We start from the raw sequence: 72,089 nt of genomic DNA, 5'->3' as shown, positions 1-72,089 counted from the left end.
TTTTCTGTGCTCGTAAAATACAATCAAAGTAATCTACAAGAAAAAATATTAATTGATTTTAAACAGTCTGCATTTATAATTCCTGTAAAAATAGAATTATGTGTATCTCGATTTAAACAGTTAATGGAACTGCATGAGTACTGTTATAGGTTAACTATTATAAAAAATAAATAAAAGTATTGGCAATAGAAAATAGAAATCATTATTGGTAACAAAGGTCAGATTTGATTATTTTGACTGAATAGTGGACCTCATTAATATTAAATTCTGGTTAGAAAATTCATTGCAAATTATTGTGTCAGGAAAGATTAAACTCATGTAGAATCAATCTCAGAAAGTGTAGATTAAAATTTGGTCAAATCATGACCCCCGGGGGGTAGGGTGGGGCCAAAATGGCCGATCAAAGTTTTACATAGGAATAAATAGGGAAACCCTTTAAAATTTGCTTTTCCAGTACTTCAAAGCCATGATTTGTAATAATTATTAGGGCCCCGCTTGGCAGGCACCCTATAGTGATCAGTCTATCTGTACGTCCGTCCTTCTAGCTGTCCGTCCATCCATCAGTCTAGCTGTACATCCATCCGTCTGAGATATCTTGTCTGGAGCATATCTTCTCTCTCCTTGGCCCAATCTGGCTCATACTTTACCCACAGAGTGCCTTGAGGTAACCAGTGTTTAGTGACCTTGAATCATGTTTCTAAGTCAAAGGTCAAGTTCATAGCAGAATTCTATTAAAATCCTTGTCCGCAGCATATTTTCTCTCCCCTTGGCCCAATCTGGCTCAAACTTCACCCATAGAGTGCCTTTTGGTAACCTATGTGCAGTGACCTTGAACCATGTTTCTAGGTCAAGGTCAAGGTCATAGCAGAATTTTATGAAAAATCCTTGTCCGCAGCATATATTCTCTCTCCTTGGCCCAATCTGGCTATTACTTCACTCACAGAGTTCCACTGTTCAATGTGCAGTTAACTTGGTCGAAGTTTCTAGGTCATGGTCAGAATTAGCCTCTCTATTTAAAATCTTTATTTGGTGCATAATTTTTTTCCTTTAATTCCTGTACATTTATATAACTGGGGATACAGGATAACTTCTATATATATATCTGTAAATTCGCAATATCATTGAAGTCTTACTAAATGACTTTTACTGTATTACACAAATGTTGCTCTTCAAAATAAACCCTTTAAAACTACCTTACATTTTCATGTTCATTGTAGAAAGCTGGGCCCTCTAAGATCATGGCCACCATCTCAATGATATCTAGTATGGAATTATCTTCAGTTAGTGTAGATTCTAGTTTGTCTAAATCATGATCCACTGGAGGTTAAAATTCAAGCCCCCCCCCCACCACCTCGGTAAACTTTGTCCTGATCTGATCTGAACTACAACATTACCCTATTTAGATTATGTAACTATGCTGCTTGAGGTGGGGAAATGGCAATGTTCAAGGAACATTTTCAAGAGTATAACGTTTATTTCTTAACATTTTGCCCGCTGATGCTACGTGTCTGTTCCTTCACAAGCCAAGATGTGCTGATGTAGGGGGCAGATACATACCGGTATTTTTTTTTCTTTATTTTTTCGTTTATTATTATAAGTTGTATGATTATATATGAGAGAAGCTCCACTGCCCCCCCCCCCCCCCCCCCCCCCCCCCCCCCCCCCCCCCCCCCCCGTAAGATTCATAAAAATTTCATATGTCATTGTTAAAATTCATTCCTAACACATCGAAATTTCAGAAATACTGTGGTTCATATATAATGAGTATATGTTATCAATTAGTAGCAGAGACATAGCATCGTTAAGAAGAGGAAGGCCAACCAAACGGAAAATTGTCCAAATTCAAAATTAATTTTTTTTTGTTTTGGGAGGAGGGATGGGAGGTGGGGATGGAGTTGGGGGTAGAGCCAATTTTTTTTCAAAGCCAACTTCTTACAGTGGCAATTCTTTTTTGGCATATAATACTAGATTTCCTTGATAAACTTTAACTGTAGTTAAAAGGGGTAACCAGCATTTCAATGAACATTTTCAATAGTAAGAGTAATGTTGAGAAAAAAGTTCCCCCTTGCTTTTTGCCTGAGTAGCATTAAAGTTTCGCATTTGGTATTTTTGCGCAGGTGTAACATGATGTTGTATGGAATTCTTTTTATTGTTTTGAACTTTTTTTGTTTAAAAATGCAGAATCGAATGTATGTCTAATAATCATTTTGATTGATACTGTTCGTTATTTCCATATCTTTCTTAGATTACATGTATATCACATGTTTGTATTAGTGATTTCATTTTGGCACAACATGATTTCTACACTTCTTTATCCGTAGTCAATAACAGCTGTAGAAGTTCACCCAACCGAAAATGTCTACTAGCAGAGGAGCATTATACCTTAAATTATAAAGTTAGATTGTTATTTTTGAATTCAGATACAGAACTCAGGGGTTTTTTTATTTTGGTCTTAAATTCAAGGGTCTGTGGTCCGTTTCATCAAAGACGGTACGCCTAGTCGTTCACGTAGCGCAAAGCGATTGTATATATACAGCATGCTTAAGTTTGGCCAAAATACGTCTACTCATTGGTATGCATGAGTTCTTAACTATGAAGATTTTGGGGAGTGGAAATTGGGGAGGGGGTATACACCCAACCGGGGAGATAGTTGTAATACTCTAAATTTCTTCATAAATGATTGCCTTATTTGGGATTCAATTTAATACTGTATCTTTAATTTTGACAATCCTGCATTTATACGCATTTAATTGTATAAAGTGGACCTTCAGATATCCGGACGCCAGATATCCGGATACTAGAGTATCTGGACGATTTACCATCGGAACGAAATTTTTAAATGTTATTCTGTCTTGTTTAACTGGTGATTCAGATATCCGGATGCTTCACATATCCGGACAAATTGAATGGGAACCAAAGCGTCCGGATAAACGGGGGTCCACTGTATTTTATTCATGATGAGGCATTGTATATCCACAACACCATTTACTTTTATCATTCACTAGAAAGAAACCTATTAAAAAAGTACTTTTTTGGAGGGGTAAATTTTTCAACCAATCGTAAAACGAAGTGGGCCTCTTAAAAATATATACTTGTACATGCATATATCGTGCTCGAAAACTCCAAATCTCATTTACCTGTTTGCTTCACGTTTAGACGCATGAATCTATAGAGTGTGATCAGGGAGGTTTAATTATTTAAGTACAAATCAAGAGTAAAGTAGGCGAGGAATGAAAATTACCTTGGACCCTGTTAAAGAGTTTAGTACGTTGGTAGGAAGAACCATAGTTATAAAGTTTAGGATTTGAACTGTTGAAGGGAAGGACACCCCAATAAGATTTTTAGATTTGGGAAAGAAAATTACAATTTTTAATTTTCCAAAAAGTTTCTCAGATGGAAGTTTTGTTTACTGATGACTATGTCTCCCTCACCTTTGAAAAGAAAACTCAAGGAACTACTCTTACGTGCAGAAAAGGTTGTAAGCGTTCAAAAGAGGAGAAAAGAAGAGAAGGGGGGGGGGGGTAATGGCCAACTTTTTTAAAGGCAAGGTACTTTCAATTCCAAATTTTTTTTCACAATTCCTGGATAAAACTATACTAGGGTCAACAAATAGGGAGGGGGCAACTATCTCTTAAATGAACATTTCCTTTAATAGAGGTAGTATTAGGGGAAAAATAGCTGTGATTTTGCTCTTCATTAAAAAGTGACATACCTCTTGCCCCCCCCCCTCCCTCACATCTGAAAGTGTCTGTGTGTGTGTGTGTGTGGGGGGGGGGCTAGTGCCCCCGTGCCCCCTGTGACTACGCCTATGGAGCAAATAGTATGGCATACAAGGTACATTGTACATGTAATGAAAAAATCTGTAATTTTTCATGATGATGCATATTTTGTATTATTTTAATGATTCCTAATAATTTAGTTGACTAGTCCATTATGTATGCCGAGTTACATATACAATATTGTAACGAGTTCTCTCTCTATTCCAGTATCAAATCCAAGGGGTGACACTGGGGGTGGGGAAGGAAGAGAGTGTGTATGTGTGAAAAATACATTTACAAAAACATTTCTTTTCTTAGACCTTTACTTTTAGAGTTTAATCAGATGGCATATTACAAGTCGTTAATACCGTATTTTATGATAAGTAGATTTAAGATGCATGTTTTCTACAATTTATTCCCCAAAAATTCATATGATTTTTCATTTAAATTCAATTATATGTGGCCGTATGTTTATGTTTTTTGCTCATGTGCAATGCAGCGGTGTCAAGTACAGTTGTTTGGCCAGTTCCGAATAAGAAACCGATTCGGCGGAACTATAAATATACTAGACATTATTTCAAAATTTAATATAAGTGTTTTGTCAAGGTAGTTTGATGACTTGTGGAATCAACTATTGTTTCATAAAAATTTATCCTGCCTTTAAAAAAAATTATTACGCATGTTACCATAGGTGTCATTTTTACCAGTTACGAATAAGCTGACGAGTTCCGGATAGCCCAGAAATTCTTATTCAATTCAACTTAAAAAAATATACGTCCCAGATGTTATCCATTAGCATGCCTAAGAAAGGTTAAATTGATTTCTTACCAATATATCATTTGTATTTCCAAAGGTTGAAGAGAAACTAGAGGTACTGTGGGTACTGAGCTCATTTTAATGATACACCACACCTTCTTTATGATTAATTAAGACAAATTACAAGTTTTGCTCTGGTAGACCCGAAATTAGTGTCAGATCAAAATGTAAAATAAAAGTTCATTATGTCACAATGTAATCAAGAATCTGTGAAAGCATCATTAAATCTTATTCAGTGGTATAGGAGGAATTGCGGATTTGAGATGGATAAGCCTTTCAATTACAAATAGTAGTGGTATCTATGTTTTTCTCAGGGAGCCCAAAGTTTGTGCCTGATCCAAAAATAAAATAGTTTTACTTTGGCACTGTTAAACAAAGATTCTGTGAAAGACTCATTAAATTCTGTGAAGCTTCAATAAACTTCATTCAGTGGTAGAAGAGGGGTTGCGGATAAAAACTGGATAACCTAGAGCATGTCAGACGGACGTACAACTAGACACACGGACGGACATAAAGACGGGTGGATGGACAAACATTCCTTTACTATATACCCCTTTTTTCCCGTTTTACAAGCGGGGATATAATACATCAGGCTTACAATGAAGAAAACAACGGAGAGTGAATTTATAAAAGTGTTTAAAATGGGTATTCGGAACTGGTAAAATAAGAAGACGCAAATATTTCGATATCTTCCAGTGTTCTAAACATTTATTTTTGATAAGTTTTTAGTGTATGTTAGAGTACATATCAAACTTACTTTTGATACCTGGAACGTGGTTTTATTTGAAAAAATTATAAATCTACAGAGATTTTTCTTCAGACTTGCGCGTCGCGGTGATTCACGTTTGATGCGTTGTAAAAGTATGTCGACTGTTTCGAGGACGATAATGAGACTTAACCGAGGGTAAATAATCAAAACTTTGCATAATTCAAACGCTAATAAATAAGCCTTCTTACCATTAAAAAAAAATATTTTTACATCGTTGAATTTATTAAAAATCAGTCCTTACATTAGTAATTATTCGGAACTGGCCAAAATCCGGAACTGGTCAAACGACTGTACTTAGTCCTGAGACTGAAGATATTGTTTGTACGAAAACGCAATTTAAGCCCGACTAAATATTGGCGTAATCCGTGGACACACTGTTATAACGCACTATGAAAAAAATTGGGACCAAGCTAACTCACTTTGAAAAATAAATTTTCTTTTCAAAGTTCGTTTATATCGACCATGTTTACGCAATTGAAGTTATCTAACATTAGACAAATGAAATGAAGAATTGCCTACTTGGCACAGAAATGGAAAGTGGTCTAAAATTTAATGCTAATAGTCAGTGCATGGAATAAAAAACAGGTGATAATTGACTTATATTTCCATTTCTAATTTTTTTCTCTGTGATATCTCTTTGAAAGTTTTGGGAGTATATTCTTGATAATTCTGCCGACATGTAAATTAGGTAGGTCGATAGGTCAGCAGGTAAGTAGGCGTTATACGCATGCAAATCTCGTGAACATTTGTCTCTCTGTCTGACGCTAAAGGAAGCCAAATATGCATGTAAATCTCGTGCGGCTGCCTTTGTGTTTGACATCAGTGTGCGAGGACTAATGAAATTGGCATGGAAGTCGTCGTGTAATTTAAATCGAATAGTCTATATTCTTAATTTTTAAGTCTACAATTTTACTTCACAATTAAATGGAAATATATGGAATCACAGTAAGTTTAGTTTTTAGAGTATGCCAGGGACATCAACAATAGTGGGAAACATGGGATAGTTTTCAACAGATCAAAGCCAAAAAATATTACATGTTATGCTGTTAAAAGAATGTTACCAGAAAGAGAGAAAGGGGGAGGATGGAGAGGTGTGTTGTTAAATATAAAATATTATAGTATAAGAATTATTTGTTTCTATACATAACGTCTACAAATCTTGATATTTAAAAATGCAAGATATTTTTGGCCGAAATCAGTATATTTTGATAAGAAAATAACTTGGGTTCCCTAAGGTTGAATGTATCCATACTTGTAAATATATATACGGTCTACTTAAGATGTATAAACATTGCATTCGTCTCCTTAAGGTATATATTGCATATGTCTACCCAAGGTATATATATATTTCAAATGTCTCCCAAATGCATATATAATGCATATGTGTCCTTAAGGTATATATATTGCAAATGTCTCCCTAATGTATATATATTGCATATGTCTCCCTAAGGTATATATATTGCAAATGTCTCCCTAATGTATATATATTGCATATGTCTCCCTAAGGTATATATATTGCAAATGTCTCCCTAATGTATATATATTGCATATGTCTCCCTAAGGTATATATATTGCATATGTCCCCTTAAGGCATACAATATGGTTTTTAAATATTAGGGGGACACCAAATTATATATATTTTTAAAAACTAATGTTTTCTTAATTTTCATTGTGAAAAACTCAAAATTGTTCTTTGTTTTATATAAATTTGCGCTTAAAACATCACAAAGTAAAAGATTAAAAAATATACAAAATGTCCCCTTAAGGCAGAATATTATGTCTGGTACCCCTTATGTAGAAAGCAGATATATATATATATATATATATATATATATATATATATATATATATATATATATATATATATATATATATATATATATATATATATATATATATCCTGGTAGTTGCATCCGATGTAACTTTTATATTAAAAATACCGACTTAGTCACGCAGGAGAAAATCAAGTTTCTCGGGTGATCTCCCTTTGATTACATAGTGACCATGGAGACGAGGAAACGGGATCGGGAGATAAAACATATGTTAACATTGTAGTAAAATAATTTTTTAAAAATAATATTGGAGGGATAGAGTATCCAATTTTTAAAAACATTTAGGCAAAATCATGCAATGATTAGTTAAACGTAGACCAGCTGCTTTACTAAAAAGTCTTGGGTTAGGAATGAGGTACGATAAGTCGACATTATATTGAATCTTGATTATGGGCGTCGGTGCTAATCGGAAGGGGGGGGGGGGTAAACCAACAAAAAAGGTAAATCCCAATTTTTAATGCCTATATAATGTCTAATTTTGCAAAAAAGTGCCCCCCCCCCCGGTTCCGATGCAGGCCTATTTTTATGCAGTCGTGCTTTTAGAGACTTCGGACGTCTTTTGCACTATAACACGAAATGTCCTATTATAAATTGAACATTTACATTTAAAAACTAATTAATATTCACAAAAGCAATAAAGAATCTTGTTTCTTTTCAATTAATGTGGGTAAACCCCCATTATTTGAACTGTGGATATCGGTGCTTAGAGATTTTAATCGAAAGAAAAGTTAAAATTTCGATGTGGCCACATCCCTCGAACAAAATAAAAATACGTGGATTTAGCTCTTTGGCCCTTGGAAAGTATATATCTAAAACCCATTTCCAAGTTGTCAAGATAGTTGTTTCAATGGAAACATAATAGTTCAATTAACCGTACTTTAAAACAAACAAGAGGCCCGTGGGCCACATCGCTCACCTGAGAAGTTTTGACCATGTGATTCTAAACCAGATTTCCCCCTTGTAATACCTATTATGACCCCATCGAACCCCAAGGGTCTTAATTTGGACAATTCAAATTCCCTTTTGTGGCCCCGGCCTACCCCTGGGGGTCATGATTTGAAAAATTTAGAATCTACACTACCCAAGGATGCTTCCATATAAGTTTCAGCTAATCTGGAGCAGTAATTCTTTAGAAGAAGATTTTTAAAAGATTTTTCCTATATCTTTCTATTTTAAACTATGATTCCCGATTGTGGCCCCGCCCAACTCCCGGGGGTCATGATTTGAACAATTTAGAATTTATACTACCCCCGGATGCTTCCACATAAGTTTCAGCTTTCCCGGCCCAGTAGTTCTTTAGAAGAAGATTTTTTAAAAGATTTTTCTTATGTATTTCTATGTAAAACTTTGATTCCCGATTGTGGCCCCGCCCAACCCCCGGGGGTCATGATTTAAACAATTTAGAATTTATACTACCAAAGGATGCTTCCACATAAGTTTCAGCTTTTCTGGCCCAACCGGTCAAACCGGAAGTAGCCAAAAATAGCTTATTTTGAAGGTTTCGATTCAAAATTGAAATTATAAAGTCACTGGAGAAGACTTAGCTCATTGCTTTCTTTTTCTGATGTCACTTCCGGCACTTCCAGTCAAAACCAGACGGAAGACCTATTCGTTGCTTTGCAAAGAGCTTTGCTCTAGTTTTTTTATATTTATTTGTAAAACACCTGGTACCTGTCCGGTACGTTGCCATTCATGCAGTATCTAAGCTATCTTTTGAGCGTCTACCTTTTTATATTTATATCGTACCTGGTACCTGTCTGGTACGTTACTGTCCAGTATATAAGCTATCTCCTGAGCGTCTATTGGTATCTTTTTATATTTGTATCATACCTGGTACCTGTCCGGTACGTTTCCGTCCAGTATGTAAGCCATCTCCTGGGCGTCTATTGTAAAGTCCTCCTCCAGACCCCGGGTATCACACAGGCGGATCTTCAGGTTATGTCCAGAGTTCTGGTCCTTGATGGTGTACTTCCGAAACTTCAATAATAAAATATTTTAATTTTGACCTGTAGTCTTTTGTATACAAGCTCAAGTAATGGTTAGAATAAATATGCATCAACTAATTTTTTTAATAGCAAACTTTTTTTAGTATTTAACTTAGAATATTATTTCTGATTTTGTTTGAAATGTTTCAGTTTTAGGACATGTTTGTGTCTATACTGTTTGTTTTGTTTTTTTTTTATCCTGAGTATTGAGTATAGGGATTATAATGAATCTTACCACTGTAGTAAGACTGTGCTCAAAGCTTCCACTCCGAGCCTTACTGGTTATTTTATCGCGGAAAATGGAGTTGACCGAGTTAAAAAAGCTTGATTTTCCCGCTCCGATCTGACCAATCAGAAGAATGTTTACTGCAGTCACATTGGCCTCACTTTCAGGTTCATATTCCACAACTGCCTCCTTTAGCTGCTGCACTGTCTGTTCAAATAAGTATAAATAAATGACAAGAAAACGTTGATGTTAACATCAATTGTCGCCCGGGAAATAAAAAAAAGTTAACAATGAAAATGAGTCTTGATCATCAAAACGCTTCGATATGTGTGAAAAGGATGGAGACAATAATATAGTCTAGAATATTTTGAAAACTTATTGTCGGATGATAATAGATGAAAAGCAATACCCTTTTACACTTTATCAATTCCTCAAGTAAATGTTGGCTGCATAAAATATAAATTGAAACCAGACACATGCATCACCTATTTTCAAAAATGCATTTTACTTTAAGAATAAAAACACGAACTGTGTAAACATTTAAACAAAGTTAAGTACGTTTTTATGCGATGTTAAATTCAATGTTCTAAAAAAGGGGACCTGTCGTTTTTTTTCGATAGTAAATGATAAGCAACTTTATATATTAAATATGAAAAACATATATTTTACAGATTCACTTTATATGGAAGTAAATATATTGAATATCTCGTTATTTATAAAGAGAAAGAACATTCTGATTTACAATCTTTTTAATGTTTAGAAAACCTTTAATTTTTGGGAGTTGAACTATGTTCAATCTCCCATGGGCATCACGTATTTAACATGCGCAGTAATTTGTGTTGATTATATAGAGCTGAAAGCGAGGCTACTGTGTCGGCTGATTTACTCCTACGATATTCAACAGAAAACATGCATTAAACATCCGCCACAAATAGTTCATGTCATTTTCTCCTGAATTGATCTAATTTTCATAATATAAGTAAATGTAATGATAAAGTAATCTTATTTTGAATATTAGATTTCGTTCAAAGTAAAACTAAATTACAAAGAACCTCGAAAGTTTTTGTAATGGAACTCATTTTTAGTGTAGCGTCCTACAATGAAAGAGATACGAACGACAACTCTACATACTGATAGCAAGCGATAAATCTAGTCTTCTCGACGCCCGACGGTCCCGGATTTTTAGCAATTTCTTTTTTACCGGTGCACAGAATTTATTCAACCTTTTCATGAACATTTTCTTGGTTTAAATGAATTCATTAATGCATAAAAACTTTAGGAAACATGCGTATTCATTACTAAATCAGCAGTATCACCTGCCAAAAGTGGTAAAACTAGTACTTTGTTGCAAATGTTAAAACCAAAAATGGACACCGATGTTTTCGTAAAATCGCGATTAAAAACAAAAAAATGAAGTATATATTTTTTTAATGAAAGGAAAACCTCATTTGCATACCAGATAATTTGTACGCACACAAACTCTCACATATACCACTGTTTTTTTTATGTTTTGTCAATATATATTTGTTTTAACTTGGTATTGCATTTTTTTCACAATATTAAAAAAAGATAAGTTCTGACGTACTCCATATATAATGTTTGTGTAATTGAAATACATTTATATTCACAGAGAAGATTTATATAACCAACCTGTTAGCTCTTAAAAGGATGCTGTGTTAAAATCCACATTTTATCAACATTGGTATTATTCCTGCGAAATTGAAATTTTCATAACAAATGGTAAAGGTGCATAAGAAAAATATATTACAAATTTGTAGCCGTGAGCAGTGAATTATATAAATGATCAACTGCCTCTTATATGAATATAATGGCAGTGTCCATGTTTTGCAATGGGAAACCCAAAATATGTGTAGGATGAAAAAGTAATAGAAGAAGCACGACGGCAATATGTAATAAAGATTCTATGAAAATTTCGTTCAGTGGTTTAAGAGGAGTTGCGGTAAGAGAAGGGTATACCTAAAGCGTAACAAACAGATGGACGGAAATCCCGATTTCACACCATGTTCAACTCCCACGAGTGCTTTCAGTACTTTGATTAATAACTTCTCCCACCTCAATCCCTATACACCATCAATTAAACTTATATGTATAGAGCAGCCCGGTCCTCCGGGCTGCAATAACAAAGAGATTATTACAAATCAAGAAATGTAGCCTAAAACATGAAAGGTGTATTGTTTATATATTTATCGTTTACATAAGTGGTCGACTAAGTGACGACTTTGAGCAGCATGGCTGATATAAAACAGTGAATGTAATACCTTTACATCAAAGTCTGGAAATTTTCTCCAAGGGTTCTCCAGAAGTTCTGAATCCATTATTGACTTGTTTGGGTCAGGGCCGTCTTCAAAAGAAAATTTGATTAATTTCTTTTTTTATTGATTTTTTTTTTTAAATTATTATTTTAAGAGACATGTCTCTGACTCTTAGGGCTGGGACGATACAACTTTTTCTATATCGATACGAATCACGATATTTGAGCCACGATCGATACAATATGTATCACGATATGTTTACTTGCTTATAAAATCTTTTTTTTTGCATTGAAATAAACAAATTATTTCTTTGCAAATAAGAATAATTTATTTTAAAAAGTTCTTTATATATTGTGAAAAAAAATATTTGACTCAAATGGTGTTAATTAGTATTTATAAATATCTTTTTTTTATATTTAGCTTATTTATTTTATGCACTAAACCCCAAATGTAAAATAAACAAAGAAAAACAGAAGTCAGATTTTTTGGGCGATATTTCGATATTTCTTCATATGAATCAATATGCGTATCGTCCTCACAGATATCACGATATATCGATATCTCGATACATCGTCCCAGCCGACTGACTCTAAGTATATATATATATATCGTACATGTTCGAGAGCAAATTATTGCTAGTGTTTAAAAATTAAAGACATGCAAAATAAATTACATTTTTAAAATTCTGGTTTACTGTTTACTTATGCGTCACTAAAAAATTATCCGAGTGTTTAAATGTTTTTAATACATAGAGTTAACTTTATTGTAATTTTACTTTAAAGAATCACCTTTTACAAGATACACTTCTAGATCCGTCACTTGAAGGCTATTGTTAGTAATAGAATCAATGTTTTGACCATTTAAATTGTAGGAATTCCCCAAGCCGTGGAGATATCCGTTTAATGAAAAATAATTTCCAGACGAGTTGATGGTTCCACTAAACGTGTGGATATCATGCCCACCACCAAACGTCGGTCCATAGTTGTTATGTCCATATCCAGCGTAACCTGTCTTGGTGACAGCACACTTTAATGGGTTTGAAGACCCGTTGTACTGCAGACGGAAAAGAAATGCATTTGGATCATTCAAATATGAGCAAGTAGAATTCCAGCTCTGTGAGAGGTACCCCCCGTATATCGTGTTGTTAGTGTTGTATAGAACCGTCACTGTGGGTCCCTGACCATCACACTTCTGATGGAATGTTGTGGCTGAACATCCATCTCTACTGATCTTGTACAATAACCGGAAGTGACAGGTCTTTCCTATCCAAGTCCCTAACTGATCTCTGTATTTCCGGTCCAGAAGTTCCGTCATACTTCCGAGTTTACAACTAATAAAAGTGATATTTTTTTTACTTCTTTATTTTATAATTTTTTTTCTAGTTCATATTATACTGAAGAATCGAATGAATACTTATTTACTCTCACGATGTTTTAATATACAGATTAAATGAAATTTATTGAATCAAATAAACACATGAAATTCGAAATGTGCACTATCTTCAATATGTAAATGTATCATATCTAGTCCTCTTCTATCGCAAAATTTCGCCTATATGCATTTCCCTTTACATTAACATTTTTTTTTTGTATTCCCATTTAAATGAAATTCATTTTGGTTGATGAATTATTATTTACATATGTAGGTATAAACCGTATTCTAAAATGAAGTCCGGCAACATATTGCAGCAGCTATTGTTTCACCATTTCACGGGTAAAACTAAAAAGTACACGTTTATATCAACAACAAAGTGTCTTCTTCGTTATAGAGGTATATCATGTTTACTAGTACAATCTATTTTGTTTTTCACTTTTAGTACCAGATATCCTAAATAAGTACCATATGTACAAACAGAAGCTACTCAAATTACATGTAAATGCCTGATATTTGAGTCCGAGTTCCGTAAATTTTGGACATGACAGTGTAATTATTTATTATCAAATCCAAACATTTTATTAATAATATAGCTAATACGAGAGAAAGAAGAGAAAATTATCTTCCCTTTTGGCACGCCACTGTACCATATCGAATAAGAAAATCTATAATTATATACATGTACGAGGGTAATGGGCGCACTTAGATGAAATTTTCAGTAAATGTTTATTTATCATAGTTAAGTACATCATATTTTTTAAAATAATATACAGACAAAAAACTTTATTATGCATAAATGTGTACAGGGTACGGTCCTACGGCGCACGGTAAAAACCCAACGTTATATTAGAAAATACACAAGTATTAATTCGATATAAAAGTTCTAAATACATAAGATTGGGATGAAAATTATCCTAATTCGATTTCACAATCAATTTTGTCGTCTTTTTAAAAGTTTCAATGCATTTGGTTAATTTTTGGCAGTTACCCGAGCATTCGAAATGGAAAGTGGTAAATACACGAAAAATGGCGACGTTTTATGACGCTACGGCGCACCGGAGAGCAGTTCTGGTTCATTTAGATGTTGTAATGACCCTTTAAATAATTTCTCTAAATGAATACAGAAGAAAAAATATTTAAAATATCATCAGACATGTATTAAAAGATGAAATGGGAGTTTTCTCTAGTTAGCGAAGTCTTTTTGATCGAGCCCCCTGGTAGTACCAAACAAACTGCTATTGTAATAGCAAAAGACGTTGTTAATGTCGATCGTCGATATAATACCGGTATTTTCTATTAGTTGAATGACGGTGAGAAACTGAGAATACTGTCCGTAACTTACTATTTAATCTTGAGAAGATCGCATGTGTGTGCCAGATTGGTTCATCAACTGTTTATGGAGATCAAGTATGTGAAGCAATGAAATTTCTAAATTTAAGTGGGACTTATCTAACTTTTATGCATAATTATATCTATTTGAAATATGCTATATATATATTCCTAGTATAATGACTAAAGAATAGTGAAAATTTCAGAACGCAGTGATGATTATTTTCCAAACTAGACAACTTCTCCACGATTTTATCGGACCACCCTATATCATATTTAACCACAGGGTACCTCAGAGCGACCCCCAGACCCCCTGCCTACTTTGGGCGCCCCCTCTAGTTTCATTTCCTGATCCGCGACTGCCCATGTACAGATTGTCAGAATGGGGTGAATTTCATATTTAGAGGTTCCTTGATCACGACAATACTATACATAGTCCCATATCATATTAATTAGAAACAAGATGTGTTTGTGAAACACTATGCGCCCGGCAGCAACAAAGTTCGGGAAAAGCTAATTTTAGCATTAAGGTCAGAGTCAAGGTCACAAGGTCATTGACCTTGGTGTCATTTGAAAGAACTTGATTAATGGAGTTTGCATACCAAATATGAAGACTCTATCTTTCATGGTTCAAAAGTTATGGCATGGCGAAGGTTAAAGTTTGCAGGAAAAAAGCTATTTTTAGCATATAGGCCACAGTCAAGGTCAAAACGTCATTGACCTTTGTGTTATTTGAAAAAGCTTAATTAGTGGAGTATGCATACCAAATATGAAGTCTCTATCTTTCATGGTTCAAAAGTTATGGTGAATGTTAAAGTTCGGGACAAACAAACAAACAGACAGACAGGACAAAAACAATATACGCCCTGGATCTATCGATCCGGGCGCATAAAAATCTTGCAGGGTTAGTCAAAAATTTTCTTTTTTTTAACATCGCAAAGTCATATAAATCATATAATAAAGCATAGGATATAGGCCTATGTAACAGATTAACCTCACAATAGAAAACTAACCGGCCAATGGGTTACGCACAATAAAACATGTATCTCATCTTACAAAAATTCCATCTCGACCAACTTTTTCACTTAGAATTTGCAATTAGAAGTATTCGTTGCAAAATGTACGAACAATATGCTTTTGAAAAGTGTTGACTGAAATTTCAATATTTACATGATTTACACAAAAGGGCTTCAGTCCAAATTACATGTACCCTTTTTTACCTGTTTACTAGTACTTTCCGAGAGCAGGTCACTTTTCAAACAATCAGTAGCCTATATAAAGAGGGTGGGATGAGCTTTTACTTTTCCTTCTCACACAAGGTTTTTTTTTAATTTATCGCATTTCCAAGAACCTCAACACTTACCGCGCTCTGGGAAGGTTTTACTTTCGTTTTGTCTTGATGTTCGTACACTGTATGGAGAGCACTTCGTGTCTTTAAAATATCAAGCCGAAGTAGGCGCCTAATGGTCGGTCATGTGTGCCAAACGGTGAAACATTAACGGCAAAAACATACCTATGTCTTATCTCCTTTTGCTTTGATTAACAAATAGAAAAAAAAACTGTCTAATTGTTTTCAATTCCTTTTGTATATTTTTCTAATTTAGAAATATACTTCAGAATCTGTAATTTTAGGGAATCCTCTTTCTAATTAAAATTAGACGTTAAATCGATCAGCTCGCATACTCTTATTGTGTATTAAAATTAGGTGTTAGATCCGCTCGCACACTCAATATGTATAATACATGTAATAGTAAAGTCCAAGGTCATTGGGAAGGTCCAGGTAAAGAAAAGGTTATTTATGAGAATGTTTCACCAAATAACATGCATCCAAGCCTGTTTTGTCAAATAGAAATCATTTTTAGGACAAAAATAAAACATTTAAAGGTATGATTTGGTCATTAGAAGAGAGGGCAAACAAACATTTTAGTAGAAGATGGCCTTTTGAAAAATAAGATCACCTGAGTAACTTTAGCACTGCTGTTCACCAGTCCCCCTCCTCTTTACCTGGACCTTCCCTGTGACCTTATAATTTACTATTGTTTTTTGAGTATCAAAATTTGTTTTAATATTATATATTATTGACTGACTTCGAGCGCAACATGCGTTTTGTCGGACCCAAGAACCAAACTGTCTGCCTGAGGCCGTTAGGGCGAAGGCAGACAGTTTAGTTCGAAGGTCGACAAAACGCATTTGCCCGAGAACTCAGTCAATAAATGTTTTGTTATACCTTTCATTTCATTTATTTTTTCCCATACATGTATCTTATACTGTCTTTCGTAATGTAAGTCAGTCACTGTCGAACACCTTCGATGAAAGTGAGATTAAGCTCCACCCATTCTGTGACTAAAGCGGTCCAACATATCATCGACCGGTCCAACATCTCGCTCAGCGGTCCATATCGATTTTTTTATGCCCGATCAGGAAAAAATAGAAATGTTAGCCTTTTTTTCTTATATAGATTTGTATAAGAACAAATTTTTAAAGGTATAACAAAAAGTATTAGTTTATAGCATTGAACTGTGTTATATATATAAAAAAATAAATGTACTTTTGTATATAATTAAATAAAGATTTATGTTTTCACAGGCATTTTATATATGTAATGGCTACACCTTCAAAATATGTTACTATACAAATCTATACCAAAAAAGTCTAACATTTCTGTTTTTACTGAGCGGGCATAAAAAATCGATGTTGGACCGCTGAGTGAGATGTTGGACTGGTCGATGACATGTTTGACAGCTTACTGTACGTCACAGAATGGACGGAGCTTAACTCATTTTCATTCTATGGTGTTCAAAAGTGCATGACGGTCCTGAGGTTACATCATTGAAGGCGGTACAAAATACATGTTTGTCAAAAAAAAAATAAATAAAACGAAAGGTTCAACAAAACATTTATTGACTATGTTCTTGGGCAAAATGCGTTTTGTTGACATGCATTGAAACCAAACTGTCTGCCTTCAGCCTAACGGCTTCAGGCAGACAGTTTGGTTCTTGGGTCCGACAAAGCGCACGTTGCCCTCAATCTCATTCAATAAATATACGGTAGAATATCACACTGCTGTTTTGATCTCGGCCCTGGTATCAGCCCGAGCGGTTGGTATCGGCCCAAGCCCGGAGGGCGCGGGCCGAGACCATCCGAGGGCTGATACCAGGGACGAGATCAAAACAGTGGTGTGATGTTGTTTATATCATATATCTAAAACCAAAGAAACACAAACAAATATTTTGATATTTTTCAATCAAAAAAGTCGTAACAAAATTAGAGTTATCTTTCTTTATTTCGTTGTTCCAGGAGATGTTGCTTGACGGCGAATTATCATAAAGAGAAAGATTTACTTGGTCTAGTCATTAAAAAATAATAGTCCTGGTGTTTTAAAACATTTCACTTCGAAGCACATTAGATAACAAAGGTTTAAAAATATCAAAAATTTTAAAAAAAAAACATATTCTACTTTCACTTTGGATCGAACCGGGGTTACAACTTCTTCAACGAACGTTACAATTTGTAAATCTGAAATTTATAGTATAAACTGTTTGTAATGTTTACGGTATATATTAAATTAAAATGGCACATTACATGAAAATTTTGTATTGTCTTACTGTCAAAGCAAATAAACGTCCATTTTTTTTTTCAAAACCATAGGCACTCCCCATCTAAATTGTTATAAAATATATCTCTACTATACTATAAACAAAACAAGGCAAGCCTCCATGTTAGAATCCGCTTAGGGGCATTTTCTGGCTAATAGCGAGAATTTCTCGCCAAAGTCGGGTCTTTCTCAGACATCGGGAGCTCTCATTTATTGAAATAAAATCTAATCGGGCTGAATCTTGCAGTATGTTCGCCGCATTCACGCGTTTTCCAACATTTCTCTGCAAATCACTTTTCCTCGGCCGGAAGTTGAGAGTTTCGCCGATTTTAGACAATTCGATCGTCGTTGACTTTCATAGACGTTTCGTGGGAAATTTGACGTTTTTGGTAGATAAAAACTCAGATTGAACGAGGAGCAAAGTATGACCATTAAAATAGTAAAAGCAGGGCATAACCTTATTTTAACTGGGCAAGCTGGGTCTGGTAAGGCATATACAATAATCAGTGTTCCATCCTTAATTAAGCATTGCTAACTTCTGCTAATTCAATACAGATGTACTGTGAATTATGCTTACAAAGTACATTCTGACTATAAGATATTTTGAGACATTTTGTCTTTTTTTTTTTGCTGGTGTTTGCTTGTTTTTTTTTTTTTTGTTTTTTTTTTTTTTTTTTTTTTTTTTTTTAAATGTCGTAATAGATCTACCACCTTTACATTAGTCAAAAAATAAATATGGTCAAGCAATTTTGATTGTACATAGTTCTTTTATCTTAGGCGTCGGAACCCGCGGGGGGGGGGGGGGGATAAGTCACTTTATTTGCAAAGATAGAAATTTTCTATGTATTGAAAATTGGGGTTTACCAGGTACCTTTTTTGTTGGTTTAGCCCCCCCCACACTTTCTACTATTTGCTTCCGACGCCTATGTTTATAGTCTTAAAAACTTACTATAAGAGAATAGTTGTTTGAGTAATGTACATATAAAATTTAGGAAAACAGTCTTAAGAAGAGTCATTTTCAGCTTAACGTATGTACACACAAAAATGGGGGGTGGGGTGGTACCCGACTCAATCTGCTTCCCTTCTATTTAATCTTTGTTTCATTAAAGAAACAAACTTGATATAATTTTGTTCAACAAACAAATAAACATTTATATTAAGAATGTCATTGCATTATTATGTCTAGTATGTTTTTTTTTAATTCAGCCCCTTTCTTGGTCTTATCATTTTAGTAAAATCCGTAGCACTAAGTATCCTAATCCCCCCAACAAGGCATGTGCTCTTTTTAATACTTAATTTACTCACACATACACGTTTAAGTTTGGAAAGTATCATTGAATACCCATAAATTATCCCTATTCAGAAATTTCTTATGGATCCTAATTCACTGTAAAATTTTATATTACAGTATGTCCTCTTATACTACATTTTATTTAACGACAAAAATGCTTACCACTGTGTGTATTTCTTTTTTTCAGAAGACATTTCAAAAACTTCGCGAAATACTAACCGTATTATAATTCGCAATTCAAATCATCCGCCAAGACATTCTTGGGTTTTCGAAACGTCTATGAAAGTAAACGACGATCGAATTGTCTAAAATCGGCGAAACTCTCAACTTCGAGGAAAAGTGACTTGCAGAGAAATGTTGGAAAACGCGTGAATGCGGCGAACATACTGCAAGATTCAGCCCGATTAGATTTTATTTCAATAAATGAGAGCTCCCGATGTCTGAGAAAGACCCGACTTTGGCGAGAAATTCTCGCTTTTAGCCAGAAAATGCCCCTAAGCTGATTCTAAAATGGAGGCTAGTTTCTTGCCTTGTTTTGTTTATAGTATAGTAGATATATATTTTTTAACAATTAAGATGGGGAGTGCCTATGTTCAAAACATGATTTGTTGCTGTCCGAGAAGTAAACAAGAGTTACCTCTCTTACGTCAAAAGTGCTATCATTTGGCGCACTTTTTAAAAGCAATTTTCTCAAAATTCTAATATAAATATTTTTTTTTTTTAATTCTGGTTTAATTTTTCGATATATAATGTTTCTCTTTAATACGTAAATATGAAATTTACTCTTAATTCACACAAATTAAACAGAAATAATGATTTGAAATTTGAGGGCGAGACAGCCCCTTGACGACGGGCCGAGACAGAGATATCTCAGCCCTGAGGGCGAGACAGCCCTACTTCCGAGGGCTGTCTCACCAAGTCCAAAATGCCTGCATCAGGGCTGATACACTACTAGGTATATGATATATAAGAATGTACGATTCAAATTTCCACCAGCAAGGACATTTTTTTCTACATATTTCGCATTTTTTCTCGAGTGTGTGTCTCATCAATAAGAATTCAAGTAAAGAAAATTCAACACAGAAAGTAAAAGTAATTTATGTTTAAAATCTTCCTTTATAAAAAAAATGATAACGACCCAAAGAATAATTTAACAGTTTAACCAATGGCATATATTATCTGCACCACATTCCTTTAGATTGCTTTAAATAACCTACATTTCCACCCTCTTTTGTTTGGCGGATCTAAATTATTTTACTTACAGCGAATAGAGAAAATATTTGAGCGGGTGAACACATGTTTTACCAGATTCGGTTAAAATTTGCTGATACCTTTTTTTGAAAATGAAGAATATAAAGAATTAAGGCAACATGACTGATATTGGACGATTTATCACAGACTGTTGTGGTTTATTGCGGTTAAATGTCGAGGGGATTTTGTTACTATATGTATAATGTAAATCGTTTAAATATCTCTTTCATTGCGGAATCAAAAAGAAATATCACAAAGCATTGATTGCATGAAATATTTAAAATTACACTGTAGAAATATTTGATAATCTGGCATAATCCCAGTAATCCCTCATTAGTGATTTGATAATCCGCATTAATTTTTATTTTATACTTATCAGACTGGATTAGCGGAAGCAGATCTAAACACGTCTCTAGAAATATTACCTCCTGCTGGGAAAGACAATGCCACATCAGTGATCGACTTAACTAATATAGGCCCAGGTCTATTAATTCATGTAATTAGCTATTACAAAAGTTCACAGCTATATTTACTAAAAGTTCTGTATTTATAAAGTAATTAAAAATATACTTTTCTAAAGAAAATTTGTAATTGCAACCTAGCCTATGCAAGGAAATAACACTAGCCTGTATGTAAAGATATACCAAGAACACACGCAAAACACGATATAATTATTCCCTGTTTATCCTGCATTCCAATATTAAAAAGTGGACAGTTACGTGCTTTTCATTTATTCATTCTACATTTTAAAATATCAGATGTCAAAATTTACTTTATCAAATAAATATAAACATTTCCATTCGTGAAATCAAGATGACTAAATTGGCAAAACATGAAATTGGGCTTAGGTCGCTAGCAAAAATGAAAAACAAAACTCATTATAAACATGATAAATGAGAAAAGTCTCAATTAAAAATCGCAAAGTTAAAACAGATTAGCTTCAAAAGATCTAAATCAATTGAGACAAAATTCGTTACACTATCTTAGGAATTAACTTCACAGATGCAGTTCCTTTGTCGATGATGAGTAGACAAAATACACAGTGATGTCAGTTCCGACTGTGCACAACGCCTACGCAACACTTATAGGAAAACTCTCCGCACATAAAAATAAGGACTGAAGACTCAGAAGACAACCAGATAAAACACACATCCTTACTTGGATAGTGGCAAACAGTACTTCCTTTCTCAAAAGCATGTGTTCCTTATATGAACGGGAGCTGAGAGCAAAATGCAGAGGTGGCAGAAAAAAAGCGGATTTAAATACAGCACTGACCAACGGAAATCTTCGAGTTAGATCATGTTTGGACCATTGTTAGAGTATTAGTTGTAGAAGGTAGCATACTCAATTAGAGAAAACCACGTGTCTAAAAAAAGTGAAGGCGCACTAATGACTCATTTATTAAATAGTCTTTCGCACACCATTTGGTACAGTACCCCCGATGCAGCTTTGGGCCCTTTTAAATCGCTGGCTCGCTCAATCACATTCTAAGCCGATTGCCTTAATTTGCACCATTTACCTCCCTTGTTTTCAAAAACAGAAATTAATCCAGATTTGCGACAATCTTGGGCAACTCTGGAACTAATCTCAATTCTGACTTTCGGTGTGCTCTTCAGGGGGTAAATTTAGAGTTTAGAAGAATGAAGACCTCCAATTTAATGTTACCTTAGACATTCATTCCGAGATTTAGCGTGTAAAACGATTTAGCCAAATTCTTATTTTAAAGTTAGAGAAGTAAACTCTTTAGTGGTGAAGGATCGGATTTACTGAGTTGATAAAACACCAAAAACAGAATTTTCTCTCTCTGCGGGGGTAACGCCTGATCATAGTCGAAAAGAATAATACACACCGAAAGATACGTTTGTACGAAGATTAAAGATGAACCGCGAAACTTGACCAAATACTGTATATATACCCACTGGCTGTGTCATTGAAGATATTCAATTTGCTTTGTATCTTCAGATTTTGGGAGTGTGAAATTATAAAGGGTCATATTGTCCCTTAATGTGTACCCATTGCCTCTATTTTATCTTCTAATTTTTACTATTTATTAAATTCAATTAACTTTATGTAACTTTAAAAGAAGTATGCGCATGTACTGTTTCATGTGTTTCGCATGGAAACTTAAACGCATAGTTCTTTGCACATATGTCAAATTTAAAGAATACTAGCACTTGTATATTTTTAGTCATGTGCAAAAATACCATGCCTTTCTTTTTATTTTCTATTGATGTATTTATTCTAAAATTTACTATGTACTATTTACAGGCTGTCTGAAATTAAAATTTCATCGTGTTCAAAGATATAACGAAATAAGGTATCTGAATAAATGTCTAAATGTCTATTTTTTGTCTCAAATTTTTATTCTGATCCAAAAATATATACCATAATAAAGTATTTGCAACTTCGAAGTCAAAACTAAAATACATGTATGTTCAATAAGTCGAGTGATCACTGTGAAATTAACTAAGAACATAATTTTTGTATAAGGAGAGCAAGCTGGAATTGGCATTATAATTGGTATCGAAAATATATCATTTTAAATTTTATATACCATGTATATACATTTATGGCATGTCGAGACGTTGAAATATTCGACCTTTTTCATTTATATATTGTATATTTTTCAAACGATACATGTACATTGTATACACAATTCTTATTTGTATTATATAATTTTCCATCTACAGTGTATAATTCTCCATATGTATTTGTATATTTGTCTCTGGTGTTGTATAATATTTTTATTTGTATTCTTTGATTAATATCTGTAATCTATATTTTTTTTTTAATTTGAATTGTGTATATTTATTTGTATTCTATATTTTCCATTCGATAATTTTTTCTTTGTATTCGATACTTATTTTTATTAGATAATTTTTCATTTTTTTTTTTGGTATCAAATGCTTGTGTTTGCTAATTCAGTTCCATACGAAAGATTACATTGTTCAAGTCTCAGTCTAGTTACATTTCAATCGGCAATACTCGGCTGACTCCGCTACGCTAGTGTGCGAGGTACGAGTCACCCGAGGATCTCTGAGTGACTGCATCTTGCGGAAAACCAGTGTGACCCCATGTTACACCCAATGCCCCATGATTTGCACCGTTTAGAATCTACCCCCGAATGCTTTCACATAAAATTTGACAAAAGCCTTTTTTTAGCTCAGGGGTTTTTAATTACCCAAATTGAATCTTATATTTTGTCTTTTCTTGATTATTCCCTCGATCTTGAAAGCGTGCTTGGTCCTTCAGTTCAATAATTTATATTTCCCTTCATCCAGGTATGTTTTGTGCCAACTTAGGGTAAAATTGGCCCTTGCCCAGTTGTTCTAGTGAGAAAGTAAAAAATGACAAAGGATTACAGACGGAATAGCTACACTTCCCCAGGATTCTTCCATATATAAGTTTGAGCTTTTCTTGTTCAGTGGCTTTTGAGAAGATTTTAAAAGATTTTCTCTATATACATATATTTCAATTTAAAAGTCGGATTTCTTATTGTGACCCCCGCCTATCCCCGGGAGTCATAGGATTTTTACAATACACTATCCCAGGATGCTTCAACATAATTGTCAGCTTTCTTGGCCCGTTGATTCGATCTTAAGATTTTAAAATGCTCTTTTCCTTTACTAGTATTTTTTTTAATGTAAAACTTGGAATCCCTATTGTGGCCTCGCCCTAACCCTCCCCCCCCCCCCCTTGGTTTGAACAATTTAGGATCAATTCTACCCTAGAATGTTTCCACATGTTTCAGCTTTTTTGACCCAGCGGTTCTTGGGGACAAGATTTTATAACATTTTTATGCACCCATTATCGAAGATTCGGGGTGCCATATCCATCTCTCTGTTTTTCGGCAAAAACTTTAACCTTGATGAAAACTTTTGAGTGGGTGGGGTTATGGCTTCGATCATATTACATAAGTAAAGAACGAGGGCGCTTTTGATTGATATTCGGCAGGAATCTGGGAGTACAATTTAACAATTACTTCATTTGTCGGGTTCCTGTGAAATGGGAAAGGAAAATATTTTCCCGACAGTGCTTTTTGATTTGCTAAAAAAATAACTTGAAAATTGGCTAGATCAGACATTAGGCACAAAATGGTACATTTTTGAACACGTTTTTCTATAATTTTTGTATCTCTGAGTCTTCTCTCCATGATTTTGAAACGTTATTGCCCCCTGCTTTCGCAAAAGCGAGGGGACATTAAATCTCACTCGTCTGTCCGTCAGTCTGTCTACATGGTGTAGCTGTCCGTCTGTCACAAAAATTTCAACTATGGTTGAGTTCGACTTTCCATGCACTCGGCGGGCAGAGTTTTGACGCTGTTTACGGAGCTAAATGAAACCAAGACATGCATGCCATATATGGTTGTGTAGATAAATTATCGTAGGAAACAATGGTAACAAGAGGCCCGTAGGCCACATCGTTCACCTGAGCACACTGGCTAGGAAATAAAAGCAGAAATTACCTCAGTATTGATCGAGACGTTTTCGGGGGGTAGGGGGTGTTCTGGAATTTTAAATTACCTGATTGATGATGCTTTCATACAATAAATGTCTTTGAACATGCAGATGATTTTTTTCCCTAGTTTTTGTTGAGATTTTCCCTAAAAATTCCTATGTAAATCTTTGAATGGCAGTTGTGGCCCCCGGGGGTCATGATATGATCAAACTTGAATCTACACTACCTGAGGATGCTTCCACATGAGTTTCATCTTTCCTGGTCCAGTGGTTCTGGAGAAGAAGATTTTTAAAGATTTTTCCTATATATTCCTATGTAAAACTTTGATCAGCCATTGTGGCCCCGCCCTACCCCCGGGGTCATGATTTGAACAAACTTGAATCTACATTATCTGAGGATGCTTCCACATGAGTTTCATCTTTCCTGGCCAAGTGGTTCTGGAGAAGATTTTTAAAGATTTTTCCTATATACGAGGGCTGTTCGGAAATTATATATTGAGACAATCACATTTACTCCTTAAAGGACGGAGATAAATTCATGAATATTCATCAACATCTTATAAAGAACGACTAAAACACTAACGCAAAATTTCTAATTAGATAAGTTTTGGTGAAGTAATAGATATGCATATGTCTATCGACCCGGAGCAGCACTGCTACGTCATTTAACGTTACGTTAGCCGTAGATGGTTTCGCATGTGAAACGATCGAGTTTAATACCGTAACGATATTAATACTGTACGTAATAACTCATGGTCGTCCAGAGCTTTTAATTTTACTCTGGTTAAATTATTTGTTAAAAAATGTATACCAATGAAATAACACACCCTATCACATTATTTTTTCTCGTTGTTATTGTTTTAGCAGGTTGTTCAGTCTTGAAAAAAAGTTCTACATTGCGCTACACAAAGTTTAGGTATGCTGGCTGCTCCGCCCTTGACGTCAAAATCCATTTCGTCGTTGTTAGCAGATTACTCTACCGCGCTTAATTTTTTTATGATCTCCATATTTCTGATCAAAATTCTATCAAAGTTGCACAACATGAAATTGAAATAAAGCTGAAAAATTATACACTTAAACTGAATTATTTTCGCTCTCATTATGGATCCACGAAGAGTTAGAATTTTGGTGTTATATATTTCCAACATCTGATTCCGCGACTGCTCCGGGTACCCCTACTATTGACACATTTATATATCATTGTAGAGAAAACATTTAATATTTGTAAAATATTTCTTGCTCTTTTTAATTTTTAGTGTATGTCAAATTTTCACCGAAAGACGTTCATTAGAAAGCAAAATATACAAAATGTCTAAATAATTTTCGAACAGCCCTCATTTTCCTATGTAAAACTTTGATCAGCCATTGTGGCCCCGCCTTACCCCCGGGGGTCTTGATTTGGACAAAGTTAAATCTACACTACCTGAGGATGCTTCCACATAAGTTTCATCTTTCCTAGCCCAGTAATGGTTCTGGAGAAGAAGATTTTTAAAAGATGCCATTAATTTTTCATTAATTCATAATTATCTCCCCTTGGAAGAGGGCTTGGCCCTTCATTTGAACAAACTTGAATCCCCTTTACCCAGGGATACTTTATGGCAACTTTGGTTGAAATTGGCCCAGTGGTTTTTGAGAAGGAGATGAAAATGTGAAAAGTTTAAGCCAACGACGACGACAACGACTACAACGACAGACGACAGACAAATTGTGATCAGAAAAGCTCACTTGAGACTTCGGCTCAGGTGAGCTAATAAAACTTGACCAGTGCATTTAATCTGAAAGTGTAAATGAGTGCTTTTCTGAGGAGGGGGTACTGAGTGTAATTCGGAGTTAGATACCTTGTGTTATTATTATACTATAGGTTAAATTTTATTTTCGAAACAAGTGCCTGTGATACCTCTCTATAAAAAAAGACAATTTTGTTTCAATTTTATTTTTTTTAAAAAGCAACAGCCATTAGAAAATTAATTTCAAATTGCTTGTTTTGAATAAATTTAAATCACATGACACATACAAGTATATTTTAATGATTGTGAAAAAAAATATTCTTTTAGACTAACAAAAATAATTTTGAATAAAATAATTGCATTGCTAAACATATTGTGAGACATCAGTGGACCAAAGGTACTTTAGCTCACCCAAGTGAATTACTTCAATTTTACAACAATTTTACAAAGTGATGCTGTATACTAGTATCTGATGTAAAGTATTGCTCTAAGAGTATTGATAAAAGTAAAATATTTTCTCCACATAATGACAATATGTTTGATTTTGAACCCCCAATTATTTCAAAAGTCTACTAGATGACATGTTGTGACAAATCCATCATAGGTGTCGGAACTGGGGGTTTCAAAGATAGACATATGATAATATGGGCATTGAAAATTGGGGTTTACATATTTTTGTTGGTTAAGCCCCCTCTTTCAATTTGTTTTCTATGCCTATGTCCAAAATATTGTCTGAGGAATACACCTGTCAAGTATCTATGGTTTATTATTGATAGCAGATGACAAATTATCAGTTTTCTCCTGGTGAGCTAAAGATGCCACAGGTCTGATGACAAATTATTAAGCAGACTACTCTACTGGACTGCAGGCCTACTACAGATTAACTGCAAACTGTTCAACAACAAAAACAATTAAATGTAAACCTTACAACACATAAAAATATATCTCAATACCTATAACAAATAAATAAGATAAAATCATGCTAACATGTAGCATTGTAAACATGTAAAGTTTTGATTTTCATACACCATGACACACAAGGCCAACTTTAGAAAAATGTTTGTTTGCCCTCTCTCAACTCGGTCTGAAAATATTGGGTCGGTAGGTAGTGAAAAAAAAATTTCCTTGAAAATTTCAACACCTTTTTTAAAATCATATTTTCCAGAGTACACAATCCTCATAAAATAATTATTGATTCCTGTGGGCATCGTTGCAAACCACGGCAAAACTGTATGATCCTCTCCCATTCTGGCCGTGGTTGCATGAGATGAGAATATGCCATAGCTCATTAAAATACATGTATTGACATATGCGAGTAAAGCATAGTCGGATAATGAACTTTGGTGCGACCTTTGAATACCCAATCACAGTGTACAAAATACTACTTACTAGTATGTAAATTGTTGATTTCAATTGCAATGGAAACAAAACTTGTCATCGGCTGAATATGACGTCACAATAGAGAGGCATAAATAGTCAAGATTACAACACTTTTAATACTCGTAGTGATCAAGCAGCCAAGGGTACGAGAGGGCTATACACAGATTCCGGACTGTGGCTTGAGACGATGCCTGGGAAGTAAAAAAAAGTTTTTGAGTGGGACCATTCTTAGCCAGTCAGTCAGGAGTGGGCATCCAAACAATTTTCTAAGGATGGCCTAATGAACAATTGTATTAATATGAGTACTAAGAATTTGTTTATAAGAACAGTATTGTGTCTATTGTTATATAAGGCAGATTCTGCTCAGGATAATGGTTGAAATACATATAAAAACCATTTAAACGTCTACACTTCAGCAGTAATAAAAGAATGGGTAAGTATCAAGATCTCACACTGACACAACACTAAACATCAATATCTGCAAAATCCTGTCTAAATTGATTTGTAAAACTTAAAATTTTGAAACCACAACAGCAAATTGGCAACAAAAAACAGTAAGTCGGTATAAGTACTGTATACAGGGCTGTTTTTGCCCCATGTAATTTTCCCCCTTTTTCTCTTGCAAACAATTTTGCCCCGTTTTAAATTACAATTCTATTTAACAAAACATTCTCTTTTCCTTGAATTCACCCCGTTGTAAATTCGCCCACTTGTGATTAGGGTGAAAGGGGGGGGGGGGAATAAAACGGGGACGAAAATTTCCCTGTATACAGTATCGGAAAGATTGATTTGATACAAAGAAACCATCTGCTTTCAACGTGTTAAAGAAATGCATCCACTCTTTTCCACTGCAAAGACAGATTTTAAGCACTAAAGTAAGGCTCTTCACACAATGTACATTTCCTGCTTTAAAAGTCAGAGAAAAAAACAAGATGTCTTTGTGATGCACTGAAGCCCCGTATAAGGTAGATTTTTCAATAATATATCCAACTTCTACGTCAAGTGGTAAAACTATTTTGAAACAAAAGGAAAGGTCTTACTGCATAAATTATGATAAAAATTTAAAAAATTTTTCAAAAGTAACTGAAACTGCAGGTCAAGGTCATGTGCTCTTAAATGATGATACTCAAAGAAAGGTCTTTTGATAATGAAACACAGGAGCAACAACACTTAAAAGTTTTTGACAAGGTTTTTTTTTTGTAGCTCAAACCCTAGGGTCATAAGGGCAAAATATCGGTGCTCAAAGGCTAAGTCACAACACAAAAAAAAATGTGAGAGCCGCAGCATTCATCACTCAAGTTATTACCAAGCCAAATGAAATCTAAACTCCAAGGTCAAGGTCACAAAAATGTTTGTACCAAACGTCTTGGCACAATGAAAACAACTGTGAATATGACAGCCCAGAAATCATCAGTTCAAAAATTAAAGTTTTGGGGGACAGACAGAGAGATCAAAAACTATCTACCCTGAATCTTTAATCACAATGGCAACAAAAATATTTTGAATGAAAAAAAAAAAAAATTCTATAAATTGTAGAGTGTTATATGGTGTTTCTGCATGCCATTGAAATTAAATACAGTAATCTTAAATATTACCAAAAACTCACAATTTACATAGAGTTAAAAAAATATTAATGAATAAATAATTTGCATAATTTATAAAACAAGAGGTAGAAGCTTGTTGATAAATGGAATACTTGAGAATTGCATACACGTCATGTCATGAAATAAAAAGCACAGGTAAATACTACAGTATAGGTAATTATTAAACTTATTGATCTGAACCAGTCACTATCAAATGTACTGAACTGACTGCCCTTCTAAAAATTTTTTTTTTCAAATCCTTATTAATTTTAAAAATTTCACATAAATATTAATAAAGTGTAAAGTAGAACCATCTTAGAGTCAATATATTGAGCATATCAGGTTTAGTGAAAAAATCAATCTGACACCTGTACAATTCACTAATCTCCCTGGCGATTAATTATACTAAACGCATGTCTTACTGGAAGTTCTAAAAGTGTATGTGTACATCTTCCATTGATTCAATTTTGCAATCAAATTCTGTTCAAAGAAGGTTTCCAGATGATGAAAAACAACCAGAAAGATACATGCTCTTTTCAACTATGTAAAACATGCTTTACAGGCAAGTAATAAAATAATTTTGTAAACTGCCTCCTATTTAAAAATAATTGACTCGTAACCTGACTTTTTAGTGTCAGATAATACCGCACTGTCATTATGCTACCTACAGTTCATCTGATATTTCATTGATACTACTCTTAGATAATGAAAACTAATGATTAAAAAAATACATTAATAGTGCCCACCCATGAATGGCAAGAATGTTTTACAAAATGCAAGTAATAAAACCAATCTCATAATTTTTTCAACCTGCAGTATTTTCTATACATCTATAACACAGTGACACACAAATATACTGTACAGTCCCCTGTCAGTATAATATTAAGGCAATGCAAAGATTAAAAGACTATAATTTTTGATAAGGAAGGTAAGGTTTTTGTTCTCTCCTATTCCCTCCCCCTACTGTTATGTGCTGGTTTTCTTCTTTTCTTTCTCAGTTTTGATCACTTCTAGCTGCTGCTGAGTTGGAAGATCAACTGAAATAAAAAATTTCATCACCAAAAATAAAATTTCTTTCTTGATTTTACTCAAATACATGAATTTAAGGCAAAGATTTTCATGGTGAAAGTAGAGCTTAATTTTTTATCTGTGTTAATGCTTTGAAGACTGACATATACACAGGAATTGACTTTATACACGGCAAACACTCATGCAATAGTTTAAAAACTTCATCTGTGTTGAATTAATTTGCAATGTCATCCTGTGGATTTAAATAATAAAATATTGAAAATGAATGGATCCTATTGGTTTGAATTGAGTTCAGAATGACTTGCAGTGATTTGCGTTTGTATTTTTCACATGTGAAGATGAAAGATCATTACATGTATTAGAGTGATGGTGTGATTTTTAAAGATACTGCAGGTCATTATGTTTGACCATTATTAACATAGTACAGGTTAACCTTTACATTAGATTTAATGATCTCAATATACTTTGCTTTTATTTGGAAAATTAATTGGTTGTTTGTTAAAATTGAAAGAAGAGGTGGGTTGAGAGCTGGGATGATATTTTCTTTTGTTTTATACTTCAGAATAGCAGGTTTTACTCGGAGAGGCAATTTGTAATTCATCCTAGACTATTCATACCTCTGTATAAAATTGTCTTCCAGAATTCTTCTTGAACTTCCATTGTTTTACGAATAGCTTCTACACCACTGTAAAAGAAAAAGTAAAGATCTAAATGTTTAGAAATTTTAAAAATGTACTACAAAAATGCATTTTGATATAAGAATAATTCTTTTCTTTTTACACATCATTTTAATTCATTCACTGAAAATAGCTGTTATCGGAATTAATTTGTTGAAGGAAATCACTTTCTGGTTTTTCTATCTTTAACCCATGTTTTCATAGCCTTACCTTTTACTGGGCACTGCATTGTGAATGTTTGGTAAGGAGTCTCCTAGTAATGAGGCTATACACAGACTCATAGCCTGAGAAGTTCCCTCCAAACTGTAACCTCCCTGTCAATATAGAGTTTTTGAAATACTTACAGGAATATACAACAAAAGTAAAAGACTTTAAATTTATGGGGGAAAAAACTTTTCAATTACTTGTTACGGAAGGTTTTTTTCACTGATTTTGATTTGCAAATAAAATATTTGCATAGCAGTTGGATTTGCAGCATGGGAATTCATTAGCTTGTTAACTCTTCATACGTGCCTGTTATTGGTAGTAAATGTAAATTTTTGTCCAATATATGTACAAATTAAAGCAAGAAAAGTAGACACATTTGATACCCACCTCTAAAATAAGAGCAATCTTCCCATCAGCCAATCCCATCAACATCCTGGTCATGTGACCAAACACGGCTGGAGACAGTCGGTAACCACCCTAAAAATAGAAAATATAATTAATAATTCAAATTCTACGTACAACGTAGATTGATATTTTTAAACGTTGCATCAGAGCATAAGTTTTATATACAGTGTATTTTGTTTTACACCTTAAAAATGCATAGGAATCAATAAACATTCTAAGTATTCTACTTCTGATTGTCTTTGGAACAAATTCAGCCTCCATTTGTCACTTACCAGAGGATCTGACTTCTCAGCATCAAAACCTGCTGCCACCAACACCAAGTCTGGGGCAAACTGAAACAAGAAAAGGACACACTGCTCAGATTCAGAAGGACACACACTGATCATCCTAAGGATTAATTCTCTTTCAGAGCTACTCTAAATGCCCTATCTGCCCAGTAATCATGGGAAAATGTGTGTAACCATAAAAGTGACATTAAACCAGGGGATGACTAACCTCATAAGCTAGGGGCAGCACCAGATGGTGGAAGGCTGCGATGTAATCTGCATCTCCTTTTGATCCCTGACAAAGAGTAAGTACTCATCAAAAAACATCAGGTACATCTACATAAACTTATTGACATATCCTCTACTTAACTCCTAATGAAAATTATTTTTTGTTGACCAACTGCATAATAATAAACATGTATTTTAAAATGAATGATTTTCTTTCTGAACTTGAATTCAGAGTGTTACAACAAGCATCATTCATTATATGTGGTCAGTATAGAAGTTGGACACTTACATCATTCCAGGCAATGTTGACTGTGTGTCCCTGGGCCTGTGGACCCCCCGTCTGTTTGTGGTAACCCTTCCCTCCGTAAGGGTAATATGATCCATTGTCAAAACGATGTAGTGAAATAAATAGTACACTGCAATAAAACATTACAAGCATTACTAAATATTTTAATATTATGAGCTATAAAATGCCTGACCTTAGAAAAGCAGTAATTACTTATGTAGCAATTTGTTTCTAAACAACAGAATTTTGTTCCATAAATTTAAGACTGACTGACCTTGGATCATTTTCAAAGAGGCTCTGAATTGCGTTTCCATGATGGATATCCCAGTCTACAATCAGGATCCTGAAATGCAGATATATTGTCAAGTCAAATATAACACAAAACAAACCATACAGAAAAGACTTTTTTAAGATTTACTTTTCTACGTTGTATTTGTGTCGGGCATATTTAGCAGCTATCCCTTGTTTTGCTGTTTTTACCTTTGTATGTTGTATTTTTTTTTGGGGGGGGGGGGACATATTTTGCAGCTATCCCTATATTGTTGTTTTTAATTTTGTATGTTGTACTTTTGTTGGGCATATTTAGCAGCTGATCCTACATTGTTTCGTTGTTTTTACATTTGTATGTTGTATTTTTGTTGGGAATATTTAGCAGCTATCCCTGTATTTTTACCTTTGTACATTGTAATTTTGTTGGGCATATTTAGCAGCTATTCCTACATTGTTGAACAGACAGAAGCCCATCATTGTGTTTCTCTCAGCATGGTGACCAGGAGGCCTAGGGGAAGTAAAGAAATACATACAAGTAACAAAGAGACTATAGAACCTTTCATATGAAAGTTTACATCCCAGTTTAATTTTAGCATATTCTATCAAAACTTTTTATATATACTCTGACATGCATGTTTTTTTTCAGAAATTAATTAAAATTATGCCATAGTGACATCTTCATTTAAAAAAATCATACTAATAATGAGAACTATGTGCAGCTTTATTGTTTGTTTCTTTGTTTTAAAACAATAATATTATTGCTGTGTCTCACCTTACTATAGCAACACCACTCTGACACTGTAAATACATAAAATACATGTTAAGAAATAATAAATACATTGTAAACATGAAGGTACAATTTTAAAACTTTGTTAAATTGTTGATATGTGTATTACAGACACATACAGGTATGATCAGAAGAGTCAGTTGAATCCAAAAATATTGGTTACTTTGGTTACTCAGCTTTAATGGGCAATGGGCAATAAATTAACAATTCAAATTCTATAAGCATGAAAGAAAGGCTTTCTGTGTTAGTGAAATATTTCGTCAAAGTTGTTCAAATATGAAGTCCATTGGAACGACACCTAAGATATGCATCTTAGACGTTACCTAATTGAACAATATGGAGTGTGTTACAAATAAGGAATACAATGTATCTAAGGTCTTAGCTGATTGGATAATAATAAGTCGATCAAAGATAAGAAAGTATCTAAGAACCAATCTGATTGGATAATATGGAGTCTATCAGAGATAAAGTAGTATCTAGTAAGGTCTTACCTGATTGGACAATATGGAGTCTATCACAGATAAAGAACAGCCCACTGCCCAGGCTGCTGAGGTAAAACTTTCCTGAAAACAAAGACAGATTGTTTAACTGTAAACCAGGGTTCGACACTAACGGTAGCCCGCTGGCCCGGGACAACTGAATATTGAGGTCGGGCTACTCAACATGCCTTTAAACTTGCCCTGCAGGGCTACTAAAAAATTTACCAAATACTCACTCAGAGCAACAAAAATAATTATCAATGTGACATATACCGGTAATTTTCACTCAAAATACAACCAGATTGCAGGATTTGGCATCTCTATTTTCAAAATTTTCCGGGGGAGGCCCCCTGTACCCCCACCAGCAGGAGGGGGAAACCCCCTCCCGCACCTACCCCCCTCGTCGCTACTCGGCCTTCAGCTGCTGGACAACCAATACATGAACAGGGCTAGTAGAAATTAGAAATGGCTAGCTAAAACTATGGTTTAAATGTTATGGTATGACAACAAAGTTAGTGTCGATCCCTGTAAACAAGGTTGAGTAAACAATATTGCATGTACATGTGTATGGTAAAGATTTGGATAAAACTCTCACCTGACATAGGAAGATGGACTTGAAGGTTTCCTGGTAGACCTTTAATGCCTCTTCTCCCATTGTCATGGTTTTCTTGAATCGACGGATATGATCCTCCCTACAAAATATACACATCACAATGTAAAATATACTGATTATAGATGGATATATTCTGCAATTTTTCTAAATTTGCTTCTCACTGACATGTCTAACTGACATCAGTCAAAGTCTTAATGTCTTCTTCACAATCATATAAATCTGTACACTGTTTTAACATCAATATACAAGTTTTAAGCTTTATTATTGTGACATACATACCCATGACCAAGACAAATTTCTTCATCTGAAGCTTTTCGACCCTGGAATGAAGAACAAAGTTAACCCCATAACCTGTTTTGGAATTTTTATTGTAATAGAAAAAGTACTTTCTCAAATATTATTACAGTAAAATGTATACAAATTTTTTAACAACAAAGTGGTTCACTTCCTTTGCATCTTTCAGACTAACCTCCATGCTTTGCAAGAATTATCAGTGGTATCATGAAAATAACCACAAAACGTGGCCTAATTCATGAATTTTATATGATTGTTATTACTGACATTGTAATGTTCAGTCTGAAGATCAACATTCCCTACCTGTATGTGGTAGCACCTCTTCCTACCTTCTCCGTACCTTATGTGGTAATACCTGTTCCTACCTTATGTGGTAACACCTGTCCCTACCTGTATGTGGTAACACCTGTCCCTACCTTATGTGGTAACACCTGTCCCTACCTGTATGTGGTAGCGCCTGTCCCTACCTGTATGTGGTAGCACCTGTCCCTACCTGTATGTGGTAGCACCTGTCCCTACCTGTATGTGGTAACACCTGTCCCTACCTGTATGTGGTAGCACCTGTCCCTACCTGTATGTGGTAACACCTGTCCCTACCTGTATGTGGTAGCACCTGTCCCTACCTGTATGTGGTAGCACCTGTCCCTACCTGTATGTGGTAGCGCCTGTCCCTACCTGTATGTGGTAACACCTGTCCCTACCTGTATGTGGTAACACCTGTCCCTACCTGTATGTGGTAGCACCTGTCCCTACCTGTATGTGGTAGCACCTGTCCCTACCTGTATGTGGTAACACCTGTCCCTACCTGTATGTGGTAACACCTGTCCCTACCTGTATGTGGTAACACCTGTCCCTACCTGTATGTGGTAACACCTGTCCCTACCTGTATGTGGTAGCGCCTGTCCCTACCTGTATGTGGTAACACCTGTCCCTACCTGTATGTGGTAACACCTGTCCCTACCTATTAAGGTAACACCTGTCCCTACCTGTATGTGGTAGCACCTGTCCCTACCTGTATGTGGTAGCACCTGTCCCTACCTGTATGTGGTAGCACCTGTCCCTACCTGTATGTGGTAACACCTGTCCCTACCTGTATGTGGTAACACCTGTCCCTACCTGTATGTGGTAGCACCTGTCCCTACCTGTATGTGGTAACACCTGTCCCTACCTGTATGTGGTAACACCTGTCCCTACCTGTATGTGGTAACACCTGTCCCTACCTGTATGTGGTAGCACCTGTCCCTACCTGTATGTGGTAACACCTGTCCCTACCTGTATGTGGTAACACCTGTCCCTACCTGTATGTGGTAACACCTGTCCCTACCTGTATGTGGTAACACCTGTCCCTACCTGTATGTGGTAACACCTGTCCCTACCTGTATGTGGTAACACCTGTCCCTACCTGTATGTGGTAACACCTGTCCCTACCTGTATGTGGTAACACCTGTCCCTACCTGTATGTGGTAACACCTGTCCCTACCTGTATGTGGTAACACCTGTCCCTACCTGTATGTGGTAACACCTGTCCCTACCTGTATGTGGTAACACCTGTCCCTACCTGTATGTGGTAACACTTGTCCCTACCTGTATGTGGTAACACCTGTCCCTACCTGTATGTGGTAACACCTGTCCCTACCTGTATGTGGTAACACCTGTCCCTACCTGTATGTGGTAACACCTGTCCCTACCTGTATGTGGTAACACCTGTCCCTTCCTGTATGTGGTAACACCTGTCCCTTCCTGTATGTGGTAACACCTGTCCCTACCTGTATGTGGTAGCACCTGTCCCTACCTGTATGTGGTAGCACCTGTCCCTACCTGTATGTGGTAACACCTGTCCCTACCTGTATGTGGTAACACCTGTCCCTACCTGTATGTGGTAACACCTGTCCCTACCTGTATGTGGTAACACCTGTCCCTACCTGTATGTGGTAACACCTGTCCCTTCCTGTATGTGGTAACACCTGTCCCTTCCTGTATGTGGTAACACCTGTCCCTTCCTGTATGTGGTAGCACCTGTCCCTACCTGTATGTGGTAGCACCTGTCCCTACCTGTATGTGGTAGCACCTGTCCCTACCTGTATGTGGTAACACCTGTCCCTACCTGTATGTGGTAACACCTGTCCCTACCTGTATGTGGTAACACCTGTCCCTTCCTGTATGTGGTAACACCTGTCCCTTCCTGTATGTGGTAACACCTGTCCCTACCTGTATGTGGTAGCACCTGTCCCTACCTGTATGTGGTAACACCTGTCCCTACCTGTATGTGGTAACACCTGTCCCTACCTGTATGTGGTAACACCTGTCCCTACCTGTATGTGGTAACACCTGTCCCTTCCTGTATGTGGTAACACCTGTCCCTACCTGTATGTGGTAGCACCTGTCCCTACCTGTATGTGGTAACACCTGTCCCTACCTGTATGTGGTAGCACCTGTCCCTACCTGTATGTGGTAACACCTGTCCCTACCTGTATGTGGTAACACCTGTCCCTACCTGTATGTGGTAGCACCTGTCCCTACCTGTATGTGGTAGCACCTGTCCCAGACCCCATTCTTTTTCAGTGTCTGAACAATTCTCTCCACTCTTTCAGGGCCCTCCTCAAAACCTCTGTAATGGAAACAGGTTTGTTTATTAACATGTACGTAAGTGACGAATTTGATAGTTAATCATTTTACAGTGAGAATCTCTGTGTATAGATTTAAGTCATCCCTGCAGAAAAGTGATGATTTTTCCCTCTTATATCTGTACTTGAATGTCTGACTAGGTTTTTTAGTCCTTTCAATTTCAAAGAGGAATAACTTTAAGTACAGTTTTTATCATACTTAAGCTACTGGTCTCCTTGATTCCTGAGTATTCACTGAATTTCATTTTTGCAAATATTTTTTTTTTAATGTATATAGTACTATATAGCAACTAATACATGTCCATCAAATTTTTACTTTCATTTCTTAGAATTATTAATACATCTATATATAAAATGCAACCAATTTACTTGTTTTTATAGATCATTTTTCTTTATTTTCTTAAAATTCATAAACCTTTGTTGAAAATAGAAAAATGAAGTACTCTACGAGTTACTGCCCTTACCCATAGCCCAGATCTCTGTGATTTAACATTGCCTCGTCATATACAATGCCGACTCTGCAATAAAATTCATTCCTCAATTTCAAATATATTATACAGTATAGAAATAGAGAAAGGTATAGAGCTAGTCTGAACAAAACACATCTCTGAAGGCAAACATTATGTCTACAAAATTAGAGCGATCAAAATATCACTGTGACCAATGCTACTGTGAAATCACTAATTTTGGTGGGAGTTTAATTTTCATTAATATTTTCCAGGTATGGAGAATTGAGAGACCAACATATTCATTACTACTATAAAATATAAAATTTAATATGCATAATTACTCAACACTTCTCCAATCATGAAGTCAAATCCCCAAATATCAATAATTTTATTCCCAAACCTCAGAAATTTGCCCCCACAAAAATATGTGATTTTACAGTATTCAATCCAAAAACTATATGTCATAATGAAAACAGCTGCAGTCATTTACTTTACAGGACCCAGTAGTTGCTGATATAAAGATACACAATGCTTTTAATTAAGTTCAGACAAGGGAGGGCTAAATCCAAGGTGATATGTGAAACACAGCTGCTGTCCGGTCTGGCAGCTTATGACCAAGGTTGAATTCTTTCAAATGTTGCCCTAGCATTTATTGTCCACTGTCTAAGTTATGGCCAAATCAAAAGACTTCCAAAAGTTAGTCATATTTTAAGGTTGTGAAGTCAGAGATGTTTATAATCAAAGAAAGGGCATGTGTCAAGTTATACAGATAAAAGCCCTAGACCCAAAAAAATTTGAAGTTATGGCAAAGTTTTTAATTCTAAAGTAGGCCTGTTTCAGTTGTCAAGGTCAAGAGGTCAAAAATATTTATACACTAAGAAAGCTCATGTCCAAGGAATATATCGATGAAATATAAAAGTCCTAGAAGCAACTATTTAGAGGCATAGAAGTTAAAAAGTTCTTCAAAAGTACAGTAAATTCCAAAAACAATGTCAAGTTGTAAAAAATGTTGGAAATCAAACACCTTGTCATATTATAACTTTTGCAATGCAAAACCCTAGCACCAACGATCAACAAGAGGCCCAAGGGCCACATCGCTCACCTGAGCAATTGGCTAGGAAAAAGCACATATCAGATAAAAACTGAAAGTTTACTGAGGAGGGGTGGGGGAGGGGGCTTGAATATTAACCCCCAGGGGGTCATGATATGAACAAACTTGAATCTACACTACTTAAGGATGATTTCCTAAAAATATCACTAAGCATGGCTTTGAAGTACTTGAAAAGAAGATTTTAAAAGCTTTCCCTATACATTCCTATGTAAAACTTTTATTGGCCATTTGCCCCACTCTACCCCCGGGGGTCATGATTTGAACAAACTTGAATCTTCACTACCAGAGGATGATTCCACATGAGTTTCATCTCTCCTGGCCCAGTGGTTCTTTAGAAGAAGATTTTTAAAGATTTTTCCTACATATTCCTATGTAAAACTTTGATCGGCCATTTTGGCCCCACCCTATCCCCAGTGGTCATGCTTTGAACAAACTTGAATCTACACTACCTAAAGATGATTCCACATGAGTTTCATCTTTCCTGGCCCAGTGGTTCTTGAGAAGAAGATTTTTAAAGATTTTTCCTATATATTCCTATGTAAAACTTTGATCGGCCATTTTGGCCCCACCCTACCCCCAGTGGCAATGCTTTGAACAAACTTGAATCTACACTACCTAAAGATGATTCCACATGAGTTTCATCTTTCCTGGCCCAGTGGTTCTTGAGAAGAAGATTTTTAAAGATTTTTCCTATATATTCCTATGTAAAACTTTGATAGGCCATTTTGGCCCCACCCTACCCCCGGGGGTCATGATTTGAACAAACTTGAATCTACACTACCTGAGGATGATTCCACATGAGTTTCATCAATCCTGGCCCAGTGGTTCTTGAGAAGAAGATTTTTAAAGATTTTTCCTATATATTACAGTGGCTGGAAGGTTATTGTTGACAACTTACATGAACGATCACGTTACACGAACGATTCCGCACGATTAAACCTGTTACTCGAACGATCTTTCACGTTCACGATTCTACACGTTACACGATCTTACACGATTGTTAACGCAAACGCAGGATTCTTCACTCAAAATAGTTCAAAATAGGAATCAATATTTTCAAAACGAAATACAGCTTAATACTTATTTAAGATTTCAAAGAATTATCAATATGATTTCATAGACTTTGAAGAAAAAAACGGAAAATGATATTTCTGTAACTAAATATATGCAAGACTTAATATTTTAGATTAAAAATAATTATTTCTAAGGTAATTCTCCGATCAAAAAAAAAAAAAACGGATTTTGTTCGTTCTATTAGGCGATGTACATGTATGTGGGTCGTATAATTTGATTGAACTGGATATCATGATATGCAGAAAGGGGGATACGATTGAACAAAAATGGCAGCATGGAATGACTTAAATTATAATTACAAATTTTATCCTTATGTTTCCAATGATTCAATGTCTGATAAACTTGCCAATTATTCAACTTTTTTATTTGCAGAAATTTAAAATTAATTAATTACAAATAGGCTCAAGAGATAAACACAGATAATCAAAACTCCCGAAAATCATGCCGTGTCCGTGTATATTTGTCGACTAACTAGTTTTTTAAGCATTGAGAAATGTTTATTTCTTTGTAAAAAAAAATATATATATTATTTTCAATGAATTGATTTCAAGATTATCTTGACCACAATAAGAAGTAAATAATAATTAAAATCAGATTTTTCAAAAAGGCGTTAAAGATCTAAGTACGGTTTATCACAATATTGATCGCGCTATTTGACAAGAACTTAATATTGTACGACTTACTATATTGCTTGTTTACGGGCGATAATTAGTTCGTTCAGCATTCTATTATGTAAATTGTGCTTTTTCATTTTATTTGGATTTTGATAAATAAATTAAGAAAAACAAACAAGGGAAATGCTTATTTTACAAATAACATTCCGATAAAAACTTACAAAACGAAATTTACACGATTCTAAACGCACGATCGCGCACGATTAAAAACGCACACGATTGAGTCTGATACACGAACGATCTTGCACGTTACACGAACGATCACTCACGATACACGAACGATTCTACACGATTGGTTTGTCAACAATAACGTTCCAGCCACTGTACTATGTAAAACTTTGATCGGCCATTTTGGCCCCACCCTACCCCTGGGGGTCATGACTTGAACAAACTTGAATCTTCACTACCTGAGGTTGATTCCACATGAGTTTCATCTTTTCTAGCCCAGTGGTTCTTGAGAAGAAATTTTTTAAAAAATGCCATTAATTTTTCTCTAATTCATAATTATCTCCCCTTGGAAAAGGGCGTGGCCCTTCATTTGAACAAACTTGAATCCCCTTTACCCAAGGATACTTTGTAGCAAGTTTCGTTGAAATTGGCCCAGTGGTTCTTGAGAAGAAGAAGAAAATGTGAAAAGTTTACAACAACGACGACGACGACAACAATGATGACGACGACTACGACAACGACAGACACGGACAAATTTTGATCAGAAAAGCTCACTTGAGCCTTTGGCTCAGGTGAGCTAAAAATGATTGGCAAGTTTCTTTTCTCTGCAGACAGAGAAAGCCCCCGACTCTTCCAATAAGGGGGTGTACAAAATTGGTTCTAAATATTTCTAATTATATAACTACAGTTGTACACTAAAGTCAACACCAGTCTACCACAGCACAAATTCCTACTTTACTTGTGTCTAGTCGTCCTGTGTACAGTGCGAGCCAAAAGTTCATCCACCTGGGCATCTATGATGTGGGCACTTTCCATAACCCCTGGATTCCAGCATTCCTGGTGAAGTGAAAATGACTCAGGCATGTTGTGTGTATAGAAGTTTACTCCATCCCTATGTTAAATAATACAAAATTGAAACAAACTTGTTTTTGTACTTTAATTTCGATTTAAACACAGGGTCAACTTTTTTCCCCAAATAGTGACCACTTACTTTGGGGGCCAGTCCAGCACCCCTGTATTTGAGTTATGTGAAATAGATGATAAATCCCCTTGTAACTGTAAACATTTCCAATATGGTCGTAGCACCTTGATTACATTTAGAATGGAAGATACTGCACTGAAAAAATAAGGTTAGACCAAGTAAATGTATATCACCCACAAATATACATACATTCAATATTCTTTTATAGAGAGGCTACATAAAAAGGAACATGTAGAAATGAAGGTTTCCAACTATAGCTATAAGCGTGTACAGTCAAATATTGTAATCTCAAACTTGACAAGACATATTATGTTTCAACATCTGAGGATTTGAGATAACAGTCAAATCACTTCAACATATGCTATATACTGTATAAAAGGAAATTTTAGCAAGACACAAATTTAGCAATATGTCTTTAACAATTTGTCGGATGTCCTTAAAAAATGATATTTTATTTTTAGCAAGATGTACTTTTAGCAATTTTAAAATGCTCACTTAAGATGCTAAAACAAATAAAACATAGTTATTTTTTAGAGATCTCAACACTATCGCTAATAATGCAAAAATTTAATCCTCGCTAAAAATTCTGCATACACAGTATATGTATCTGAGATATTGGTGTTGTTTTATTGTAGTCTAGGAAAATGTTTGTAAAGCTGCAATTTGATAAATCAATAACACCCTTACAAAATTATATAAGACACAAATTAATACATCTACATGAAAATGTTTTAATCTCTGATATTTACGTGACATCTGAGATAAGAAGCCTTCCTTACCTGTTATTGGGCCTTGTAATGGGATCGACTCTAGGACACGGGTCACCTAACAAGACCTTCAGGGACAAGGCCACTCCCTCAGCCAAGGTCTTAATGCAGTACCCTCCCTACAATAGGTCATTTAGTTAATAATTTACGTAACGTTAATCACAACTAATAACAGCAATCATACCATACTTCACACAGAAAAGAATCAAATACAGAAAAAAAATTGAGATTAAATTCTTGATAGAGAAGCCTGCATAACAGGTACAGTAAAACTCATTTAGTACGAACACGGATATAGTGAATTCACAGATACAGCGAAGTTTTTCTGGGTCCCCGTCAAAATTCTTAACAAATCCTTGTAAAATTTTACGGTTATAACGAACTCTGATATAACGAATTTACTGATATAGCAAACTGATTTTGGGTCCCGTTGAAGTGAAATATAATGAAATTTACATCTTTTATAACGAACTTTCAAAGATCTCAAAATTTTATAAATTGAAATGACTTATTTTTGTTCATGCAATTGTATATAAAATTCAATTCACAATAAAACCTTAGTTACCGAAGGTATGTTTAGTAATATTTGCTTCCCTAACATTTTTGATAGTAATACTTGAACAGGGTTTGAAATTAACAGTCGCCCACTCGCCATTTGCGACCAATATTCCTTGTGGGCGACTTAAAATTATGTTCAAGTAGCCCACATGGCGATTAGAAAATTTACGTTGATAAATATTTGTTTTTTAATTTTGTCCGAATGTTCCTTTTTTTTCTCTTGAAATTTTCGTAATCAGTAAAGTGCTTTATATTTACCAGTGAGAAGTACTTAAACATAAAGCGTCTGAGTGATTGTGACGACGAATGTGACATTGACGCGTCAATGAGCCCAACAAATCAAAAAGTATCTTGGTTGTGTCTGTGAAGAAATCTGCCATGTGCTTGAATATATGATGTTTAATAACCATTTCAATCTTTTTAAACAAAAGAGGACAATTTGAAATTAAGATAAGTCATGCACAATGTTTCTACGGATAGAAAAGAAACACGAGTCATATGATAAAAAAAGAAATAACGAAAAATGGGGTTGTTGTATATTTATTCATCAGAAGGTGTGATAATTTGTGGGCGAATAAATTTTGATGTGGGCCCCAGAATTGCAAGGTTTAGTAGCCCACATGGCGATCAAAGATTACAAGTTAGTTTAAAACCCTGTTGAAGGAAAAAATGCATATTGCGAATTCACTTTATATGATTTTACGAATTCGTTATACGGTTATAGCGAATTCTGGATATAGCGAATTAAATTCACAGGTCCCCAGGACTTCGCTATAACCGAGTTTTACTGTATTCATGTAAACTTAAAATTTGCATGATATATTTAAATATACATGTGAATACAATAAAATACACAAATACACGCAAAAGTCACTTTTTTGGGGGAGGGGGGGGGGGGTAAGTAGCACATTTAAGAGTCTATACTTATGTACAGTAAAACATGCTTACAACAAATTGAAAGCATGCAAGAATCAGAGATTTTTATTCCTTATTTACATCATTCATTGACTTTTAAAACTCACTGAAAGAAACCTGGAATTCATTATAACGATGTCAACAACAAAACTGATTTCTTAATCAACAACGTGTTTACCTCCAGAACCAGACAGAGTTTTCCATCGGCCAGAGGGGACAGCAGACTGACGTACTGAGCGAAGCAGCTGGGGGTCACCTCCATCTCCCCCTGTACAAGATAAAACATCTCTAGGGTAATACATGAAGATAAAGTATAAAGCATCAATGTCATTCATATAAATAAGTTTTTTTTGACTTTGTGAGCATTCCTCTATCTGTATGAACATACTCCATTTTCAATTTTGCCAGATAACACGATGGATATATAAAATATACTTGTTGCATGAAAACTATCTAAAACAACAAGAGATGTTTGTAAAACACTTATGCCCCCCTCCCCCAAATTGGAATTTTTCTAAGTCCAAAAGGGCATAACTGTGTCAAAAATGGTGCGATTGTACCCAAAATAAAATTTGACCAAGATATTTATCTGATAAATCTGTATACCAAATTTCATCTCAGTACGTGCAACCTATGCGAAGAAAATGAACGGAAACTGCAAATAATTGGAATTTTTCTAAGTCTAAGGGACATAACTCTGAGAAAAATGGCGAGATTGTACCCAGAACAGAACTTGACCTACATATACCTCTGATAAATCTGTACGCTAGATTTCATTTCAGTATGTGCAACGGTTGCGAAGAAAATGAACGGAAACTGCAAATAATTGGAATTTTTCTAAGTCTAAGGAACATAACTCTGAGAAAAATGGCGCGATTGTACCAATAACAGAAGTTGACCTATATTTTCATGTAATATATCGGTATACCAAATTCCATTTCAGTATATGCAACGGTTGCAAAGAAAATGACGGAAACTGCAAATAATTGGAATTTTTCTAAGTCTAAGGAACATAACTTTGAGAAAAATGGCGCGATTGTACCCAAAACAGAGCTTAGCCTAGATATTCATGTCATATATCTGTATACCAAATTTCATTTCAGTGCAACGGTTGCGTAGAAAATGAACGGAAACTGCAAATAATTGAAATTTTTCTACATCCAAGGGGCTTAACTCTGTCAAAAATTGTGGCGATTGTACCCAAAACAGAACTTGGCCTAGATATACATGTGATATATTTGTATACCAAACTTCATTTCAGTATGTGCAACGGTTGCAAAGAAAATGAACGGAAACTGGAAATAATCGAAATTTGTCTAAGTCCAAGGGGCATAACTCTGTCAAAGATGGTGCGATTGTACCCAAAACAGAACGTGGCCTGGATATTCATGCGATATATCTGTATACCAAATTTGATTTCAGTATGTGCAACAGTTGTGAAGAAAATGAACGGAAACTGAGTGGACTGACAGACCGACCGACAGACCGACGAACCGACAGACAGCAGCAAAGCAATATGCCCTCCCTTCTTTGAAGGGGGCATAAATATTTCTAATTTTAAGTACTGCCACAGACTTTCATACAGATTATCAAGACACTTTTGTTTGCAGTTTCACATCTAACAACCCAGCTTACATCTTTTTATGTATTATGAAATCTTACCTCAGGACAACCCAGAGCTGCATCATAACCAGCCGACACTAGCACCAGCTGAGGGTTGAACTAAAATAAAGCAAAGGATTCTACTCTGATTAGTCAAATACTGTAAAAGTGGTTATTTACGCGTGGGGGAAATTTACACTACTTACGCGTTAAGCTTAAAACCGCGTAAAATACCCCCGCGCGTAAGGTCACAACATTTGGAATAGTTCTAGATTATTACTTATCTGTTAGACGTGTTGAACCAGTCGTATATTTATCGTGGTATTGAACGCACGTGAATAGGTAAATATATCATAAACTGTGATGAAAACGTAACTGTTTATTATGTTACTTGTGCGACACATCTTAATATTAAATATTTTAAAGCAGCGTCACTCAATTAAGGCTTCATAACATCGATACTCATTTTCATTTCCTTTGTGTATTCGTTTATAGCTTTCTGAATGATTAGTCCAAAATGTTAAATAAACTCACAGTCACTACAATCATACCAGTCCCATTAAATTAATTGTAATAACTCGACACGCAGATACAGGTAAGTAGATTTCACTTTGAAGTTTGAGCTTGTGTTATCATGGTTATTTAATGACAATAAAGCGTACACCAGTTGTTCACACTTCACCGCATTTGACTGTACACATCGATGTTATATTTACCAATCCAACAGTATAAACCGCATAAATTCTTATTGATTTTTTTTGTTTGTTTGTAATTATTTTTTTCTTATCATTTTTAAAGGGTAACAACCCGATGTTAGTGACGATATCGATGGCCGCGTAAATTTTTCTCGGTAACTCGTGTGACCGCGTATATTATACCCACGCGTAATGTTTGACAGTCACAAACGCGTACTTTACAACCAGCGTAAATAACCACTTTTACAGTAGGTGAAAGATCAATTTTATCATGAGATACTGAATCAATATAAACAACATGTTATTTGTTACATTTTTGTATTTTGGCAAAATCAAAATGTCGCAACACTTTTTTGTGAATGTGTTCTTTATATCTGTGAAAAATAGACATTCATTACAAACTGTTAAGAATGCTTTTGAGAAAAAAAATTCCTTAAGTTTACATGTATAACAATCTAAAATTTATAGATAGAATAAAAAGTCCACACAAACCTCATAGGCAATGGGCAGAAGAATGTTGAAGAAGATTGCTAGATAAACACTATTGTCACAACCAATCTGAAAATGTCAAAATTTATCACATCAGCTGTCTTCTTATGACCTTGTACCAAAATAACAAAGAGAAGAATCCCCTCATATTACAATATTCAGTATGGTTGATCTACATACCACATTGAGGGGAACATTGATATTAAATCCAGTGCCCGGTCCTTCACCAATATGGTCGTAGTCTGATTCTCTAAGATAGGGCCATTCCTCCCCGTCTAAGTATTTGTGTATTGAAAAGTATAATACCCTGAAACAGAAAGTCAAGCTTAATAAAATTACACTTAAGAATTTTTTATACATGTAAAATTACATGTACATATAGAAATAAAATGCATGTTTCATCCAACAAAATGACTAATATATTCATTCAAAGATTTCTAAAATATAGCGAACCATTAAAATAACAAACATAAAATATGGACTTATCCCTTCTCATCAGAAAAGTCATTCTAAATTTAAAAAACCTTTTTTATATTGTTAAAATTGGCCATTTGACAAAAAAATATTTACTCTAATAAAGATTCTGTTTACAATTAAGATTTCCTGGTGTCCTACCTGGGGTCATTGTAGAAGAAGTACTGTATTCCTTGACCGTGGTGGACATCCCAGTCCAGAATCAGAACCCTGAAAGCAACAACATTTACAATAAGAATTATGCTTAAGTATTAAGAAAATAGCAAGAACAAACACAACAAATTCAAGTTTTTTATGATCTGATTTTCACTATAAAATTTACATGTATACAGTATTAACTATACAAACTAAAGCTATATAAACTTTATAAGGTCAACATGTTTATTACTAGTCTTGGATTTGTAGACAAGAGGAAATTTTCGACCTTGTAACTCCAACTGTAAAAATAAAAAGCCACAAAATATGTGTGTTTTTTTCCAGAATATAATAACCTTTCCAGTCCATGGACATCCAGGGCTCTTTTGGCAGCTATAGCGACGTTGTTTAACAAGCAGTAACCATTAAACTCATTGTACATCGCATGGTGGCCTGGAGGTCTACAATAATAACATAAACAAATTATATCAGACAGATGGTCAAAGCGTCATTTCTATAAGCATTTTTTTTTAAATTGAAACTAAATTTCAACATGCTGAATACCCTAAATGGTTTGAATTTGTACCTTGCAACAAATACACTGTACTTTATGGTGTGATCTGATAATCTTATTCATCAAGGGGTCAATTTCACAGAAAAACAGTAGATCATGACTATCATTATAGTGATTACTGTGGAATCATTTCAATTCATGGGGGTCAATGTTCTTGGGTAAGCAAAAATTTGTTGGTTTGTGGGTGCATAATTTCGTGGGTAACCCTTATTTACAGAAGAGTCAGTAAATAAATATGTTTATAAAATAAATGTTCGAGGAGATGTAAATACTTAATTTTTTTCAACAAAAAAGATTTTGAAATAATCATGCTTACCTTACTATGGCAAAGCCATTCCGTACCTGGAAATAAAAAGATTTTTCAATTCTTATTTAACTTTTTTATTTTTATAAAAACTTTTCCAATGTATTTAAAAAGATCTGACATCAATTTCTCCAGTTTGACTTTAGTAACAGAGGGGGTTGGAAAATAAAAGCTATTAAGCCATTTTAGAAATAAGATATCATTTTTAGAGTTTCATTGGAGTATGACATAAAGTCGGTCACATGATCAGATTCTATAACGCCCGAAAGGGTGTTATAGTAGATTTGATCATGTACCGACTTCATGTCATATCCCACTGAAACTATAATAAAATGATATTTTATCTCTTATATTTATATTTTACATTTTTTATTTATGTTACGAAGCAATTTAGGCATTATTTAGACTTTGATTTTGGAATGCAATATAAAGTATCTACGTCATGTGACGTCATAGTTGGAACTATCCAAATTGCTCGTGCAGTTTGCTTTCCATACGCAAGAATGTCTGATCATGTGACCAACTGCATGTCATTGAAAATTGAATTTCAATTTTATTAGCATTGTTATATAAGGAAAGACATCAACAAATGTAAACACAGCAAAACTCGTTTAGTACGAACACGGATGTAGTGAATTCATGGATATAGCGAATTTATTTTGGATCCCCAGCTACATAAATTTAACAAATTTCTCATATGGATATAACGAATTATGGATATAGTGAAGTAATTTCATACATAGTTGCCAACTCACCCGATTTCGTCGGGTCACACCCGATTTTTCAACCTGTAACCCGATTATTTTTTATGACCCGGCGGGTCATGCTTATCACCCGATTTTTGCCGAACAACCCGAAAATCTCCCGATTTCCGGATTTGGTTCGTAAATTAGGTTGCACTTTTAACTTCCAGTTACAACCCAAGCTTAGATCTACGTAAACAATGCCGATGGATTAATTATCTGTGCAGGTGTAAACAATTAACTGGGTGTTGTTTTGACAAATCAATGTTTGAAGTCAATTAAAATGGCTTCCGATAGAACTAGATCGTTATCAGGGCCAACAGGAACAAATTGAACCAAACATATGTCTCTGATTGAACCAAGAAAAAGAGAAACATTATTTATGTACATAATCAAGGAATCTTGGGATAAAAAACTTTCATTCTAGATAAAATAAAGTGATCAAAGACAGTGTAGGCCTAACTTCAAATTTAAAACATGTTGCAGTAGTTAATTAATTAAGAGAAAGGAAAAATAACTTCAAAACTGAAATTGGTATGCTTTCAAATTTAGCAGAAACTTAAAAGGCTTATTTAGAAAAAAAAGGCACATTTACTTCAGGTCAATCCTGAAATATGAAACCTTCAATTTTCATTTTTAACATGTAAATTAAAGCAAATTAATTAATTATGTATAATTTTTTTGTCATAGTAAATTAAATCCCTTTTCAATAAAAGAATTCTCAATACACAAATACTTTGTATATATACTGACATGCAAAAGAAACGCAACAAGCAGTAATCTACAAATGTTTGATTTTTTTATCTTATGATTTTTTAAAAGCGAATAAAGTAAAGCTAAACTCACTTTTCAGATCATCAGAGATTTGATAAAAATGTTAAATGTTTATCTGTTTACTTTAATAAGTAAAATATGACTGTTAAAACACCCCCCTCCAAGCCACTCAAGTAAAACGTGCAAGACTGTCCTAAACAACAATTGCAGTTTAATTTCTACGATACAATAGGTTTATTAAAATCGAGATCTGAGCGAAGGAATTATTCTTTGGCATTTTTAAATGCTCGTTTTTCAGATGATTAGGTCGAATTTTCTCTAACTTAGAGCAGTGTAGCCACTCTTGGACTTCCGGTACAAGGACTGTCCTTAATGCATATAATACGTAAGACCCTGTTGAGACTTAATGTAGTGAAATTTTGCATCAGCAACTCTCCATCACCTTTACATTGAAATTTTCCAGCTAGAGCAATGGAAATGCGTAAATAAGCCATTTTCAAGCAGCCTTAGCAACGTTACGGGAAACGAAAGGAGAGTTTATTTTTTTGAAATATTGCTGCATTACTTATGCATACATGTTAACTCTCCCGATTTAGGCGGGAGTCTACCGCTTTTTCACTCCATCTCCCGCCTACCGATTTAATTCAGAAATCTACCGCTTTTCTTCAAAAGCTGCGTCTAAAGTATTTTTGGTTCGCTTGGGTATCCATTTTTGAAGCCACTCTCATAAAATCTCGCTATATATCGCGTGATTTGACTCGGAATCATACAAACGCTTTTTTTGTACATAGATTTCAAGCAAGGATTTGACAACGACAACAACACAAGACTACCAATGATTACATTGGTTACGATAAAATTAATCAACATCCTGCCATGAAAAAGGAGATACAGCTTTTAAGAATTAGATGAAAACATTTGACATCGTCTTTAAAAGCACAGAAGCTCACAACTTTATCATTAAAGTCAATAGAAATCACTCGATTGACCAAGCCATGTGGCACATCTCTACTTTCGTTTTCGATCATCGCGGGAAATCTGATTTATATAACGAAAGATAGGAACTTGTTTTAGATCTAGATTAAACCATGTCATCATTTGTTTTGTTTAAAAACTGAATGAACATTCAGAATTATTGCTTCTAGGCTATATCAGCAAAGATCACTCTTCAAAAGGCTAAGTAAAGCAGCCAATCCAAGCAAAATGATGAGCATGAAAAATATTTGAATTTGTACAATTTATGTCAAACTTAATGTGTTTCTGTCTTCTTCTTTGCTGTTGATATTTAAGATTAATTAGTGTAGGTACCTTATTTCATTTAAGGCTTATAATATACATGTATATTACATAAAAGATATCGATAATCCAAGCGTTAAACAACACGCGCGCAATGCTACCGCTTTTGAGGTCTGAATCTCCCTATTTTTCATCACAATAGGTTAACATGTATGACTTATGATGAACAGTAAAAAACCCTAAAAACTCCATAATATTGCCAAATGTTTTGTTAAACATGCAATTTTTGATTTCTGTTAAGCAGACACAAACTTGACTTCCGGTTATGGTATGGAAATCATTCAACCGTTAAATTACCAATGTTTACCTAATTGAAGATATTCATGATTTTAAGATACAAAATTCTTTACTTTACATTATTATTTCTTTCTAAAGTAGGGTGTTGCGTTTCTTTTGCGTGTCAGTATATGTATAAAATTTAATCATGGTAAATATGTCGTGAATGTCGTTACGCGTTATGACCAGATTTTTTACTTTCCAAATCTGGTCATGACCAGATTTTTACATGCTGGAGGTTGGCAAGTATGTTCATAGGTCCAAGTGACTTTGTTATAACCGAGTTTTACTGTATTAAGTATTTAATAAGACAAAAGTCGTACCTTTCCATTTAGAACTTCATCTACAATGTTGAGTGTGGAGCCCAGAGCAAGACGAGAATTTCTTAAAATGTCCTGTTAAGAGTTACAGAGAGAATTGATGAAATCAAACAAATAATGTTACATGGCCTTTAATCCTACTTCAGTGTGAGTAAAATTAGGGAATAGCTATCTTCTAATTTGGTATTTGTGATCGTTAGTGCTGATTTAAAGGTTGCAAGTACTAAACTAGAAGATAGTTATTTCCATTCTAATGCAATCTATGCATTTTGTTTGATCTTTACGTCTTATTTTGTGAATTTTGTTATATGAAATATGTCACGGAGCATTGTGTTTTTGCGTCACTCTATTATGACATCACAAAGAAAAGCTGTCACTCTCGTAAATGGTTGTTTTACTGCTTCAAACATCAGTGCATTAGCCAATCAAAATGTGTTTTACAAAACAAATTGCATTAGAATATATGGTTAATTAATGGATACACTGTTTTTGGAAAGTAGAATCATATTATGCTAGAAATAATACCCATAGGGAGTAACAAAATAAGTGACAGCTCTTTTTTTAGTTTACAACGCTTGGATCTGTACATCTCTAGTTTATGTGTCTGAATACAAGGAGAGTGCTACAGTTTCTGCAGCATACTTTAACAATACCTTGTGGAAGTACAGGTAGTCATATTTCTGAGATAAGGTCTCCATTTCTTCTTTGGTCATGGATTCTGATTTCTTCAGGATCTCCAGATGATCTGGATGATGTAAAGTCAAAATTTCTTCATCGTTTGCTTTTCTGGTCTTTAAAAAGGAGTTCAGGTTTTAGAATTTTTCATACAGGAAATATAAATTATTTTGATGAAAATTTGATTTTCGGAACAGTCATGTCACACAAAATAATGGAAAAATATGATATACTTTCATATATACTGTAGATTCCTAAATATACGCGTGGAATTAATCATCGCGTAATTTCGCGAGAAGCAACACACGTGAAATAAAATTACTTGCCTTTATTTTTATGGTGCTGAAATCTATGTAAATTCTCTTGATCAACCGTCCATTCATGAATTATTATTCTTGCGATTTGACCTGAAAGACCCAGTTCGCGATAAAAAGTACTCGCGAAAAATAAGGAATTTACAGTATATATAGAAACATTTGTTAAAAAACACTATTACCCACTGATTCATGAAACCACGCCTTTCAGTGAAGCAACATTGCCGATGGGTGATATTCCAAAAAATGTTGGATTGTTTACTCCTGTGATTTACCTGTACTCTAGTACACCTGTCCAGCAGTCCATAGTGTTTACACCTGTGTGATTTACCTGTACTCTAGTACACCTGTCCAGCAGTCCATAGAGTTTACAAAAATGTGATTTACCTGTACTCTAGTACACCTGTCCAGCAAAATAAAAAGTTTACACCTGTGTGATTTACCTGTACTCTAGTACACCTGTCCAGCAGTCCATAGTGTTTACACCTGTGTGATTTACCTGTACTCTAGTACACCTGTCCAGCAGTCCATAGTGTTTACACCTGTGTGATTTACCTGTACTCTAGTACACCTGTCCAGCAGTCCATAGTGTTTACACCTGTGTGATTTACCTGTACTCTAGTACACCTGTCCAGCAGTCCATAGTGTTTACACCTGTGTGATTTACCTGTACTCTAGTACACCTGTCCAGCAGTCCATAGTGTTTACACCTCTCTATAATACCAGTGTACCTCTCTGGTTTCTCTGTGAAGGCTTCATTCCACATGTGGTAATGACTGGACATCAATTCATCATACACAACTCCCGTCCTACAAAAATAAAATTTAGCTCAAAAAAAGACACTCTGACAGCCATTTCATGACAACGTGAATATGATAAAAGATATTTTCGATTTCTTAATCATTTAAAATTCAGTTATAATGAATCATATGGATATTTTGGAGTGATTTGGAAGTTCCAATCGCCTTACTTTTTACCCTGGATATTTCAATTCTTGGATATCTCAAGGTTTTTTTTCTTGGTCTGATTGAAATCAAATTATGATTCACTGTATCAATGTGCTTTAAATTTGAAATGTAAGCTTGCATAAATCATAAAAACAAATTAGTCTGATCTGTTGAATTTTCCTGACACAATAATTGCTCCCCCATTTAAATTACTTATTGAAATAGTGAAAAGGCTTTACCAATGATTATGACATTTTTTGTTAAAAGAAGGATTCAAGGCAAAGATTTTACAGTTTACCCCCTTACCTGTTAAAGGGAGTGACTTCTGACACAGTTTACCTTTACCTGTTATAGGGAGTAACTTCTGACACAGTTTAACCTTTACCTGTTATAGGGAGAGACTTCCTCTGACACAGATGCCATGGCCTTTATTTACTGGTTCCCAACACAAACCATTTTACTGGTCTTCTCCACCATTTATCCAATCTGATAACAGCACCACTGGATCTGACAAAACCAAAATCATAGGGTCAGTACAAGTTAAGCAGGTTTAGTAAGAACACGAGACTAAGTACTGTACAGTTTAAGTTAAGTCTAGACAAGCTAATTAAACATGTAAAGCAGGATTCTCATAAACGTAAAAATCGGCATATAGGACACAAAAAATTAGTTGTGAAGCAGGGTTCTTAAAACTGATGTGACCGCGAACTCATGAGTGGATGTGTCCTCGATAGCCAAAACATTTGGGTGTGTTAAAAATTCTCAGATTTCAAATGTCAGGATTTGACAAAAATATTTCGTACAAGGAATACTGCCTGAAAAAAATGTCCAAATTAATGTGTTTACCAAGATGGAAAATTCAAATGACCCCTTTAATCTTTGATTATGTGGGCATAACTACTGCTGTTTCATAAGAGATAAATTTATCAAGAGCTAATTTGTCTTCATTAGAAAAAGGTTAAAGGTCATTCTTCTTAACATTTCCATACTTCATGGCATAGCAGGTCATAAAGAACTGTGTTGATTTATTAGAATGGCTCTTCTTTTAGGGCCAAACAATCACCTGTAAATCTCATAACTGTATAGGAAATAAAATGCCAATGAACATTTTTTTACTCATTATTTATAAAAGAATATGACAATTTAGGTAATTAACTTGCATTCACTGCCACAGCAAAAGGATTTTCATTTACCATGATTTATGGTACTCAAAAACATTTAAATCAATTAAAAAAAAATTATAAATTTAAAGAAAGATTTCACTTGCAAACAATAATCAAATATACTTTAATTATGAGCTGAGGCAATATACACAACTGTTTATACAGATACTTTACATCATTGCATTATAATGCAACAGTGATTGGTATTTAATTATAAAGAATTAAGCAACTGTTTGGCATGTTTACAAATAAATGTGATTAATAAACTCATAGTGTGCATTAATAAAATTTCAAACACATACTTAGCCTAAATACTCTAATATGTTTATAATATTATTTCTAAATAGCACTGAACTCCAAAGAGTCCAATCCATGAATATACAACTGTATACACTTAATGAAGCTTAAATGAGAATTCATAAATCATAAAATCCACTAAACATCTGTTTTAATAATCTTAAACAATCTTAAAACTCTTTATATTCCCACTAATTAGAGAGTTTATTGGACCTAATCCAATGTAATTAGACAGAAAACAACAAAACACACCAAGGACAAGATGTAGATTACTAAAAACTGGAGGAATAATTAAGAAAGCAATTTACCTGTATGAAATACTCGTTAAAAGACGTTAGACGACGTTGACAGCATTGAATGAATTACGCACAGGGCAAATCTGTTTTATAGTGAACAAATTCCAATGTTAATTAATCTGACCCAGATACAAATTTAATTGAATAAAGCCATTGAAATGTGACACTGACAGAGGAAATCCTACAATGACAAACAGGGGTCAGTGATTCCGACAGGCACCTCTGGGTCGGGCTAAGGACTGCTGTTATTGGTCGATACAACACTATCTCTACCCCTCGTAGATAATTGTAATTAAAGTCATTCACCCTCAGACCTATCTTGTGTTTTTACTCATTGGTGACAAAAAATGCTAAAAGACATTTGTATTATACATTTTAAAAGGAAGTGGAAAATGCTAATTAATGTGTCATAATGCTTATTTGTCAAAAAAAAAAAATGAAATTTACAACAACTCGTATATATTTTCTTTATAATTTTTACTCTGACTGTCTCATGCATCTAACAGGCTCCAGCACTGCAACAAAATTATCTGAATGATTTTAATATCTTCATGTGAACTAAGTTGGTTTGACGGTATATACTGTACATAAAAATTAACACTTTCATTTTTGGCTTAGTCCATACAATACCAATGAAAACTAATAGCCTACGTGCTGTAAATCATTCCAAGCATGACCTTGCAGAACACATATATCTATGTGCCTCTCAAAAATAACCATTTTTATATTTGTACATTTGACAATGTTGAACCTCATAAGCCTATATATTACTAAAATAAATCTGAAAATGCTGTGAAGTTTTTAATGGCAATATAAGCTTTGTCATTCAGTCAAATTATTGCCTTCTTTCATTATTATTATAAAAAATCAACAAAATTATGAAAAATCTATATAAAAAAAAACAAACAAACAAACAAAAACACACACAGCTTACACAACCTGATCAAGATCAAAAATAAATTTAAAGGAATTAAGACGGATTTGTTTTTTTCGTTTTCCTATTTTCACTGTGTTTCTTTATATCAATTATGAATAGACTAGCCTAAAGACTGTTCTGCCTTATTTAGTATACATCTACATGTAGGAGGGATGAACAAGTGAGAGACAGAGAAAGACTAAGAGAGAAGATCGTTTTCATAAATATATCATCACAAACAATACTTTGATGTTTATCATTTGTGCGAACTCCTTTGAAACGCTGATTGAAGGTTACTCTGATCAAAGAATAACATAACATGTATTTCTTGATTAAAACATCTAAAACCGGTACAGTATTTACCTTTCATTGAATTCAGCGCCACTACGTGCATTCCCTTTTCCGGTTCATGGAAGCCGGTATAAACCCCGATCCCGATCTATATTCGTCCGCGGATCAGAGGGGATTCCTCTTTCAAGAATCCCTTCCTCTCGACTTGTAATAATTATTTAAATTTAAAAAGTGATAAACGAAATACTAACGTATTAAATCATCTCGTATATCATTTAAAAAAATAATTATTACATGCTTGGAGCAATCCCCTGTGCAAGCAAATATCATGTTTTATCTGAAAAACTTGCAAAATTCCCTACCGCATTTGAAGACACAAGTAAAGAGGTTTTTTTTTTACCAATTTAATTTTTTGCCCCAAACCACATTAACATCCCATATCTTGATGTGAATCAGCCTATTTCAAAAACCAGTCACGAATCTAGAAATTTGAAAAGGAGAAGGGGAGGGGGGATGAGTGAAGAGGAAACGAAAGTTTTTATATTACATGGGTATTTCTCTTCGTTTATTTTTCCATTTCCTTTTTTGGTACTTTTTGTAGCTTTTTTAAAGACCGATCGTCACAAATTTTTAAGAATTTGGAAAAATAGTGTTTCAATTTAATTTAACTTTAAACAAGACTTTATAGACTTTGCTTTTAAGAAAAATCCAAAATCTGACGATTTTAGGAATAATTATAATTGAAAAAAATCTAAATCAAATTCTTTTTAGAATCCCTAAATAGTGCTTTTCAATTTACTTGAGTATACTGTCAATATGATTTAGAATATTTACACACATGTACAATTAATAATATTTCAAACTGAAGAAAAAATTATATAAACTGAAGAATCTGTCAAAATAGTGGGGTTTACTAAGCCAACCTTATTTTGTATTTAAAAAAAAAAAAATTAATTTATCAGCAAAAGAATATTAATGAGCAGCACCGTATCATAACTATGCAGTTTTCTGTTGTTAGTACCTGACTATATTGTACTGTTCATGTATATGACCTTGTGACTTCACTGAATGCAGGACTACCCCGATCTCTCTGTTGATTACCTGTGTACACGTATTGTGTGCGTTCAAGCGGAAAGTGATTTTCTGTTTCGTAGTTGGTGTATATTTCACAGTTGTAGAGAAAAATGGGTTCATGTTTATTAGAGTCTTATAAATGCAACAAAATGATGATAAAATGACACGTAAAAAAAAAATCAATGAGCGGGGGAGGGGGGTCGGACCCCCCCCCCCCAACCCCCTGAATCCGCCACTGGCAATCAAATGTCTTGGTATCAAACAGCATACATTTGTATGATTAATATTTGAAACATCATATCTGTTTGCAAAATTCCCCACCAAAAACACAATAAAGACTTTTTTTTCCAATTCTTCAGCAGATTTAATTTTTTGCCCCAAACCACATTAACATTCCATATATCGCGATGTGAATCAGCCTATGTGATAGACCAGTCACGAACATTCGAATTTTAAAAGGGGGGGGTGTGAAAAAGGTGAGTGAAGAGGAAACGAGAGTTAACAATATCTAATATTATTTCTTTTCGCTTCTTTTCCCTTTTCTTAAAAGCTGAAATTTTCAAATTTGTTTTCCCATTTTTTTTGTGCTTACAAATACTCAATTAACGAAGGTATTTTTAATGATTATCAAAATATTGAATCTCAGTTGTCGAAACACTATAGACCGATCTAGAACTCTAAACCTTTGTTGGTGTCTTCTAGCTATTCCCAGTTTTTAGAAATCTCAATTCCACCTATTCCCACTTGCAAATAACAATAGATGTTAAGATTTACCTGTATTTTGTACATTTTAAGACAGAAAATAATGAATACATCTATGAGAAAATATATTTATTTCGGATATTTGAAATTTAAGAACATAGTTAATTATTTGTTTACACATACATTCCACCTATTCCCACAAAAAATCTTACCTTTTTCTACATGATTTTCAAAAAGTGGGAATAGGTAGAATGAACCCCTTTGTTATGCAAACAAGGCCCGTGCCACGTTTTTGTTTACATAGATTATACATGTATATATTAATATACAGATTTTTTTCAATAAAGAAGTTAATTCTATATGTCATATATACGCAGTGTGGACTTTTGCGAAGACACGACTTTTACAGTTGACGGCTTACTTTTACACCAGGAAAATATACACTATTTTGCATATATATATAACATTATATAGGCATTGAAAATTGGGGTTTACCTTTTATGTCGGTTTAATCCCCCCCTTCCTTTCAATTAGCCCCCCACTTTCAATTTGCTTCCGACGCCTATGTCATTAGACATGCAGTTTCTAGTGATTTATTAGCTGAATCTTGTTTTGTTATAAATATATGGTATTTTCTATATGTAAACAAAAACAAGACACAAGCGCACTAGCCTTACAATATGAAGAATTTTAAGTTCGGTATATCTCCTTTAATTGTAACCCGACAAATGATGTTCAAATTTTTGCTGTTCATTTGAATAGCCTTAACTAGGAATTGTAAACACTATAAAATTAGTTTTTAAAAAATCAGCTGAAACGGTGTCCAAGTCCCTTTAAAGTCGATGTTCTTTTTTGAATCTCAACTATATATTCCACATCAAGTCGCCTTTGCGAATAGTGAATAGCTAGTGTTCAAATCTTTTAATTTTTGCACATGTATTCCTGCATGTTTTGAAAAACAGTTTATAGTATTTATGCCCCCAAATACTGTATCTTAGTTAACAGGGATATGTTTCAGTGATTCTGAAGTCACAACCACCAATTTTATCCACACTATCTTGAATCCTTTAACATCTCTGTTATTTTCTATGGCTGATTCCATATGTTCACAATGTTGATTGATTGTATTTGTTACTAGGTTTTTTCACTCAAATGGAGAAGCCACCAAATTTGCCAATGGAGAGCTACAAATTTTGACCCCCCCCTCTGCACTAAAAAATTGAGCAGTAGATTTTTTTTGTGTGCCAGCACTTTTAGGTATAACCTTTTACACAGTTGGTTCTGAAAGCTTTCATAAGGCCCCACAGTGTATTGTGACTTTGTCATAATTGTGACAAGACTTTCAGTGGGTGTAAATATTGTTTACTTTGACCTTAGAACTTATCTCATTTTAAAAAAGTATAATAATAACACATACTATGGGTCAAAAATTTATTACAGAAACAAGTGCCTGTGGTTTGACTGTAGTGTTTATCAACATGCATTTATATAAGTAGAAGTAAATATTATAAACCATTTTAAATTTCTGTATTCACATTTTTTTTTGTTGTACAAGTATGGCAGATCATTTTATAAATATATCAGAAACTATTTTGATATACATATACAATGAAATTTATATGTATTGTAATTTGATATATATGAATTATGAAATACATTCAGTTGATATAATGTCTTATAATTAGTCTTTGCCAATGTCTATAGTAACAATTACATACAAACATTCTTCTTTAAAAAAAAAAACAACATATATTAAATGATAAATACTCCAAAGTCCAATATAAATCATGATAAATGCACCAATAAGTATTCACATATACAGTTAATTAATTGTATGCAAATAAAAAAAAATACATGTATAACTTTCTGTCAGTATAATTTTTATGTAGTTTAATAATTAAAATTTTATTCATTCATATCTATAATATTTTGGCTAACACAAAAAGAATCGTTTATAACATGTTTAAAGTAAAAATTAAAATTGTATTTAATAACCATATTTAAATATTACAGTATAATCATATGTATATATAGCGATATACATTAAATTCTTCTATGGAGGTGCTTCAAATAAAATTGTAACTTGATAATTGCCCATCAAAACCAAATCCACTATCATTTACAAGTTCCATATATGTATAAAATAATTTTATGATACATCATCATACATGTTAACTTAAAAAAATACAAAAAATTAACAATAATAACTTGTCCATACTTATTCCATCAATAATTGTAATACCCTTTTTATATATTGCTTTCTCAATTGTTTGTTTACATTAATCAAGAAATAAATCTTTAATTTCTGAAGGGATGTAATGAAACAACTGTGTTGGATACAGTGGATCTGCACCATGATATGTATCACAATAGTTTAACTTTCAGAGTAATATATTTATTGTACATGTATAATGTCAGAAACCACTGGATAATAAATATTGTATCCATTTACACTATGAAACAGCACAAGAATAACTACATAATATCACTTTTTTTCTAGTTAAATTGAAAATTGCTTGAAATCTTTATATTGATACACATGTATTTAGTTCTTTCAGCCAGAGAATATTCCCTTTAATATAAACTTAAATTCAAACTCTATAATAAACACTGTTTACAGTGCTGATCAAGGCCCGGGAATTACATCTTGCACTTTTGTCAGAAAACCTGGTTTCAGACTATTTTCAATATATCTAAATTTAACAAAACTTTGTATATTACATTTATATATATATGTCATATAAATGACTTCTTTAATCACAGTATTCACTTTAGTTTTATAAGAGTAGTACATGTATTTAAACAGTTACTGTTTTTCGTGAAAGCTATTTATATATGAGTATAAAATTCATTGCCTAAAAAGTTTATAAAATTTATATGAATCTCGTATTAAAAAAAAAATGATATAAAGTTGTATAATTTAAATTTATTGATAAGCTAATATTTAATCATTTATAATTGGAGTAATCTACTCCCAGCACTTCACTGCAAAAAAACAAACAAAATTGTTACATACACAAAAGTATAGACACAAAAATTAAATTTCTCTGGTGCATAATTAAGATGAACATAAACTACCACCAACTTTTTTTATAAACAGTCCTTTATAAAGCATATATTAAAGTAAAACAATGCAAATAATTCCTATTAGAGAGTACTTAAAATAAACCACAACAATATAAACATCTGAAACTCAAACACAAAAAATAGATTCTGTCTTTACAACCAGTAACAAAAAAAATTAAAATGATATCAACAAAAAATGTCTGTTTGGCAAGATCTGAATTCAGCACATTGAACACCCCCGCAGAGCACCTATTGTGGTTGACCTAGTTATCAGACAGTCCTCCAAAGATGTCCTATATTTCACCTTTGTGCCATAGGCCTAAATTTAATGACTTCAATCCCCGCAGCTGCATTATTCTTTCCAGTCCCACTGTTGTTATTCGGGTACACCCATACAAGTCAATAGACTGGAGACTTTTTAGGTGATCCGCTATTAAACTTAAACCTTTATCAGTTATTCGTACACACTGTCCAATGTTCAAAGTCGTAATATCTTGTAATGTATTAACTAGACGGCTAAGTCCGTCATCGCTTATGTTACATGCAGATAGGCTGATGTTTCGCAAGCTGAATAATCCTTGAGCTAAGTGGACCAAGCCTTCATCTCCCACCTGGTCACAGAAACTTACATCCAGACTTGTCACGCGTGAATTACCCTCCGCCAAGTATCCGAGACCGATGTCACTAATATTATCACAGCTCCGAAGGTTTATTTCCCGTAATGTCTGCATTTTCGCCAAGAATTTCACACCACTATCCGTCACACTACCACAGAAACTTAGGTTCAACGTTTTTAAATTAACAAGACCGCTACTTACATGTTTTAAAGAGAGATCAGTTAATTTCTGGCAATCTTGTAATCCCAAGTTTTCTAGTTCTAACGTTCCGGCAGCAGCATTTGGACTATTACCCGCTAAATGTCCTATACCTGCATCTGATATGTGTCGACAACTTCGTAAATTCAATGTTTTCAATTTACGCAGGCCCCATGCTATGAGCAAAAGACCAGTGTTTGTAATATTGCTACAACCTCCCAATTCCAGTACCTCTAGATTCGTTAAATACTGGGCAATTCTTCCTAAACTATTGTCTGTAATTTGCTTGCAAAGACTAAGGTTTAGAACCGTCATGCATGGTAGATCTTGTGAGAATGCATGTCCGAGTGCATGATCCGTCACCACGAAACATCCGCTCAGATTCAGGGTCTCTACATTAGGAATCCCCACCACTACGTCACGTAAGCTGCGCTTCAGGCTGAGAATCTGAACTCTTTTAATCCCACGTTTGACCAGACTGGGGAACAAAGACGGATTTGCCCGGCGAAGATGTAGTTTGGCACAAACTCCCCGCCATACGCACCGGTTGTAGGCGACATCTCGCCATTTCACACATACCTGCGCCACACGACCTTTGTCCCTTACACTCAAGTAACTAAAAATAATCGTTAAAACTTCAGGAAATAAACATGAAATGTGTTGATTGGGCTTTCCGCCCTTTCTTTCCATCTTGCATGGCTTCCGTGTTGTGTCACGTGACTGGTATCGTTGTAGACGAGCACTTTGTACCACGTCAATTTTCATTGGTTGAAAATATTTTTCTGCGCGCTAAATTCAAAAAGTTCCAAAACACCCAATAATTAAAAAAAAATCCTTATAAGAAGATTTTTAAAAATCCTAATCTCATTCTGTGTTATAAAATAAGGAAAATACGAAATTCTCTGAATAAATTATAGATCGTCATCTTCTCCAATTGTCTGAAAATTGTCAGAATATGAAAGAATGTTTAATTTGTAACGACAGGGACCTATATATACAGTTACTAGGTATATTATAGGAAGAACATGTATATAGGTCCCTTATAATGAAATTGAGATTTTAAAAAATTCCAATCCTTCTAATGTATGATTGTGTCATAGCTTAAAAAATTATTTCTGAATTTAAAAATTAAATGCATCTAAATTTCATTTGAATGTTTTTGAAATATATAACCTGATAACAACCTGTATAATGATTAATAAGTAATTTCATCATGTATGCACATGCATGTAGATATCGAAAACAAAAACAAAATGAGAAAAAAAGACATATGATACTGATTGAACTAGCTGCATGGTGCAGCCACGTAGCATTGTTTTTGAAAGTGGGGGGGGGGGGGAGAAAGTTAGAGAAAGTTAGAGAATTTTTTTTGTTAACTTAGTAAACTTAAAAAAGTTGACAAGCAAAAAAAACCCCTACATTTCCATTAAATCACTTTCCTGTAGTTTAAAGTGTGTGTGTGCGTGGGGGGGGGGGGCAGCTTTTAACTGAACATTTCCAATAGTAAAAGTAATTTTGGGAAAAAAGGGAGCCCCCCCCCCCCAACCCCCGTTGCTACGTACGTGCTTGTTGTGAATCCAGGGAAAAGGAGTGGGCTCCACTCAGAAAAAATATATGCCTTTTCTGTTTTTTTTTCTTAAAATTTATACCCCACCCCCTTCTCCGTCCTAACCATATGAATTCCATATAATTGAAAAAATAATTAAAACTTTAAAACCCCAATTCAATGACAAAATCATGTATGTCCATTTTCAATGTCCCTTACGAATACAAAAAAGTAAAACCAACATTCATACATCGGTCATACATGACATGTGTATATGCAAGCTTAAAATTATCTAAATGATACAACAATTTATTGTTTCAACAGTATTGTAAGTAGTCGGAACAGCAGGGGTTTTGTACATGTTGTAATCTGAACTAAAAGAACCTTAATGCATAAGAAAAAAGTAAAAAAAAAAACTAATTTAATGTACATCCTTTAAATTATGGGTGCGATGGGCTTATCAAGAGAGTGATGACGTTTATTTCTTTCGTTATTTTTTTTCTGGAGGGGATGGGGTGGGGTTAGTACATTAATTAGAACCCAGCAGTCAAGGAGGAAAATATTGTTAGTTATAGAGTTATCGCTCTTTGTGTAATATACTTCAGCTGGCGATAACTAATTGTGTTCAATGCCAATATAATTTTCGAAAGGTTTAAGATTTTTAAGACAGATCAGTGTTCGATATTTTATATCTTACTATATCTTAACGTAAAAATAGTAATGAAATATAAGGAAGTAATTAATATTATATTTCAGATACATCATACATTACATGCACATATTACTCTACAACTAACACGATTCCATGTAATTTAATCTTTAAAAAAAATCTTTGATAACATTGAAAATAAATAATAATTTTGTTTTTTGTATATGAAGCCAGGAAAAAAAAACACACAGATATAACAATTCAATTCAATTATTTATGATAGTTCTTTATCATTCATCGGTAACAAATGTACACGAGTTACTCAATCAAAATAAAAGTAAATTCCATTTACTATTTCAAAATTCGTTTTCAATAATACTAAATATCATTTCAACTACAGTATTAAATCAAATATATTTATGGCTCTATGTAAATCAAGTTTCTGGTAGAGTTCATGAAACAATTACACAATTTCCATTTGAGAATTTCCCAACTGTGTTAAAAATGATTAAAAAAAAAATCACCCGACCCCTTTCACGTTTTTAAGACTATTAGCTGTTACATGTAAGGGAACTTTTCATAAAAATGCTGGTTGCCCTCTGTTTTGTTGAGTACGATTAAATCCTCCATTTTAAAAACTCAATACATGTTTTTATGAATTTCTGAATTTCTTGCAAAAAAATCTATTTCCCCGTGGTCACATGCAGTTTTTATATCCTTCGTTTGAAAAGGAGAAGGGTATATATAAAGTGATCGGGATGTCTGTCCGTCTGTACGTCCGTCTTTTACGATGTGCGGTACCCATCTCTTAACCGCAACTCCTCTTTTTATTACAACTGAATGAAATTTAACAATACTTTCACAGATTCTTTGATATATAGGTCTAGTGCCATTGTGCACCTGGAGCATTTTTTACTTTTGATAGGGCACAAAGTTCGGGTTTCCCATTTGCAAACCATATAAATATATATATATATGACACGCCAAATTCACAAAAATGAGCTAAACATAACGGTTGTTAATTATAGTTTACGAATGCTAATCTAAGTTTATCTGTCTGTAATAAAACGTTAAGAATAGATTTTGTTTATAAATATAGATTCACATCTGTAAACTATAATTTACATTCGTGAACTGTAGTTACGATTTGTTAATCATAATTTCACAAATCGTGAAACTATATCTATCAGATCGTTAACCATAGTTAAGAGTTGTAAACCATAATTTACAAAATCGTAAAACTGTCCTCTCTTATTTCACTGAAAAAAATTCAATGATACTTTCATATATCCTTAATAACATAATGGCAAAGCTCATGTTTTGCTCTGGGAGACCCGAAAAAAGGCAGATCAGAAAGCAAGACAGGAGGTGCACAATAGTAAATACTTAACAGTAAAGAATTTGTGAAAGTATTAACAAATTTTATTCAGTGGTATAGGAAAAGTTGTGGATAAGAGATTAATAAAAGAATGACAGCAACCAAGTTTTGCTTTGGGAAACCCGAAATCTGTTTCCGATAAAAATGTAAAATAAATGGTGAAATATTCATAATATACAAAGTGTACTATGAATATGTAACAAAGATTCTGTTTGAGAAGTCAATTAATTAAATTTCATTCATTGTATTATGTTAAAGATTATGTTAAAGTTTCATTAAATTTCATTCAGTGGTATAGGAGGATTTACGGATAAGAGATGGGTACCCCAAAGCGTAACAGACGGACGGACGTACAGACGATTGGACATCCTGGTTGCTAGATACCCTCCTAACTTTCAAGCGTGGGGTATTACTAGAGGTACTGTGAGAATGATCGAGTTTACTAAATGAAAATCTGCGCCTCTCATATGATTATAATGGCAAAGCTCATGTTTTGCTCTGGGAGAGCAGAAATAAGGGTCAGATCAAAATGTAAAAAAAATATGAGCGAACAATGAAATTAAGCATCTCTTATTTTACTTTTTGATCTGACATGTATTTTGGGTTTCCCATAGCAAAACTTGGACACTGCTATTCCTTCTATAATATCAAAGGGTACCCATCTCTTATCTACAACCCCTCCTATACCGCTAAATAAAATTTTATGATACTTTCAAAGCTTTTAATGTCATTGTGCATCTGACCTATTTCACTTTTTGGTCTCACACTTATTTTGTGTCTTCCAAAGCAAAACATGGACTTTGTCATTATATTTATATCATTATGAGAGGAGGGAGTATCATTTTATGAGCTCAGTGCTCAAAGTACCTTTTTTTCCTAGTTCGGTTTGTTTTCATCAGTTCTTTTCCTTGCATTTCTCCTTTTAACTAGTAGATGACATTTGTTCGGATATTCAGTTATTCCCTAACCTGCTAAACCTGAACTGAAAAACAATGCATCCGGCTTGCCTATTGATATAATCACATTTGTGTCTAATCATTTTATCAAAAGTTTAATACTCGATGACAAAAAAGTTTATACAATAAAAAATATACTTTTACCTAATTATGTTTATTATGTGACATTTACATGTAGATAACCATTACATTCATATCTTTATATTTTGCTTCTGAACACCCTTGCAGTAAGTGTGCATCCTTGTCTCTCTCAGCCAAGCCAAGTGTATTTTTAAAAGAATGAGTACAAGGTCTTAAATTTTATGACACCATTAACACAATATTGTACGAAAGAAGACGACGTCCGTGAACCCGATACATCGTGACGTCAGAACCCTTTGAAATATTAAGACTATATAAAGAATTCCTTCCTAATCTTACTAATAAACTCACAAATACGGATGAATCGGACTGAATGTCAAAGAGATTTGGTACCAGGAGTAAAAGTCTGCGGTATAAAAGTTCACGAGTTCACAAAAATGTGCTACATTTTCTTAATTACTGTGTTTATTGTTTGGCATCAGTCGGTTTCGTTTAATGTCATGAAGCCGTGTTTTTTATGTTTGATAATAACTTATGAACCATTTAACCCGACTTAAGGACAGTTTTAAATACATATTCCTTAATACTCTGTACCTCCTGGTACCAGCATCTGTAATTTGTTTTCGATTGCATGTGTTTTATATAGTGCAAGGTCTTCAATTAAAATGATTCTGGAACACACATTAAAACATATATCTTAATTTGTTTTAGAGCTATAAAATCTCTTCCACCTATTAGCAGCACTTTAAAATTATACACATATTTTGGTATTCTCTTTTTGGGTCGACACATATATCTTTACTATTTGAAAATTTGCTAAGGCATCATATAATATGGGACATTACGGCACCCACGAGCACAAAGATATCTAAACTATTTCATGTACATTTAAATGGAAAGGGTGAATATAACAAAGAAATCAGGATAAATCTCAAAAACTCTTTTAATTTAGGTAGGATTCTTCTCACACAAAACTGTATTTCTTGTATTTAAAAGTTAATGAAATTTTCACAGAATCAAGAAAACAATATTACTAAGTGATGGCATTAGTTAGATTAGTTTTCACCATTTTATATTAGAGTCAATGTCAGGTCAAGGTCATTACCTTTTCCCCGATCATTAAGAATAAAAATAACTGCATCCAATCATGAGATAGGGTCTTCTATTTCAAAAGATTAAATGTTTAAACGTTTAAACAAAACTGTTTGCATAAAAAGATATTACCATATAGGGTATATAAGATGATATTACCAAAATGACACAAATAGTTTAACAAAAATGGATTTTGGCTGATCCGAATTTTCTCTATTTTTCTTAATTTTAAAAGATATTTAAGTTATTTTAATATGCACCCTATGTTTCAATTTTTCTCATTTTTACATATGGTAAAGAAGTCATACAGAGATACAAAATGATACAAAAACAAAAAGTTTTGACCGTTTAGTAAGAGAGTAAAAACACTTCCTACGGATTTTTTGCTCATATCTGTACTTAGAGTTTGAGCTTTTAAAAGCTGACATAATTCTAGTTTGTTTGGAAATTCATATTTATTTGATACATTTTAAAACCTTAGTGTTTAATTATTATTTTAGCTAACATTTGAAAAATTCTTTTAGTCTTTGATTGTGTAAAAATCATAACTAAATTCCTAGTTCTATAATAATTTTGAGAGTCAGAAAAGAAGATATTTTCATACGCCACCATTCCGCCAAATATATAGTCTCTGTATTTATATTTAAAGTTGTACAATTGTGACGAGGAAAGAAAAATATGGTCTTTTAAATCTCTTTCACCTAAATACATGACATATAAGCAAATATACAATTAATATTTCATCTAGTCAGAAACCAGGGCAGAATCCTACCTTAAAGAAAGAATCGTGAAAGAAAATAAAATCAGAAAACCTTACAAGTACTAGAAGTTAGATCAGTTATCTAGAGGAACTAAGCATTCCTCGTCAAATTATACTATTTTCATCTCCCATTTTTACTATGATTTATCACAAATAAAAATGCATTGCGTATCAATGAAACTGAATAATTGTATAAGGAAGGTGAGGTTTAATCTATTATATACGTGTAATTAAGCATCATTAAAGTTTTATAGACTTCATTATTCTTCTTCTAATGATATAATCTAGCAATTAGTCTTGGCTGTATTGAATAGAATTAAAAATTCATGAGCTTTTGTAGTAGAAAGAATTCAATTTCTTTACATTATAAATAAATTTAATTTGCAAATTCAAAATTACCAAAAAATGGCCACAAGACGATTTAATATTACTTTACACACGCTCTTGCTGAAAGGAAACTGTTTCCTATGTGTTTTGCATGTATAGTAAATATACACTGAGGACAACATCCTTCCTTTTGATTATTACCGGTATTTCCCCCATAAAGACCTGAAGTAAATAGTTCGTAGTCTATACATCGTAAATATAACCAAAGGCATCCATGCATTATAGATCAAGAATATAATGATGCAATGAAGAATGCATCTACATGAGTATTACACGAGGACGTACACATTTCACACACGTACATGTACATTTTATTTATCAGGAGCACATCTTCTTAAAACACGTTGTTTTTGTTTGTATATACATGCACCCCTTCTATACCTGGTGAAGCAAAAAAGTTGATATATCTTATAATTACATTATGCATTTACTAATCCTAATTCTCCCACTCATTTATGGTACATTCACTTTGTGTGAAAATATCATTTTGGAATTACATTGCTTCAGGACATGAGATGATACACCATTAAACTGCTTCACTTGAGATTTCTTTAGGATTTGAAGCAAATGTATTTTTGCATTTTATGTCTTTTCCCATATCCTTTTAAAGAAACATAATGTATGATGAAGGATTATCAAAATGTCAACACCTGAAAATGCTTGTAAACAAGAGAAAAACAGCTCTGAATTCACACGACCACGTAAATAAAAAAGAGACAATCCTTAGGTCATATGCGATATATACTCAATCAAAAAAATTATAGATCAGGAAGCAAAGGGTATGTATTTGTTCCCCCACTGCTCTGCACTCTACGGACATCTAGAAAATAAAAGAAAAGTCAGCATCGACAGGAATTTACATTTTGTCAGTATTTTGTAGGAAAACAATGAAAGTTTTGCCCATGTCTAAAATTCTTCTTTGATTTTGAATATATAATCAAAGACCGCACACACAAGCGAAAAAAATTGTAAACATAATTAATTAATACTCAGAATTCATGGCCCCAAAATATGACTGTCCCACGCAGATGGGTAACCTTTGCTACTAAAACAACAATTATTTTCCAATTGCATCTATTTTTAGAATTTATATTAAAAAAATTTGCACTGTAATTAATTAATTGAATGCATAATATATTTCGCATTGTTTGAAGTTTGATTAGTGACATCACAGACCGGTTCGTAAAGGAAAGTAGCGCTATTCAATATTCTTCACTTTGCGTAAATCATTATTTATGTTTGACAGTATTCATCTCAATTTTCTAATAAATGTAGGTACATAATATTATTGTAATCGGGTTAGGAAGATTTATTCTCTTTCATAACAAATAAAATTAAATCATGAAAAGAATCCATATTATCTCTTTAATTCCTAGTTATGGGTACCATTTGCGCCCCGTTAAAGGTAGACCTACATGACTGTATTTTTGCATTTTTATTAGGCAGAATTTATTCTGGGACTTTTACATAATTTTAACATGTTCTATAGACTAGCTAAGGTCAGTCGCGACAGTGCTTCGAAAACAACGATAATTTGATCACGGAGCGAATACTTGACTAAAACTTGCATATTGTTAGGCCATTTTACGCACTGAGTTGTCTCTACGTATTCTTGCGATTGCCTGAAATCGATCAAGAAGCACATGGCGGATGTGACCGGTCGACAAGGGAAACATGTTTACTCCTCCATGGCACCCGATCCTATCCCTGGTGTCTTACAGGTCCTGTTTGCTCTAGCTGCTCCTGATTTGAGTGTCCGTTGTTTGAATGAAATTTTGATCTCGATTACTTTTCATTAAATCCATCAATAAAGAATGAAGAACTTATCTTAATTGAACTGCTTCATATCTTTATATTTACCAGACTGAGCTTGTCTAAAATTATCGATACTTTTGGTCACAGGATTGGCGCAGTGACCCTCTATGTGGTCTCGGAGTTAGAGGATGATTCTGGTTCGAATCCAACTGCAGGACTTGGAGACCGGTCTTACGTAAATCGAGGTATTGTGTCACAGGGTCTGCCTAGCAAAAATCATTCATTGCTCAGACTTTGTAAGTGCCGCGTTTTAAAAGATTCAGCAACAAATTTTGGCTTCTCTAAAGATTAGCGAAAAATTCTCGTTTTTCTAACAAACTAACAAACAAATGCAATTAGTCATGTAACAAAACCGAGTTCAAGTTACTCATTGAAAAATCTTAAATGCAATTCCTTTATTTATATGTGTAGAATAAGTAAAGTGTATTATGAACCTCAGTTCAGATCAAATCATTGCTAGGATTAGGTTAAGGCTTAGCATCCAATATACATATGTTAGACGCATCATTTAAATGCAATTTTGCAACTGAAAACTAATGTGAGAAATATTTGACTTTTTTGATGTTTGCTTACAAGACACGTTTTCTCAAAACATATGAAAATATTATTTTCTTTCATAAGCATATGCTTATTAAGCAACGATAATTTGTACGTTTTTTAAACGCCCATAAATGGAAG

General features: G+C 34.0%; 3 protein-coding genes across 7 annotated transcripts; all 3 read right to left on the bottom strand.

Moving 5' to 3' along the window:
* Positions 1-8,957: 8,957 nt before the first annotated feature.
* LOC134272345 (interferon-induced protein 44-like) lies at positions 8,958-15,756 on the bottom strand. Its single transcript, XM_062754588.1, has 5 exons — positions 15,726-15,756; positions 12,448-12,989; positions 11,666-11,748; positions 9,396-9,593; positions 8,958-9,152 (listed from the first exon to the last, which is right to left on the bottom strand). The coding sequence occupies exons 2-5, from the start codon at positions 12,971-12,973 to the stop codon at positions 9,000-9,002; spliced, it is 960 nt and encodes a 319-aa protein (XP_062610572.1). The 5' UTR covers positions 12,974-12,989; positions 15,726-15,756; the 3' UTR covers positions 8,958-8,999.
* Positions 15,757-26,873: 11,117 nt separating this feature from the next.
* LOC134272355 (histone deacetylase 6-like) lies at positions 26,874-57,218 on the bottom strand. 5 transcript variants are annotated; one of them, XM_062754602.1, is made up of 30 exons: positions 57,163-57,218; positions 54,513-54,634; positions 53,848-53,989; positions 52,845-52,982; positions 52,195-52,266; positions 48,795-48,820; positions 48,261-48,365; positions 47,911-47,979; positions 47,476-47,602; positions 47,299-47,364; positions 46,172-46,231; positions 44,688-44,777; positions 43,049-43,155; positions 42,279-42,404; positions 42,027-42,179; positions 38,276-38,329; positions 37,708-37,795; positions 35,173-35,213; positions 34,876-34,972; positions 34,293-34,364; positions 33,787-33,812; positions 33,418-33,522; positions 33,019-33,087; positions 32,748-32,874; positions 32,460-32,525; positions 32,237-32,296; positions 31,947-32,036; positions 31,563-31,666; positions 31,293-31,360; positions 26,874-30,683 (listed from the first exon to the last, which is right to left on the bottom strand). In XM_062754602.1, exons 2-30 carry the CDS (start codon positions 54,548-54,550, stop codon positions 30,613-30,615), a joined length of 2,457 nt encoding a protein of 818 aa, XP_062610586.1. In that variant the 5' UTR covers positions 54,551-54,634; positions 57,163-57,218; the 3' UTR covers positions 26,874-30,612. The 5 variants fall into 5 exon arrangements, with proteins under 5 accessions (XP_062610586.1, XP_062610587.1, XP_062610589.1 ...); XM_062754603.1 differs by having other exon boundaries at positions 57,154-57,210; XM_062754605.1 differs by lacking the exon at positions 57,163-57,218 and having other exon boundaries at positions 54,473-54,561.
* Positions 57,219-61,800: 4,582 nt separating this feature from the next.
* LOC134272354 (F-box/LRR-repeat protein 14-like) lies at positions 61,801-63,462 on the bottom strand. The gene has a single exon (XM_062754600.1). The coding sequence runs from the start codon at positions 63,435-63,437 to the stop codon at positions 62,226-62,228; it is 1,212 nt and encodes a 403-aa protein (XP_062610584.1). The 5' UTR covers positions 63,438-63,462; the 3' UTR covers positions 61,801-62,225.
* Between the last annotated feature and the right edge of the window lie 8,627 nt (positions 63,463-72,089).

This window comes from Saccostrea cucullata, unplaced genomic scaffold, assembly GCF_032062105.1.
Source record: "Saccostrea cucullata isolate Sc308-1 unplaced genomic scaffold, CSIRO_AGI_Scuc_v1 ctg619, whole genome shotgun sequence".
NCBI classification, from domain to species: Eukaryota; Metazoa; Mollusca; class Bivalvia; order Ostreida; family Ostreidae; genus Saccostrea; species Saccostrea cuccullata.
This window is presented reverse-complemented; position numbering and strand designations above follow the sequence as displayed.

Excerpts from the sequence above, each read along its gene's own strand:
- LOC134272345 (XM_062754588.1), bottom strand. The coding sequence starts at position 12,973 with ATGACGGAACTTCTGGACCGGAAATACAGAGATCAGTTAGGGACTTGG. Across the intron at positions 9,594-11,665 it reads TTCCAGACTTTGATGTAAAG|ACAGTGCAGCAGCTAAAGGA; the intron begins GTATTACATTCA and ends TTATTTGAACAG. Across the intron at positions 9,153-9,395 it reads AGCACAGTCTTACTACAGTG|TTTCGGAAGTACACCATCAA; the intron begins GTAAGATTCATT and ends TTATTATTGAAG.
- LOC134272354 (XM_062754600.1), bottom strand. The coding sequence starts at position 63,437 with ATGGAAAGAAAGGGCGGAAAGCCCAATCAACACATTTCATGTTTATTT.
- LOC134272355 (XM_062754602.1), bottom strand. The coding sequence starts at position 54,550 with ATGGCATCTGTGTCAGAGGAAGTCTCTCCCTATAACAG. Across the intron at positions 44,778-46,171 it reads CAGCTCTGGGTTGTCCTGAG|GGGGAGATGGAGGTGACCCC; the intron begins GTAAGATTTCAT and ends TATCTTGTACAG. Across the intron at positions 33,813-34,292 it reads ACTCCATATTGTCCAATCAG|TGTCAGAGTGGTGTTGCTAT; the intron begins GTAAGACCTTAC and ends ATGTATTTACAG.